Source organism: Mus caroli, unplaced genomic scaffold (assembly GCF_978045245.1).
Source record: "Mus caroli unplaced genomic scaffold, Mus_caroli_1 scaffold_12, whole genome shotgun sequence".
Classification (NCBI taxonomy): Eukaryota; Metazoa; Chordata; class Mammalia; order Rodentia; family Muridae; genus Mus; species Mus caroli.
The window spans coordinates 30,835,288-30,907,376 of record NW_028227267.1 but is presented as its reverse complement, the minus strand read 5'-3'; the positions used below and the strand labels follow the sequence as shown (position 1 = coordinate 30,907,376).

At 37.2% G+C, this 72,089-nt stretch overlaps 1 protein-coding gene across 1 annotated transcript; it reads left to right on the top strand.

Moving 5' to 3' along the window:
* The first annotated feature begins 16,436 nt into the window (after window positions 1-16,436).
* LOC110309695 (uncharacterized) lies at window positions 16,437-58,377 on the top strand. The gene is made up of 4 exons (XM_021182434.2): window positions 16,437-17,303; window positions 48,532-48,598; window positions 49,297-49,342; window positions 58,081-58,377. Exons 1-4 carry the CDS (start codon window positions 16,730-16,732, stop codon window positions 58,375-58,377), a joined length of 984 nt encoding a protein of 327 aa, XP_021038093.2. The 5' UTR covers window positions 16,437-16,729.
* Window positions 58,378-72,089: the final 13,712 nt, after the last annotated feature.

The window sequence follows — 72,089 nt, the reverse complement described above, 5'->3', positions numbered from 1 at the left end:
TTTGAGCCTACTCAAACTCTGCTTGGATGACCAAGAAGTAGAAACTAGATAGCCTAGAGACTTAAAGTAAAAACAAATAGTGCTGATCTTCAAAGAAAAAAAAAGTAATTTAAAAATTACTCTTAAAGATATTCTTCCATACTCATAAACCGGTGACCCTTTCACTCATTATCAGAGAAACTTCCTTGTGTTAGCAGATGTAAACAAATACAGAGATCTACAGAGAGACATCATGCAGAAAGAAACCTCAGAATACATTGCTGTAAATTGTGGGGGGAAATAAAGGCAGGGAGTCTACCTGCCAGAGCTCCGGTAGACTGCTGCAGGACCCCACGGAACTGCCCCAAACAGGCACTGGGCCTCACAGGCTGCACAACCGCACTTCAAGGGCTGGGGAAGGCACAGTCTCGGCTCCAACTCTGGCACCACAGACCCCTTGGTCCCACAGACCGCTGGGTGCGATAGGAGAGCCGGTTTGGGGGTCCCTGGGCTTCAGAGTGGCCCAGGATAACAGGTTCTAGCTCTCAAACATCCCAGACCGATGTATGTCATGGAAGAGCTGAGAACTGGCCCTTTCAAGGACTCTGGCTGGGGGCCAGCTGAAAGCCCCCCCCGGGGGGGGGGTAGTAAGCGGGGGCGGGGAGGAGAAGAGCTCTTACAGGTTACCGCAGTGACAAGAGAGTCTGGTTATCTTAGGCTGCTAGTTCAGCGGGTGGCTTGGTTTAGCTGGTGGCCACACAGGAAGGCTTCCCAGCAAGAGGTTAGACAAGGAGCTCATTAGAGCAAGACCTGCTCCATTGCTCTAACACAGCAGATTTTGATGAGCAGAGACAGGGATTTACTGTAGAAAGGCAGAGAGAGAGAGAGAGAGAGAGAGAGAGAGAGAGAGAGAGAGAGAGAGAGAGAGAGAGAGAGAGAGAGAGAGAGAGAGAGAGAAGAAGAAGAAGAAGAAGAAGAAGAAGAAGAAGAAGAAGAAGAAGAAGAAGAAGAAGAAGAAGAAGAAGAAGAGAGAAGAGAAGAGAAGAGAAGAGAAGAGAAGAGAAGAGAAGAGAAGAGAAGAGAAGAGAAGAGAAGAGAAGAGAAGAGAAGAGAAGAGAAGAGAAGAGAAGAGAAGAGAAGAGAAGAGAAGAGAAGAGAAGAGAAGAGAAGTAGAGGGCAGTCATGGCCGTGTGGAAAGAGGGGAGAAGGAAAGTGGAGAAGGAAAACAAGAAGTAAGAGACAAAGAGAGAGCAAGAGCTTAAGAGAGAGAGGAGGGGCCGAGCAGCCCCTTTTATAGTGGGCTGGGCTAACTTGCTGTTGCCAGGTAACTGTGGGGAGGAGCTTACCTGTCTAGCCAGAATACCAGGAGCTTTGGACACTGTCCACATGACTGATAGTCACAGGATTATGGAGTTGAGGAGTTGATATTGTGTCAGGCGCTAGTGTCTAGGAGCATAGCTTACGGTTTGGTCCTTGTAGATTTTTCTGCTGGGTCTCCCGAGTAAGCCTTGCTTGACCAGACCACAGACTGCCTTTCATGGCCCAACAGTAAATGGGATGCCTCTACCAAATCCCTCCTCTCAGAGCTCAGGAAATTCTATAAAAGCAGAAGAGGATAGGATGAAAGACCAGATGGCATAGAGAATGCCAGGAGAACAAGACCCTCTAAAGAAGGTGTGTAAATATATATATATATATATATATATATATATATAAGCTTTCAGTTTAGTATTTTTATGAGACGTCTGAATGTGTGAACAAGCCATTCTCTGATTCTCCTGTTTCATTTATTGCTCTTTTCCTTGTGTTTGTTTGTCTTGTCCAACTCCAATATGATAGTTTTTGTTTTATTTTATTATATTTTAGTTTTTTATCTCTTAGAAACCTATTCTTTCCTATGAGAGACCAACAGAGCATGGTTCATATGGCAGGAGAAGGTGGGTTAACAACTGGGAGGAGTAGAGGGAGAAGCGACTCTAATAAGGATATATTGTATAAAAAATGAAACCATTTTCAATAAGAAGGGAAAAGAAAAAAGAAAAACAAATGAGTATCTGCAAGAACAGTGAGGCTTGCAGACTTTAAATATATTTGGTCTCATCCTCCAATCAGCCCTACAGTAGGTTTGAAAACTATGAAGACTCTGACCATATTTTGAAAAAGCAGGAAGTTAGAGCATGAAAGACATTTCCAGCTGAATATTGAAGAAAGATCTTAGCATGCACACAAAACCTGCCAACCAAGGCAAAAGTCCACTGTTGTAGGATATAAGGATTTTTTTTTTAATATTTTGTTTTGTTCTGTTTGTTTCTTTGTGTCATGAACTGACCACTCAACTACCAAGGAGTGAGAGTGACTCCTACTGGGAACAGAAGTTACTTACAGGTTGAAGAAAATATTCTGAAGTCAAATACCTATGAGGGTTACCTAACTCTATCTTTAGTGCTGCCAAATTATGGCCGTTAAAATGGGAAAGCCAGTGACATGAATTCTCTTTCCACTGAGAAAAGAATATGAGGCAATGTTAACTAATTGAAGAGGCAAACATGAGCTCCAGGTGATAATGTGAATTTCTTTTAAGTGGTGAATTTGGAGGAATGTTAGCATTTCTCTCTTCTCTCTTCATTGACTAAATAGGGATAATTAATTTGACATCTGCTTCAAAATTATTGAATAAAAACAGACTGGAAATTAGCACCTGTAAAATTTGCCCTTTGTTTCCTCTGTAACTTGGCATCAGTTCAAGGAGCCATGATAGTACTCAATAGCATCTGCTACCCAAATGCTAGTAAAAATAAATACATTTTCAATCAAAGTGATCTTCTAAGGAAATACATTAACTTTCAGCTCATAATAAAGTTATTTGAATCATATAGATTACCTTGTATACCTAAGATACAAGATCTAATTGGTTCAAAAGTAAGAATTTAAACTGACACTTATGTTGAACCTATCTAAATTCTCTACCTATTTCCAGTGGTCTTTTTCTCAGCATTGACACCTTACAATCACTAATACAAAAGTGTCCTGGGTGCTTGAGTTATGGCTCATCATAGCCATCGTGTTAAATCTGTCAACACATAGAGGAGTCATTTGTACAGTGGTAAAATGTACAGATAATAGTGGTTGAAAACTCAACAAATCACAATAAGATACAAACATTACAAGATTCCTCAACTTGATTTTGATATAATAAATTTTGGTAAGGTAGTTCTTGGGAATAAAACTACCAGGCAGAAAAGGTGTGTCTCCACGTAAGACTTTCGAGCTACAGCTCAAGGGTTCAGCCTTACTCTTCCCTCTTCTGCTTCTTGAAGCCTAGGCACCTTCAAAATAATAGAACTTTAGAGCCAGTGTTTAAGTGGACTTAAATTCTTTCTCTTAGAAAATATACATGCGTGTTGAAAGATAGCAACATTAAGACCTTAGGGATTCATGGCTCTGCTAAATAATTCTAATTATTCTAAATAATTTTAGGATATATATACATATGTGTGTGTATGTATGTATATATAATTTTGATGTTAGTCTTGAAAGTTTTCTCTCATTAGTTAACCTTACTCTGTTTACAAGCAAATGGAAGGAATAGCCACCAAAGTCCTCCTAAGAAGTTGTTTCCTACTTTTAGGAAAAATGAGTATTTTAATGGAAGTCACTAGAAGAGGGTTTGTCACATATTATCCTGGAACTTCTTAGCCAGCTAGATTGGGGAAATGCAGAGAGTTTCATAGCTGTTGACCTCCTTGCAAAGGGTTATTTCTCTTGAACCCAGCACTGTTAATGCTCTGCTAGAAACCTCTCCTATCAGCTCCCCTCAAACTTCATAATGCAGGGGACGCGTTTCCCAGTCCCGTTCCTGTGAGGTTCATGTGCCTTTGTACTTCTTCGCCGTCATTGCTGCCCTTTGCTTTGCTTGGCCTGCTTGATTCCCCATGTCTCAACCATTATTTTTGCCCTGCTTACTCCTGTGAACCTCAGTATTCCAGTAATATTAAGATTGACAGCTTTATGATATGATGGCAAAACATACCATGAGTATTTTTATAAAAATGAATTGTGTCTCTGACTGCTAAATTTAATTTTAAAAGTGATGAAAGATAACCCCATAAAGTTCTTTGTTTCTTAATAGCTTCTTTATATAAGTTGCCACATAGGGAACCATACAACAAGCAAATAGCTATGGGCTAAGCAACAGTTGGACTGAATGAGAAGCTAGAGAAGTAATAGATTCAGGAGAGAGTTTTCTGAGGCTTAGAGGAGGCTATTAAGAATTCTAAAAAGTTAATATCTGAAGTGTCTAGCACTTAAAATCAAGAAGAAAAGAAAGAAAAACTAAATCCCTGGGTCAAAAAATTGACATGATGGAACACAGGGCCCCCCATGGAGGAGCTAGAGAAAGTACCCAAGGAGCTGAAGGGGTCTGCAACCCTATAGATGGAACAAAAATATGAACTAACCAGTACCCCAGAGCTCATGTCTCTAGCTGCATATGTAGCAGAAGATGGCTTAGTCAGCCATCATTGGGAAGAGAGGCCCCTTGGTCTTGCAAACTTTATATGCCTCAGTACAGGGGAAACACCAAGGCCAAGAAGTGGGAGTGGGTGGGTAGGTAGGGGAGTAAGGCAGGGTGTGGGTATAGGGAACTTTCAGGATAGCATTTGAAATGTAAATAAAGAAAATATCTAATAAAAAAAGAAAACTATTTTTTTTTATTTTGTGAGATATTTAGATTTGTCTTAGAAGAAGAAATACAACTAATGGCAAAAATTTAAATTATGTGATCCAATATCCTAATTTCAGTTTATCATTTATGTTTTTTAATTTATTGAACAAGCATTTTAATAGTAATAAAATTCATATAGTAAAAGTGATTTCAGCCATCATTTTCCACATCAAGCTTCCAAAAATAATCATCAACTTTTCACTGAAAGACAGAATAAGAATAGTTATACACTATTCACTTTTGAGAAATATTTTTCAAACTTATACCTTTAGTGAATAATTCTCAACATTTATTTTTAATAGAAAACTTCAGATTTATATTTATATTTACACAACTTAGAGGCTTGTCTTATTAAGAAGTGTATACAAGTGAAGAAATATACTAAGATCATCCATGTAAGAGATAACGACACACTTACAACTTCATTCTTCCTCCGATGGAGGTACTTCTAAGTAGCTCTTGCCATCACATCAATCTCAGTATGGAGGCTGTTTCTGCATTCAGGAAAGCTGCAATACCTTTTTTTATTCTAGTTTATATGTCTTGATTTTTTTTTTTTAATTTTGTGGGTGTGTGGTATTGTGAATATGTTTGGTATGTGTACTTCTCCATTTGAGTGTGTTTGTGCATGAGGATGCATGTGTACTTGTGTGAGTCTACATGTGGTAATTGTGTTTGGGTGCCTTTCCACAAACTGATCTTTACCTAACTTTTAAAAAATGGTCTTTCACTTATCTGAAACTCATGGATCTGAATAGGCTGATCAGTCAATTAGTTTTAGGAATACCTGACAGCCCCAGATTTGGGGCCATCCCCATGCTTGGGTGCTGGAAATCTAAACTCTTATCCTCATTTTTTTTAGAAGATATGACTCACTAAGTCATTTCTCCACCCTTGAAATCTAACTTTTATGTTTTGATATATTCTGCAAAACAACTACATAGAGTAGTTTTCAGTCCAGTTTGTGTAGAAAATTGTCAAAACAGTCACCTACAATAAACACTGTGTTTTTTCTTACTTGCCATTATTAGATTTTCTGATATTGAGAAAGGGAAGAAGCTGTGTAGGGAGCATATGTCTGTCATCCCAACACTGAGGCCAGCCTGTGCTCCATAACAACATACTACTTCAAAAAGAACAAAACAAAAAACAAAAAAAAAGTGAGAGGTGGTGTTATTAACCAAAGACTTTAACAGACCCAAGCAGATGTGACCTTGGACTAAAATGAAACTATAGAATGAAGTCTACTAGCCTTGGTAACAATTTGTGAAAAATCCTAAATCTAATTTCATGAGACTTCTTCCGACACCTTTTCTACAAGATAGTCAGTGTTTGCTGTACCCATCATAATTCTCAACATTCCAGAGACATAACTAAGAACCCACTTTGCAGTATAAGCAATAAAACCAGGCACCACCTTATGAAACTTCAGAGCACATTTTCAAGGCTGCTTGATTTTGGCATCTCCTGGATTCCATCCTGAACAAGCCTCCCATGAATATTAATTTCCTTTGTTCCTCACCTGGCTGATTTTATCTCAATCAACTTAAAGTTTCACTTCATTTAGAATTTTGACAATAAAAAAATTACAGTTTGGGACTTTTAAGTCTCTAAGATATTTAAACAAGTGGTGCTATGCAGCCATCAGACTGTGTATCCATGACATACATAAATGTTGGTAGTAAAAGGATGATACACACAGGAACATATATTAGAGACCCAAGTGATTCACATATATTAGATTGCCTTATAAATGGAAGATTGGGTCATTTTAATGACCATATTAATACATGCTAATAGCCTGTATTCGTCCAACTAAAGAAGCAAAAGTATTGTGATATTTAGCATACAAGAGACTCTAAAAATGCAGGTGCTTAACTTGGGCATCTCTAATCTTCCTGCGAGATCTGTTTTCCAGATTCTAATAAGAAACGCAACAAAAGAATGAGACATGGAGGGGGTGTAAAATGTTGGCAAATGTCTCTGAAGTACTAAACTACACAAAGTACTTAAAAGTACTTTAAGGAATGGTAATCTAGTTTATATTCAATTTATTTCATTTCCCTACAAAGCCCAAAGGAACATATTCCATTTGTTGCACAAAAGCCAATTACAGTAATGGGCTGTTCATAAGAGTTTCCAGATTTCCAAATTAGTTCTTACTATTTAATAGTACATTTTCAAATGGTTGTGAAGCTAATCATTTTTAATTCTTCAGTAACTATGTTTATAGGATTGGCATAGAAACTATGGCATTCTCTTAGTGTTCAGTGTAGACCAACATGAATGAACTCACAGAAAAGGAAAACAAAAAAGATCATAGAAATAGAAGCACAAAGACCTATTCATTGTAAGGAGGTTTCCTGTGGAGATATAAATCTTTCAAATGCTTTTAAAACACTCCCATTGGAAGAACAACTTTACTTCAACATGTCATTCATATCACCTACAAAATGTAACCTATTGAGATCTTGGGGTTTGGCCTTTCTTGTTTAATGATGCTTAGATGGAAGTGCAGGATATTAAGTGGGAAGTTGGTGGTAGAAAAGAATGACTAGATCCCAATGAGTCTGTTCCAGCTCTGGCTCTCCCAGCTCCCTGGAATCCACTACTTAGTAGTTCTACATACTTGGGAAAAAATGTTCCGTTTTTTTACTTCTATGTTCTTCTCTGTAAAACAGAATAATCTCACTTTTCTTATAATTTCCTACAGATGAAATTGTAGTATAGAATAGACAATATATGCTGGAAGAGTGTATCTCTTAGTGAATGTTCATTCTCATTCATCTATTTTCCCCCCATGTATTGGTCCCTAAAGCTCAGTATAAAGATGTTTATTTTTTCTTTCTAGCTCAATTATTTCCCATCTTGATGTTTGAGTTATATTCCCTATGTATACATCTTATCAGATATTTCTTTGGTCCTGAAGATTCCTTTAAATCTCCTAGTATTTCTAAGCAGGGCCACTCCATCAGGAGGTAGGGAGAGAATTACTGATTTTGCTCTTGTAAACAATTTCTAATGCTACCATCTAAATGTCAATACAAAATCATTTGTTGTGACAATCAGGAAAAATCAGTGAGTGTTTCTACACATTATAGTCACATCACTGGCTGCCATTTAAAGAACCTCCAAATTTAAAAAACCTTGAGAGAAGCCACCCCTTTCTATTTTGTATGTGATTTCATCTAATAGAGTGTACATGCTTATGAGTTAGCTTTTATGAAATAATTAAACCTGAGGTTTAATTGCAGTGTATCTACTTTATCATCTATTACAAGTTTTGGATCAGATGCCTGTTTATCTATGAATGTGTATGAATCATCAACATTAAAGACATTGTGATTTAATTAGCATTGAAAATATGAATAACAGCCCACAACACCCAGAGGCACCTCCACTCCCAGGCACTCTAACATGCACAGGAGCATGGGATCAGAGGTGAGGAGGACACAATATGTGTCCCAACACCAGAAGTAACTGGGACCAGCAGGACCCAGGTACACAGGAAGTCCACCAGACCAAGAGTATGGGTTCCTTCCAGGCTGTCTGGGATGGTGCCATGAGCAGACCTTGGGCATAAACTCTGCAATGAGCCCCACAACACCCAGAGGCAGCGCCACGCGCAGGCAGTCTAACACACCCAGGATCATAGGATCCCGGGATTCCAGGACCTTGGTCACACCAGGTCCCTGTCACACAGGATCTCAGGATCCCAGAGTTCCAGATTCCCAGGATCACAGAGACAGCTTGACTTGGAAGAGTTCTGACAAAACAAGGATCATAGGAAGGACAGGCTCCAGTCAGACATAGCCAGTGCAGGTAGCACTAGAGATAACCAGATGGCAGGAGGCAAGCATAAGAACATAAACAAAAGAAACTAAGGTTACTTGGCATCATCAGAACCCAATTCTCCCACCATAGTAAGTCCTGGATAACACAACACACTGGAAAAGCAAGATTCAGATCTAAAAATCACTTCTCATGATGAGTACTTCAAGAAGGCCACAAGTAACTCCCTTAAAGAAATACAGGGGAACATAGGTAAACAGAAGCCCTTAAAGAGGAAACACAAAAGTCCATTAAAGAATTATTGGAAAACACAATCAAAAAGGCAAAGGAAAGGAACAAAACCATCCAGAATCTAAAAATGGAACTAGATACAATAAAGAAATCACAAAGGGAGACAACCCTGGGGTTAGAAAACCTAGGAAAGTCCTTCCTGTCACCATCTTCAACAAATGGTGCTGTCTTACCTCAACTGGCGGTTAACATGTAAAATAATGTGAATTGATCCATTCTTATCTCCTTGTACAAAGCTCACATATAAGTGGATCAAAGAATTCCACATAAAATGTATCTCACACAGGAGGATTCGACCTCGAGGTGGATTCGACCACGAGGCTTGGAAGCTAGGGGTTTTTATAGAAAAGGGGCTGGGACTGGGGGAGGAATTGGCGCAGTTTCACATGATTGGTTCATTTAAACATCAGCAGCCTGTTTAACATTTAACTTAGGTCAAAAGGGCAGGAGATAGGGAGGCGCCTGGCTAGTCCGGCCCGTCATTCTCTTTATCTTTATGGCCATGGCAAAGCAGCCTCAGGAACGTCTTAACGACGGGCCTGCCCGGGCATGTTCTGGCCTGTTCTGCTATGTTCTCAGCCCCAGGTTTCAAAATTCACAAACAACTTTTTGGGCTATTTGACATAAATTACATGAATCACAGGCCTAAAGTCTTATTTTCTTTCAAGACATGGCTATTTACAGGTTCAGAATAGGACCATTTCATAAGATTTTATGAACAGTTATCTTTGTACATATAACAAAATAGTCATCTGACAGATAGTTAGCTTTAATTTTCAGTTGGCTACAATGAAGAATCACTTGAGAAGATACCATCAAGGAGTGATTGACTAGATGAGCTACATCTGTGGGGAACTAGTTTGGTTATGTTAATTGTCAAGGGAGACCCTGTCTCACTATAGTCAGCATTATTTAACAGAATATATGGTTTATGCTTATAGACAAGGACATAAACATTGGATAAGACATGTATACATTTATTCTCTCTTTGATCAACTCTGGCTATGGACAATCAATTCTAATTTCTTATATCCCTGCAATAATGCACTATAAACTGTACGTAGAATAAACACTATACCACTTAAAATTTATTTTGTTGTGGTACTTTTGGAAAAGAATAGAAAAGACACTTGGATTCATTGGGTATGATAACAGACACAAAACAGATATATTTCTAGTATACCTTAATTAACTCTCAAATGAGAAATGATATATAGAAAATGGAAGATTAAAAAAGAGAAGATGAACAGATTCATGCATACACAATATTCTAGTGAACCTAGAATTTTAGATCTTTGTTTCTAGTAAAATATTTGACCATCAATGTTGGTAATGTACTATATATGAGTGTATCTTGATTTAGAATTACATATTCTATGTGAACAATTATCATGTTTACTTTATCATGTTACATATTTTAAAGGTTTGCTTAAGACCATTTATGAAAATATTGTATGACATTTGAATGGATAAGATATATCCATTTTAAGAAATTTAATTTTTAAGCAATATTATTTCTTGACTTTTTTTCAAAATTGATCAAAAATGTGATTGGTTATTACTTAATGCATACACACACACACACACACACACACATATATATATATATATATATACATATATATATATATATATATATAAATAAATTGAGCCAATGTTAGGAACACATTTTTCTTGAAGTTAAAATGTGAGAACTACTGGGGGTTTTCTTTGGAGTTTTTAGAAGTATTATGATAAAAAAATTTAGAATTATTTAAATTCTCATTAATCATAAAAACTAGTTGATAAAATTTATGTTTATATTGCTCATTTAAACAACTTAAAATTTATTTTAAAATGTTTTGTTTCATTTACTGCCAAGATGTGTTACAATCACATACACTGTAGAAAATGGCATTACAATTCTCTATCATTGCCAATTTATAAGGCTAAAATTGAAAAAGAAATATCATCCTTCAGCTTGGAGAGTTAGAATTTGAAAACATGTGTTTAGCTTACCAAACTAGATTATATTTGTGCTCATAAGCACATAATTACTGTTTTAATTTTATTTACCTTTCTTTTGAAGCTTACAATCTTTTCTGAAACACTATCTAAATTTTCCAACTGCCTAAATCCACCATCTAATAAAAAGATTTCCTAAAATCCAACATAAATTGCATCAGTCAATGGGTGAACAAGATGACTCATTGTGTAAAAGTACTTGCTGTCAAGTCTGGGAACATGTGGTTGAGCTTTAGTATACACATGAGAGAACAAGAGTGTAGTGGGTTTGGTCTAATGCTGTTTGGATTATGCTAATTTGTGCCCCCAAAATTGTTTGCACGAGAATTCACACATCCACACATAAAACACTTGGTTCTGATTGATAAATACAGTTGCCTGAAACCAATGGCTGGTCAGGACAGACGGAGGTAGGACTTTCAGGATTACCAGGAAAGAGATGAGGGAGAAGGAAGAAGATCCACCATGCCAGAAGTGGAGAAGAGGAGACACCATGCCTGAGAAGGTGCAGTACAGAGAACAGCCGCCATGGGGGGAGAGCAGCCCCAAGAGTGATGCCAGACTGGATCCAAAGCAGCAAAGATGGAATACAGATTTCAGTAACAATTTGACAATATCAGAGGGAGCCGGATTAGCCACTGGGAGGTTATTAAGTGGCCTAGCCATTGAGCTGATTTAGGCATCACAAAATGTTATGGCTGCGTGTGCATGTCTTTCATTTGGGAACCTAGAACATTGGGGCCGGTAGCAAGAAACAGCACCGCCACTGGAATCTTCTTACTCATCCCAGGACATCTCTCTCTGCTTCTAAAATGGTAGATCCAGGCATCACTCGCCACAAATTACGACAGCATGTTCACTAGGGATCAGTTTGAGCTCTAAGTACTTTATTCCTTTTTCAGTTGCTCAAGATCTTCTGTTTGATCTCAGGACTGCCTTTATGTTCATGCATTCTGTTGCCTTAAGGTTTTGAAATGCTGTTATTTAAAAATCAAGACATCACCAGGATTTTGCATTTTTTTTCACATTGATATCATTATTCATATTTAGTTATGTCCTCAGAAGTACTATGCGTACATATAGCCATACACATTTATAGCCAAATTAAGGTTTCAAGACATAAGTCCAGTATGAAGGTATATAATAAAGAACTAAAAGTATGAAAGCTTAGAAAATAATATTAGTGTCAAGTAAAGTCACTATTAAGTAAAGTAATTACTACAACAAAAAAGAATTTAGTTGGATACTACTACAGAAGGGAACCAATTTCAAGTTGGCCCCTTACTTCCACATGTGTATCAGGTTATGCACATGCACACTCGTACCCCCCCACACACACATACACACACACAGTGTAACTTTAAAAATGCATCATTTATTGTTAATTGTTTCTAACTCCCCAGTTTGGTTTACTTTTATTTCACCAAATAAAAATTTTAAAGTATTAAAGTATAAGAAAAATTAATATGACACAATTATCAGATTATGATAAAATTAATTCAAAACACATGAATACATAAATATTTATAGTATTATTAAAATACTACTATTAGATTAAATTAAAATCAAAATATAATATATGTATATTTGTACATATATATAGTAATAGTAAGTCAAATTTTTATAAGTAGTAACATTAAAATTCAATATAGACTTCTTATTTGTAGCTCTTAAAGTAAAATATTGAGGAAGCATTTTTTAATTAAAATGCAATTTGTTCTTGTGGTATTGAATTTCCATGCAGAAAATCATTATAAATTCTAAACATAATCAAACAGCAGGAAACAGAAAGCACTGAAAAGTAAAGAGATTTATACAGAATCTAGCTGGGTGTCCACACTGAGTGGAGACAATTTTTACAAATTAATTCCATTGCCACAGCTTTTGAGTTGGACAACAGCATTTAACGTGGCATGGGTGTGGCCTTTTTGGAGTTGGTGTGTCACTGTGGGCATAGGCTTTAAGACCCTTGTCCTAGCTGCCTGGAAGCCAGTCTTCTCTTAGCGACCTTCGTATGAAGATGGTGAACTCTCAGATCCTCCTGCACCATGCCTGTTTGGATGCTGCCATGTATCCACCTTGATAATAATGGACTAAACCTCTGAACCTGTAAATCTACCCCAATTAAATGTTTTCCTTATAAGAGTTGCCTTGGTAATGGTGTCTTACAGTAGCAAAACCCTAGCTAACAACCTGTAATTCATTAATGTTTAACTATAAATATAATAAGACAGGATGTCTACTTACAAATATTACACAAAGTTAAACAAAATGATTGCTTAAAGGATAAGGATTGTCTATAAATCATGAAGTTCTAACTTCTCTTTCAAGAATGGGAAAAAAAAGCATGCAGTTTGTCCAATTAATAAATAACAAATGTATGAAATGACAGACCTATGTTAAAAGGATATGGATTAATCTTATATAATATTGTGATATATGTTTTATTAGACAAGAATATGCAAAAATAATTACAAACCATTAAGAAGTTTTTTAAAATATTGGCTTCTAAGTAGCATTTTGGTGTACAAGTAAATTCAGTACATAAAGCTAAATATACTTTTCTTCCATATCAATAATTCTCCTTAGTCTTTTTGAAAGTGCACAGTGTTTGAGGTGGTTATGGTTGGCACTCTGACAAATGGCCCATACTCATATGCAGCATTGAGCTGCAAAGTATCTGATTGTTCATTCACCACTCAGAAATCTCTCTGACAGAAAAAAGCAATTACAGAGGCCAGACAAGCTCAGGCATGACTTTAATAAGATGAGGGAAATGCCATGATTCACATCCAAGGTCCTTTTGCAGCTTGTCTCTTTCTCTAACAAGGTTCAGGGTGGGAACTACTTCTCTGGAATAACAGATGCATGCAGACCAAAGGCTGTTGTTCTTCTTTCCTGTGTACTTAGGGTAAGACTAACTACTATGGTGAAGATAAATTCACATAGGACAGTGGATTGCCACATAAATAATAACAAGGGGCCCTTTAATATATCTTTTCCGAAGGAAGAAACATCCTGCACATTGTTGACCATTTAAACAACACACAGCATCAATATCTATGTGGAAACATTGTTTCACTAAACATGTCTCCTGTACCTGAAGTTACTGAGGGTGAACACCACAGTGATTGTGCACTAACATATGGCATTTCTGAGTACATCGGAAATTGGACATCTGACCAACATGAAGAGTAGAGGAGCTGTCATTGAAAACCAAATTTTCAGGTGGATTAGGATAACAGGCTGGGAAAAGTCTAAGAATTGTTTTGATGGTTGCCATATTAATGCAGTAGAAAAACAATTTGTAAATGAAATTAGAATTCTGTGACTACAATTTTATATTCTACGAATCTCAATTTTCCTTATCTTTAGAATCAGTGAACTGACATTGCATTTGCACATTGATTGTGGAGGATTGTTACCTCAGAGGGTGACAATACAAAAATATATATTCCTGGACACTGTGGTAATGAGCCCAGGCCATTTGTCAGAGTTTCACTGTGAGGCCTATTGGCTGAGGAGCCACATCCTAAATATGTCAGATATTGAACAATGACCTTTCCAATGAGCAGAATCATTTTGAAAGATCACTTCCAACAATCAATGTTCACAGTGACTTTTAATGTGGAAAATAATGGAACTTAGACTGGTCTGAGGATAATGAGCCAGAATTATCCTTATTCTATGACACTTGAAGATTATCATAATAGTTTTAATGATACATATAATTGTAAGTGAATTTAAGGGCAATGGTGGACATAGTGACTAGTGATCTAGATTTTTTTAAAGCAAGTTCAGAACTCTCTTTCACATTTGTCTGTGTCTGTGCATCGGTGTACCTGTGTACTGTGTACCTGAGTGTATGTCTGTATATGAATCTATGTGTGTGCAAAAATAGATATGTAACAGAAAGGTAAACATAGAGGGAGATACACACAAAGATTCCTCCAAGAATTTATGGATGTTTTCAGTCTTATGGGTTTCCCATGTACACAGCACAAAACTTTGGGTAGCTCTAAGGTGGACCCCTTCAATGCCTTCCATGATCTCTAGGCCATTAATTATATAGTCGTTTCTAAATTCATAAATTCATAAAGTCGATAATCCTGTTCTGGACCTTAAAGGACTACTGTACTTTTACAGAGTATATTTGATCTTACTCTGGAAACAAAGAGAAGCTTTGCTGTCAGGGCATTAAGATGTAAAGCCAAGGAACTTTACACTTGTTTTCAACTTCACAGATAAACATTGTACCTCCATGAACATTGAGAGAAGTGGCAAAGTAGAAGTAAATTTTTATTGTGAAACTATCAGTTGGAGGATTTCCCTTCATGAGTTACCACCCTGAAATCGGGAACCAATCATATTCACAGAGATGCAGCATCAAAGAATTGCTCAATAGAAATGATTACAATCTTAAATAGAAATATTTATAACTATAATGAATTATAATTTACACAAGCAAAAACACAGAGCTGAGTTTTCAAAGTCTCATTTATTTAGGATTCTTAAATGCTTCAATCTCCCTTCTAGCTCATTGTCCAGAGGTAGAAGAGTGATGTGGATTTCTGTTTGTATTTCCTGCTCTTCCAAGAGGGTGCCCGTACTCAGATGAGGTCAAGTAAAATTTTAATTGGTCAGATAAGGCTAGATCCTGTGATTGGGCAGTGGAGGAAAAAGGCAAAGCTAAAAGTTTTAGAGAGATGGGAAAGAGAAAGAAGAGAAGCAGATGAGATGGAGGACAGAAGAAGATGGAGGAAGAAGATGAACCAGAACTATGTGGCCCCTACATGCCATAAGTAACTAGGGACTTCATTGAGCAGAAGAAAAAAAATATTTAGGTGACAAAATTACAAAGAAGATTGTCTGAGAATAAATAAAGATATACAGTCTCTCTATGACTGTATCAATTACACATTATCATGCCATTAAAATGTGTAGAGGATAGGAATGAATGACAACTGTATCATTAGAAGTGGAAGGGAAGAACTGGGGATTTAGTTGTCCATGGTATTCATGGGGGTTGGTTCCAGTGTCATACATGAGGCCAAAGCTTATAGACACAGATGCTAAATTATATAAATGGTATAGTATTTATTTACAAATTACCAACTAGTATCATATACATATATATAATATATATATACACACATATATATGTATATATACTATATATATGCATACATACATATAGTACTAAGTAAATATTGATTAACAGCTACTTTGCTGACTTTCTAAAGAGTGACAATGAGGGAAAAGTCTTTATGGTCAATATGGATAATTTTTTGATATTCTGGGTCATGGTTGGTTGACTGTATAGTTCTGAAAAGATAAATGTAGGAAGTGGAGACTGAAGACCAGATGGATTCTATTACATGCAAGGATCTACACATTATTCAAGGCAGTATGGTGTTATCTGAAGTTAGATTGGAACAAATTAAGTAAATAGCAGAAATATGGCATGCCTAAAAAAGCTTTAACTGCTCTAATTGATATGCTAAGAAGGACATAAAATTAGATGACAGAGGTTGCCTTAGTTCTCTTTCTCATCTTGTAAGACAATGGGTAAAAACACTGAGAAGCTTGACACAAAGAAACCTGCAGCCAAGAAGGTGGCAGTGCTGCTGCTGCTGCTGCTGCTGCTGCTGCTGCTGCTGTTGCCCCAGGCACTGGTGCAACCAAATAAAAATGTGATGCTAAGGTTAAAAAGCTCAGGAAGGGAAAACCCCATTACAGCTCAAACCATGTCCTATTTAGAGGAATTGGCAGATATTCCCAATCTCCTATGTATTCCAGAAAGGCCTTGTACAAAAGGAAGTATTCAGGTGCCAAGTCCAAAGTTGAAAGGAAGAAAAAGGAGAAGGCCCTTGGGGCTGTCACAAAAACTGCTGGAGGAGATAAGAACAGTGATACCCAGGTGGTAGAGCTTTAAAAAAAATGCCTACGGACAATGTGCCTCGGAAGTGGCTGAGCTATAGCAAAAAGCCCTTCTATCAGCATGTCAGCATCACTCCTGGGAATGTCCTGATCATCTTCACTGGGTGCCACAGGGGCCAGAGAGTGGTTTTCCTGATGCAGCTGGGCAGCGGGTTGGTGTTTGTGACTGAGCTTTTTGCCTTCATCCAAGTTTCTCTGCACAGAATACACCAGAAGTTTGTCATCTCCATCTCTATCAGCAAGGTTATATTCCCCAAACACCTGATCAAAACTTGCTTCAGGAAGGAGCTGCACAAGCCCAGACACCAGCAGGATGAGATCTTCAACATGGAGAATGGGAAATATGAGATCACAGAGCAGCACAAGGCTGATCAGAAAACTGTAGACTCACAGATTTTACCAAAGATCAAAGCTGTTCCTCAGCTCCAGGACTACCTGCAATCTCAGTTATCCCTGACAAATGGGATGTATCCTCACAAACTGGTGTTCCAAATTGCTAACAACCAAATTAAACATATTCATGTGCTGCAGACTGGCCTCAGTCAGCCCCTCAATCTGCAGGGTCCTGGTACAGGTGGGCAGGGAGTCAGCGAAAACAGATGTGAACACAAGGGAGTGTTGTATCTGAATGTAATGTCTCAAAGGGAGCATCAGACTTATATTACAGGAGACAAGGAAGTTAAGTGATATATTAAGGTCATCCAAGATGCATTGAAGTTATCTGATGCAAAATGACTTTTACAAAAATCAGAGGAATGCACACATAAAAGCTTATAGGAACCAACTGACATAAAAATCAATGTTAACAACTGGGATCAAAAGCAGCCCCACCTAAGGTCAGCTTAATCTTAGAAGCCAGTGGCAAGGGCTTCATGTTCCAATTCTAGTCTATTGTATAGTCCACCTTCCCCCTAGACCATCGTCAATTCTTGTGTATGGAAGTGACTCAGCTATCTATTGTTCTAAGTATTTACTCTGGTTCCTTCTTAGACCACAACCTTCCTTCTTCCTAGGTCATTGTAAATTCCTGTGTGTGGGAGTGACTCTGCTGTTGTTCTAAGTATACTATGTAGACTAGCCCTGAGATTACTAGCTCTATTCTAGTAGAATGTGATGGCTGATTTCTATCACTGTCTATCAATGCTGGAGGCACTTTCATCTGAATGAGTAACATTCTTACAGAGATCAAAGCCCAAGGTTGGCTCAACAATTTCCTAGGATATTGGAACACTGGTGAAGGCTAATATAACTTAGCTATATGTCAAAATCAATCCTTAGAGGCACTTATAATAAAACAATATTGAAGGAAAGCACACAGATTCATTCACCGACTAAAGCAAGGACTGATTTGGAGCATTCATTTTATAGGGTGCCATGGTTCCAAGGAGACTAAGTTTTCATGAACTTTTTGCCTTGGGACTTTGTCCAAGCTTTTAGGCCTGTCATGTGAGTCACTATTGGAGTGGATGTGGCATTAAAGTGTTTAAAGAATGGATGATAGAAAATATTCATTTAAAACTAGAAAAAAAGAAAAATATATAAGAGAATAAAATGCTTCAAATAGAAAAGTGTGAAGTAAAAGACCCACAATGTGAGGACTCCCCCATGTTCTGACTCAGGAGAGGTGACACCCCAAATCACTCATGAGAAACGGTCTTGCTGCAAACTGCAAGAGCACTCTTGGATCCACAGTCATACACCACTCAGGGGTAGAGGAGCATGGCGCCCCAAGTAGCTGGGTAAGGGGGTATTTAAAGGAAGAAGCCACAACTCAAGGAGGTGGGGAGGGCGTTGTTGGAAAATACCAGAAATACCAGTTAAGAGTCACAAGGAAGTGCAAAGTCACAAGAATCACAAGGAATACCTGATAATTGTGTGGGTTATTTTTCAAGACAGTTTCTAAGAGACCCTAACAATAGCTTATTTGCATAGTGGGTTCCAGCAATGGTCAGGGTGGTCAGGGTGACTTTCTTTGAATGAACACTCCTTGAACCCAGGAAGCAGGTGGGTGGAGGAATGTCGCTATCTGTTATATGATTAGCATACCTTGGAGCATTGAGTCACAGAGGTCACATTCTCAAGCCTGGGCCTAAAGGCCTAGAATTTTACTTTTACTGTTATACTTTTTCAGAAGTACCTGAACCATAAATCCATATATATATATATATATATATATATATATATATATATATATATGGACTGCCTTAAGTGTGATCTAAAAATACCTACTTAGAGAAAAAAGAGGAGTAAAAATAAAACATTTAATTTTTTCTAAAAGCATCTCATATAGTCTAAAAGTGTGGTGAAATAGGATATGACAGTCATGAAAAAAATAGCTATAATTGCCAAATTAAATTCATACAAAGGAAGCATTGGAAAAGACTTAGTAGTGAAAAATTTTTACTTTATTAAATGAGTAAAACAGTCCTGAACATATGCACATACAACAAGGAAACAAAATTACAACCAGCAAAATGATAGTGTTGAAAACAAGTAGACAAATACATTATTATAGAGGTTTCAATACTGGTATGTAGGTCCTGGATAGACAATGGAAGACAGAAAATCTTTAAGAATATAGGTGAATGGAACAGCATTATCAATCAACACTATGTAATTGACATTTATAGACTATCACATTCAACAGAAACAGAGTGTACATTCTTCTTCAACATTCTAGACCATAAAACACATATTAACTAACTGAAAAGATTATAAATCATACACATAGGCCCCCAGTCCACAGTGGCATTAAACTGGAGATCAATGATGGAAAGAGTTCTAAAACATAGCAAACTAGCAAAACTTAAAGGTCATTTTAATAAATCAGTGGGTAAAAGAAGAAATCTCAACTGAGATTTTAAAATATATTTATTAAGCAAAATAACAGGGTAACTTATGGGATATTTGGGTCACAGTCAAAACAGTAATTGGGGGTTATATAGTTCCAAACATATATGCTAGCAAAGAGGACACTAAAACCATCAACCTAAGCTTCCATTTTTGAAGCTATTGAAACGAAAACCAAATCTAACCCAACACAAAGACAGGGAGTAAATCATAAAAATAGAGCAGGAATCAATGAACAGAGAAATATATGAAAAGACTGGCCCATGGTATGGATCTACAACTGAGTCTCTTCTCAGCCTCACCACTAGAATACAGTGATCATAATCATTGGTACTAATTTGATTTTTGTTTAAAAACTGAAGACTCAATTCTTATATGTTCAGTAACATCTAATAGAAATCTTTGACAGATCCAAGTTACTGCACTCACTCAGGAGGAAACTAACTTCCTACATAGTCCTATAATTATGAAAGGAATCAATTTAGTCCATTTGTTCAGGTTTTTTTTTTCACCCCCTTTCAAATGTATACTCTTCTTTCTGTGTTCTCCTACTCTTCTGTCGTGTTTCTTCCGGGCAGTGAGGAGCAGCTTGCTGTCACACCCCTAAGAACTAGCAGCCCCAATAATGATATGTTTCTTTTTCCTTCTTTTGTCCATTAGGAGTTTTCTCCTCCTCCAAGTAATTTTAATTTTTATCAATTTAACTGATAATAGCTCAATTTCAATTGCACAAAAAGCAACCAAGCAAACATTATATCTTATAATTCTACCTCTCCATTTTATGTTACAAATGTCAACACTATTGCCTCTTAATATATTGAATGTCATCATTAATATAAGCAAGTTCATAGTTTTAAAAATGACTGTGTGTTTCACTTCCTGCATACAGTAACTACAATAGCAACATTTACTCTATTTTTCTGGTTTGCATTTGCAGCCAAAAATTGCATTTCCATATGAGGCTGTGTGACTGGGTTACACCGTTTCATTTCAAATTAGTGAGGACTCCCACTAACATGCCTTTTTAATGTAGGTGGTTGTAAATATTCATAAAGCTTTGGTTCATCTAGGAAAATCTTTCTCCTTGATTTCTGAACAGCAGCACTGTTATGTGCATCCTGAAGTAATGTTGAATGTCTTGCATGCCTGTCCACCTCTTTAGCATCTGCTGAGAAACTGCAGTTGTCCCTCAAATATTCTAATCTGGGTGGTGAATTATTGTATTTTACTGCCTTCAAGATTGTCTTTCTCTTTGGCATTAGATGATTTCATTATTGTCTCTTGGTGTAGGACTCCAATATTTAGCTATTTAGACTCCAATATTAGTCTAAAATTCAATTAGCTAAACAAAAATTTTAAAAGAAAGTATTACTAATCAGATCATCAGAGACTTTCACCATTTTTTTTCATTTAAATTTGGTAAGTCTTTGACCTTTATTTCTTCATATAGGCTTTGCTCATTCTCCTGTACTCTCGAGTCACATTTCTTTTCTTTTTTTTTTTTTTTTTTTTTTTTTTTTGATCCTTTCTGACTGTATTCCAGCACTGACTGAACCTAGTACTTTGGGCTTGTTAGGCAATTTCTCTGCCACTGAGATTCTTCCCTATTTCCCTGACTCTATCCTCATTGAGATTTGAAATTTGAAGTTCCTTTTAGGGTCTTTCCATTTTTTGCATTCTTTGTACTGGCATTGTTTCATGTTTGCTCCTTTGACCCATTGATTTTAAAGCATTTGTCTTCAAGTTTGAATCTTTCTAATGTGACCTTCACTTTATATTATTTTGCCTGGATTTTTCACTCTCTGATGATCCCACATGAATAATATGTTCTTTTAAAGTTTTTGTTTAGCTAATAAACTATTTTTGTGACAGGTATAAATATTCTAAACACATTTGTGGCACAGATTTTAACGAGGTCATTGGGCACTATTGATTGGCTTGCATTTACTTTTATTTTCTTGTTTTATTGTAAGTTCATTTAATTTTTTAATTCACCCATGTTTTCGGCTTTCTTTGTGTGGCATTTATTGTTATTATGATTATTATTGACATTGTTAGCTAGATTCATTATAGAAAGACAACCACCTCTCCCAGTTTTATATTTTTAGCTACATTTATATAAAAGAAGTGTTTCACAATCCATCCTAGTTATATAGAGTTTTAGAGTTCTCAAAAATTTTTTTTCAGGTTTAAGGCAGTGTTTTATTTCCATAATAACCGACTGTCAAAATATTTTTAATGTAAGGCTCAGGAGCAACTTCTCTGTGGATTTACCATCTTGTGGCATGTGCCCATTCCCTACATGTCCAACCTCCATTCTTTGTTCCTCAGGATCCAAACCAGGTAAAACATCAATCAGTCTATAGGTAGCTACTTAGGTAGTCAAAAGGCAAGCCAAAACACTAGGCACAAATACACTCCTTTATTCTCATCCCATGGGATATGCATTTCATGAAGAGCTTTCTCACTGTTGCTTTACATGCCAATATAACATATACGGCGTGACCAGCTTTGTAAAAATTTTCACTCTATCTTAAGAATCCATTCCTGGATTCACAATGGCACAGATACTTCGTCTTTTAATAGGTCACTGAAGTTCCTGCAGAGATATTATGATGTAGTAACATACACAGTTGTTGACCAAATTATTGGTTAGTATTAAAATAATTTACCTGCTATATAGCTAATTGGCCTAACTTCTTAAAATATTTTTTTTGAAAAAGTATACCAAACCCTTCTCTGCTCTCCCTAAAATTTGTGGCTTCTTTTTCATTAATAACAAGGCTATGGGTTCAGTCCACAATACTGAAACTAAAATCACAAAGGACTAAAACATTACTTTATCATTAATATATGCACATGTATTTATATATATATATATATAATATATATATAAATAAATATTTATATATATATAAAATGTGTGTGTGTATAGACTTAGTCAATATAATGTTACTTTTCAGAGCTAAGGTATTGGCACCAGATGACCAATTGGTGTATTTTTTCCTGAGTGAGACCATCTTTCTCCCTCCCAGGTCCCTCAACGGCCTGCAATTCTTTGGGTAGGTTTGAAGTCTCATGAAACAATTTTATTAACACTTAAAACCTCATGCAGACAAACTGTAAATATGAGCAATTTCCTCAGGGAAGGAGATGAAAAGGAGGAAGAGAGAAAGCTATGTCTCTATAAGTTAAGCATGGAAGTTTGGCCAATGCCTTAGGTCATGGTAAATGAAAAGAAGGAAGGACATCTATGCAACTTCAAGGATGTTTGACTTGAAATTATAATCTTAAAATTTAGAAAATGAGTATATCTTGTAGGTTCTATCTATCAGTTCTGAAATGGGAATTCTTGATCAAGTGAATTACTTCATTTGTGAGAATGGATAAATATTGACTTACATGTATGATTATTATAGATTCCTCTCCTCTCTGTGTGTTTGTGTATATATATATATATATATATATATATATATATGTGTGTGTGTGTGTGTGTGTGTGTGTGTGTGTGTGTGTGTGTGTGTGGTACAGTTGAGTATACCAATATGTACACATGCAGAAGCCAGAGGAGAACATGAAGAATATTGGGTGTCCTTATTTCCTTATTTATCACTTGACACCTTGTATCTTTGAAAATGGATTTTGGTGTTTTTAATTAATTAATTAACTAATTAATTAATTAATTAACATCCAAATTGATTGTCCCTTCTTCTTGGTGAACCATCATAGAGTTCCTCCCACATCCTCTGTCTCCCTTTGTCCTCAGAGAGGATGGAGACCAGCCTTGGGATTCCTCCCATCCTAGAAAATCAAGTCTCTGCAGGGTTGGGTGCATTCTCATCCACTGAGATAAGACATGCAGCCTTCTACTACATATGTGCTAGAGACCTTGGACCAACCCATGGATGCTCTTTGGTTGGTGAATCAGTCTCTAGGAGCTCCCAAGGGTCCAGGTTAGTTGACACTATTGGTCCTCCTGTGTGGTAGCCCTATCCTTCAGGGCTTTTAATCCTACCCCTAATTCTTCCATAGGAGTCCCTGGCCTCTGGCCAATGTTTGTCTGTTGGTCTCTACATCTCACTCAATAAGCTACTAAGTAGAGCCACTCAGGGGGCTGCTATTCTAGGCTCCTATCTGCAAGCACAACATAGCATCATTAATAGTATGAGGGACTGGTGCCTGCACATAGGATGGGCCTCAAACTGGGCAGGTCACTGGTTGGCCATTCCTTCAATCTATGCTCCATCTTTGTCCCTGCATTTCATTTCATTTAGACAGGACCCATTTTGTAGGAGAGTTGATGTCTTCATCCATCTACTGGGGGGTCTTCTCTGACTGCTGGAGGTGACCTATTAGGGTTCCTTATCCCCAATATTGAGAATTTCACCTAGAGTCACCTGCATTAATTTCTGGGAGCCTCCTTGATCCCTAATCTCTGGGATTTTCTAGAGAATCACTCCACGCCCACCCTTGGCAGCTGCATATATCCACTCAATCCCATGACCTTCTAGGACTTTCTCCTGTCTTTCTCCGTGCCTGATCCTGCACCCCTACTCCCCTAATCCTACCCTCTCCAGTCCAGGTCTCTCCCTCCCTCTGTCTCCCATGAATATTTTGTTCCCCCTTGTAAGTGGAATTGAAGCATCCTCAATGCTCATAATGCTCATGATACACCCTATCCTTCCTTATGTAGGGTGTATCATGGGTATTATGAACATTGTTTTTATTTTTATTTATTTTTATTTTTTTTATTATGTATTTTCCTCAATTACATTTCCAATGCTATCCCAAAAGTCCCCCATACCCCTCCACACACTTCCCTACCCACCCATTCCCATTCTTTTGGCCGTGGCATTCCCCTGTATTGGGGCATATAAAGTTTGCAAGTCCAATGGGCCTCTCTTTCCAGTGATGGCCGACTAGGCCATCTTTCGATACATATGCAGCTAGAAACAAGAGCTCCGGGGTACTGGTTAGTCCATCACCTTGTTCCAACTATAGGGTTGCAGATCCCTTTAGCTCCTTGGGTACTTTCTCTAGCTTCTCCATTGGGAACCCTGTGATCCATCCAATAGCTGACTGTGAACATCCACTTCTGTGTTTGTTTGGCCCCAGCAAAGTTTCACAAGAGACAGCTATATCTGGGTCCCTTCAGCAAATTCTTCCTAGTGTATGCAATGGTGTCAGCGTTTGGAAGCTGATTACGGGATGGATCCCTGGATATGGCAGTCTCTAGATGGTCCATCCTTTCATCACAGCTCCAAACTTTGTCTCTGTAACTCCATCCATGGGTGTTTTGTTCCCAATTCTAAGAAGGGGCACAGTGTCCACACTTTGGTCTTCATTCTTCTTGAGTTTCATGCGTCTAGCAAATTGTATCTTATATCTTGAGTATCCTAAGTTTTGGGCTAATATCCACTTATCAGTGAATACATATTGTGTGAGTTCCTTTGTGATTGTGTTACCTCACTCAAGATGATGCCCTCCAGGTCCATCCACTTGGCTAGGAATTTCATAAATTCATTCTTTTTAATAGCTGAGTAGTACTCCATTGTATAAATGTACCATATTTTCTGTATCCATTCCTCAGTTGAGGGGCATCTGGGTTCTTTCCAGCTTCTGGCTATTATAAATAAGGCTGCTATGAACATAGTGGAGCATGTGTCCTTCTTACCGGTTGGGACATTTTCTGGATATATGCCCAGGAGAGGTATTGGTGGATCCTCTGGTAGTACTATGTCCAATTTTCTAAGGAACCACCAGACTGATTTCCAGAGTGGTTGTACAAGCTTGCAATCCCACCAACAATGAAGGAGTGTTCCTCTTTCTCCACATCCTCGCCAGCATCTGCTGTCACCTGAATTTTTGATCTTAGCCATTCTGACTGGTGTGAGGTGGAATCTCAGGGTTGTTTTGATTTGCATTTCCCTGATGATTAAGGATGTTGAACATTTTTTCAGGTGCTTCTCTGCCATTCGGTATTCCTCAGGTGAGAATTCTTTGTTCAGTTCTGAGCCCCATTTTTTAATGGGGTTATTTGATTTTCTTGAGTCCACCTTCTTGAGTTCTTTATATATATTGGATATTAGTCCCCTATCTGATTTAGGATAGGTAAAGATCCTTTCCCAATCTGTTGGTGGTCTTTTTGTCTTATTGATGGTGTCTTTTGCCTTGCAGAAGCTTTGCAGTTTAATGAGGTCTCATTTTTCAATTCTCGATCTTACAGTACAAGCCATTGCTGTTCTATTTAGGAATCTTTTCCCTGTACCCATATCTTCAAGGCTTTTCCCCACTTTATCATTTATAAGTTTCAGTGTCTCTGGTTTTATGTGAAATTCCTTGATCCACTTAGATTTGACCTTAGTACAAGGAGATAGGAATAGATCAATTCACATTCTTCTACATGATAACAACCAGTTGTGCCAGTACCATTTGTTGAAAATGCTGTCTTTCTTCCACTGGATGGTTTTAGCTCCCTTGTCAAAGATCAAGTGACCATAGGTGTGTGGGTTCATTTCTGGGTCTTCAATTCTGTTCCATTGGTCTACTTGTCTGTTGGTATACCCGTACCATGCAGTTTTTATCACAATTGCTCTGTAGTACAGCTTTAGGTCAGGCATGGTGATTCCACCAGAGGTTCTTTTATCTTTGAGAAGAGTCTTTGCTACCCTAGGTTTTTTTGTTATTCCAGATGAATTTGCAGATTGCACTTTCTAATTTGTTGAAGAATTGAGTTGGAATTTTGATGGGGATTGCATTGAATCTGTAGATTGCTTTTGGCAAGATAGCCATTTTTACAATGTTGATCCTGCCAATCCATGAGCATTGGAGATCTTTCCATCTTCTGAGATCTTTTATAATTTCTTTCTTCAGAGACTTGAAGTTTTTATTATACAGATCTTTCACTTCCTTAGTTAGAGTCACGCCAAGATATATTATATTATTTGTGACTATTGAGAAGGGTGTTGTTTCCCTAATTTCTTTCTCAGTCTGTTTATTCTTTGTGTAGAGAAAGGCCATTGACTTGTTTGAGTTAATTTTATATCCAGGTACTTCACTGAAGCTGTTAATCATGTTTAGGAGTTCTCTGGTGGAATTTTTAGGGTCACTTTTATATACTATCATATCATCTGCAAAAAGTGATATTTTGACTTCATCTTTTCCAATTTGTATCCCTTTGATCTCCTTTTGTTGTCGAATTGCTCTGGCTAGGACTTCAAGTTCAATGTTGAATAGGTATGGAGAGAGTGGACAGCCTTGTCTAGTCCCTCATTTTAGTGGTATTGATTCCAGCTTCTCACCATTTACTTTGATGTTGGCTACTGGTTTGCTGTAGGTTGCTTTTATCATGTTTAGGTATGGGCCTTGAATTCCTGATCTTTCCAAGACTTTTATCATGAATGGGTGTTGGATCTTGTCAAATGCTTTATCCTAATCTCACGAGATGACCATGTGGTTTTTGTCTTTGAGTTTGTTTATATACTGGATTACATTGATGGATTTCCGTATATTGAACCATCCCTGCATCCCTGGGATGAAACCTACTTGGTCAGGATGGATGATTGTTTTGATGTGTTCTTGGATTTGGTTAGCAAGAAATTAATTGAGGATTTTTGCATCAATATTCATAAGGGATATTGGTCTGAAATTTTCTATCTTTGTTGGGTCTTTTTGTGGTTTAGGTATCAGAGTAATTGTGGCTTCATAGAATGAGTTGGGTAGAGTATCTTCTGTTTCTATTTTGTGGAATAGTTTGTGAAGAACTGGGATTAGATCTTCTTTGAAGGTCTGATAGAACTCTGCACTAAACCCATCTGGTCCTGGGCTTTTTTTGGTTGGGAAACTATTAATGACTGCTTCTATTTCTTTGGGGGATATAGGGCTGTTTAGATCATTAACCAGATCTTGATTCAACTTTGGTACCTGGTATCTGTCTAGAAACTTCTCCATTTCATCCAGGTTCTCCAGTTTTGTTGAGTATAGCCTTTTGTAGAAGGATCTGATGGTGTATTGGATTTCTTCAGGATCTGTTGTTTTGTCTCCTTTTTCATTTCTGATTTTGTTAATTAGAATGCTTTCCCTGTGCCCTCTAGTGAGTCTGGCTAAGGGTTTATCTATCTTGTTGATTTTCTCAAAGAACCAGCTCCTTGATTGGTTGATTCTTTGAATTCTTCTTCTTGTTTCCACTTGGTTGATTTTGCCCCTGAGTTTGATTATTTCTTGCCGTCTAATCCTCTTGGGTGAATTTGCTTCCTTTTGTTCTAGAGCTTTTAGGTGTGTTGTCAAGCTGCTAATGTGTGCTCTCTCTAGTTTCTTTTTGGAGGCACTCAGAGCTATGAGTGTTCCTCTTAGAAATGCTTTCATTGTGTCCCATAAGTTTGGGTATGTTGTGGCTTCATTTTCATTGAACTCTAAAAAGTTCTTAATTTCTTTCTTTATTCCTTCCTTGACCACGGTATCATTGAGAAGAGTGTTGTTCAGTTTCCACGTGAAGGTTGGCTTTCTATTATTTATTTTATTATTGAAGATCAGCCTTAGTCCATGGTGATCTGATAGGATGCATGGGACAATTTCAATATTTTTGTATCTTTTGAGGCATGTTTTGTGACCAATTATGTGGTCAATTTTGGAGAAGGTACCATGAGGTGCTGAAAAGAAGGTATATCCTTTTGTTTTAGGATAGAATGTTCTGTAGATATCTGCCAGATCCATTTGATTCATAACTTCTGTTAGTTTCACTGTGTCCCTGTTTAGTTTCTGTTTCCATGATCTGTCCATTGGTGAAAGTGGTGTGTTGAAGTCTCCCACTATTATTGTATGAGGTGCAATGTGTGCTTTGAGCTTTACTAAAGTTTCTTTAATGAATGTGGCTGCCTTTGTATTTGGAGCATAGATATTCAGGATTGATAGTTCCTCTTGGAGGATTTTACCTTTGATGACTATGAAGTGCCCCTCCCTGTCTTTTTTGATGACTTTGGGTTGGAAGTCAATCTTATCAGATATTAGAATGGCTACTCCAGCTTGTTTCTTCATACCATTTGCTTGGAAAATTGTTTTCCAGTCTTTCATTCTGAGGTAGTGTCTATCTTTTTCTCTGAGATGAGTTTCCTGTAAGCAGCAAAATGTTGGGTCTTGTTAGTGTAGCCAGTTTGTTAGTCTATGTCTTTTTATCAGGGAGTTGAGTCCATTGATATTAAGAGATATTAAGGAAAAGTAATTGTTGTTTCCTGTTATTTTTGTTGTTAAAGTTGGCATTCTGTTCTTGTGGCTGTCTTCTTTTAGGTTTGTTGAGGGATTACCTTTTTTTTTTTTTCTAGGGCGTGGTTCCCTTCCTTGTATTGTTTTTTTTCTGTTATTATCCTTGAAGGGCTGGATTCGTGGAAAGATAATGTGTGAATTTGGTTTTGTCGTGGAATACTTTGGTTTCTCCATCTATGTTAATTGAGAGTTTGGCTGGGTATAGTAGCCTGGGCTGGAATTTGTGTTCTTTTAGTTTCTGTATAACATCTGTCCAGGATCTTCTGGCTTTCATAGTCTCTGGTGAAAAATCTGGTGTAATTTTGATAGGCTTGCCTTTATATGTTACTTGGCCTTTTTCTCTTACTGCTTTTAGTATTCTGTCTTTATTTAGTGCATTTGTTGTTCTGATTATTATGTGTCGGGAGGTATTTCTTTTCTGGTCCAGTCTATTTGGAGTTCTGTAGGCTTCTTGTATGTTCATGGGCATCTCTTTCTTTAGATTTGGGAAGTTTTCTTCTATAAATTTGTTGAAGATATTTGCTGGTCCTTTGAGTTGAAAATCTTCATTCTCATCCACTCCTATTATCTGTAGGTTTGGTCTTCTCATTGTGTCCTGGATTTCCGGATGTTTTGAGTTAGGATCTTTTTGCATTTTCCATTTTCTTTGATTGTTGTGCTGATGTTCTCTATGGAATCTTCTGCACCTGAGATTCTCTCTTCCATCTCTTGTATTCTGTTGCTGATTCTTGCATCTATAGTTCCAGATTTCTTTCCTAGGGTTTCTATCTCCAGTGTTGCCTCATTTTGGGTTTTCTTTATTGTGTCTACTTCCCTTTTTAGGTCTAGTATGGTTTTGTTCTTTTCCATCACCTGTTTGGTTGTCTTTTCCTGTTTTTCTTTAAGGACGTCTACCTGTTTAGTTGTCTTTTCCTGTTTTTCTTTAAGGACTTCTACCTGTTTGATTGTGTTATCCTGTTTTTCTTTAAGGATTTGTAACTCTTTAGCAATGTTCTCTTGTAATTCTTTAAGTGAGTTATTAAAGTCCTTCTTGATGTCCTCTACCATCATCATGAGATATGCTTTTAAATCCAGGTCTAGCTTTTTGGGTGTGTTGGGGTGCCCTGGACTGGGCGAAGTGGGAGTGCTGGGTTCTGATGATGGTGAGTGGTCTTGGTTTCTGTTAGTAAGATTCTTACGTTTACCTTTTGCCATCTGGTAATCTCTGGAGTTAGTTGTTATAGTTGTCTCTGTTTAGAGATTGTTCTTCTGGTGATTCTGATTACCGTCTATCAGCAGACCTGGGAGACAGGCTCTCTCCTCTGAGTTTCAGTGGTTAGAGCACTCTCTGCTGGCAAGCTCTCCTCTTACAGGGAAGGTGCACAGATATCTGGTGTTTGGACCTCCTCCTGGCCGAAGAAGAAGCCCCAAAACAGGACCTTTCCCAGATGCTGTGTTGCTTTGGCAGGTCACAGAAGCTGTCAGCTTCTGTGGTGCACACTCTCACCTGTGCAGACTAAGTTCCTAAGTTCGGAGGAGTCCCGTAACCAAGATGGTGCTCCCTGCTCCTGAGGCAGAGGGCTCCCGTGCTGGGCGGACTCCTGTCCTCCCCGGCTGGGAGGGTGGCCGGATGTCTGTGGCCCGAAAAGGGTGCTGCCTCAGCGGCTCTGTGGCTCCCGCCTGTCCCAGGAGCTTTCTGCTTCTGTGGTGCACACTCTCACCTGTGCAGACTAAGTTCCTAAGTTCGGCGGAGTCCCGGAACCAAGATCGAACATTGTTTTTAAATATACACTTCTGAGTAAGTCTACACTGCAAGTCCTTTTGGGGTGGATTACCTCACTCAGTATGATATTTTGTTTTCTTTTTAAATTTTTCTTCTTTTTTTAAATTTTTTATTGTTTATTTTATTTATTTACATTTCAAATGTTATCCACCTTCCTAGTTTCCCCTCCAAAAACCCCCTATCCTTGCCCCTCCCCCCTGCTTCTATTAGCGTGCTCCCCAACATACCCACTCCTGCCTTACTGCCCTAGCATTCCCCTATGCTGGGGTCCCAAGCCTTCACTGGACCAAGAGCCCCTTCTCTCATTGATGCCAGATAAGGCAGTCTTCTGCTATATATGCAGTTGTAGCCATGGGCCCTCCTTGTGTATTCTTTGGTTGGTCCATAGGAGCTCTGGGGAGAGGGGTCTTGTTGATTAATATTACTGTTCTTCCTATGGGGTTGCAAAACCCTTCAGCTTCTTCAATTCTTCCCCTAACTCCTCTACTGTGGTTCCTGTGCACAGTCTGATGGTTGACTGCAAGCATCCGCATCTATATTGGTCAGGCTCTGGCAAAGCCTCTAAGGCAACATCCATATCAGACTACTGTCAGCAAGCATTTCTTGTCATCAGCAATATTTTATTTAATCTTTTTATTTACACTTCAGATTTTATGCCCCTCCACATCCCATATCTCCTTCCCCCACATCTCCACAAGGATGTTCCCACCCCACCTCACCCCCTACCCCACCAGATCTACCTACTCCCTGGAGTCTCCAGTCTCTTGAGGGTTAAGTGCATCTCTGACTGAATCCAGACCCAGAAGTCTATCCCAGCACATGTCTCTGGGGTATGGTGGAATATCTTTTGGGTATATGCCCATGAGAGATATAGCTAGGTCTTCAGGAGAACTATTTCCAATTTTCTAAGGAAGGGTAGATTAACTTCCAGATTGGTTTTACCAGTTTGCAATCCCACCAACAATGAAGGACTCTTCTGCTTTTACCACATGCTCACCAGCATGTGATGTCACTTGAGTTTTTGATTTTAGCCATACTGATCAGTTTAAGGTACAGTCTGAGGGTCATTTTGATTATGATTTCCCTGGTCACTAAGGTTGTTTAACATTTCTTTCAGTTTTTCTACTCCATTAGAGATTTCTTATTGAAAGTTTTCTCATTAATTCTGCACTTATTTTTTTTCTTCTGTACAAATGCACTCAAGGCTCTTTCCCACTTTTTCTTCTATTATATTCAGTTTATCTGGTTTTATGTTGTGGTCCTTGAACCATGTGGACTTGAGTTTCTGCAAAGTGATAAACATGGATCTATTTTCAATCTTCTACATGCAGACTGCCAGTTAGATCAGCACCATTTATTGAAATTTTGTTTCCTCTCTGTATGGTTTTGACTTGTTTGACAGAGATCAAATGTTAATAGGTGTGTGGGTGTGGCAGAATTTTTCCTCCAATTAATTTAAATTTTAAAACAACAAAAAGCTTGTGATTGGACAGGGAAAAGGGATTCAGGGCTAAAAGTTTCAGAGACAGAGACAGGAAGAGAGGAGAAGGGAGAACAGAATGAGAAAAGATGGATGCAGAAGAAGATGAACCTTATCAATGTGAATATATATAATCATAGGTAGATATAAATATCATAAAAGGATAGAATATTTGGGATACCTTGTCTAATCTAGGTTAGCAGCTTGAACCATCATCAATTGGTTCTAAAATTATTGTGTGGGTGTCTTGTGAATTGAGAATTTATTGATATATAAAACTGACATAATTATAAGCTTTAAGAGCTTTGATTTACGGGTTAAGGGGATTTGTGCAGCTAGCCACAGGGGATGAATGGCTGTGAATGTACAAGAGCTCTGAGTCAGTCTTAATGAGATGAGAACAGGCTGGTCATGCATGGATTGTTGTTGTTGTTGTTGTTCATTTCAAACATTACGTGTATTATGAGATACTTTCTTTTCTTCTCTTTTTTTCTTTTTTTTTAATTAGATATTTTCTTTATTTACATTTCAAATGTTATCCCCTTTCCTGGTTTCCCCTCTGAAAATCCCTATTTCTCCCCCTCCCCCTGCTCATCTACCCACCTACTCCTGCTTCCTTGCCCTGACTTTTCCCTACAGTGGGGCATAGAGCCTTCATAGGACCAAGGGCCTGTTCTCCCATTTATGGCTGTCAAGGCCATCCACTGCTACATATGCAGCTGGAGCCATGAGTCCTGCCATATGTACAATTTAGTTGGTGGTTTAGTCCCTGGGAGCTCTGAGAGTACTGATTAGTTCATAGTGTTGTTCCTTCTATGGGGCTGCAAACCCCTTCAGCTCCTTAAGTCATTTCTTTAGTTCCTCTATTGGGATTACTTTTTAAAATTATTAGTCTGAGAGTTAGAGTTTTATTTTCTAAGTGAAAGAAAGATGACACTGGGACAAATCATGTGGACTCAAGCCTGGGAACCTTGAAATAAAGAAAGAGGCCTCTGAGGTCCTCTGCTGTGTAAAGAAACATGATAGCTGTTCTGAGTTGGAGAACCAGAGAATAGAAGCTTCCTGCGTCTTGGGGGCAGATAATGATTTAACTGTGAATTTATAAAATTGGGATTATTTGCTTTTAGCATAGATTTTGTTCGAATTTTGTCCATGGTTTGGACCTAGGATAGGGAAATTAGTCATAGACTCCAAGTAGAGAGGGCAGTAGTAATTGTCTGCTATGAACAGGTATTAATTAATAGAAGTCTGTCGCTCCAGGTAGAGAGATCAACAGATACATGGTGTACTGGCTAGTATTGTGTCAACTTGACACAGCTGGAGTTATCACAGAGAAAGGAGCTTCAGTTGAGGAAATGCCTCCATGAGATCCAGCTGTAAGGCATTTTCTCAATTAGTGATCAATGGGGAAATGCCCCTTGTGGGTAGGACCATCTCTGGGCTGGTAGTTTTGGGTTCTATAAGAGAGCAGGCTGAGCAAGCCAAGGGAAGCAAGCCAGTAAAGAACATCCCTCCATGGCCTCTACATCAGCTCCTGCTTCCTGCCCTGCTTGAGTTCCAGTCCTGACTTCCTTGGTGATGAACAGCAGTATGGAAGTGTAAGCTGAATAAACCCTTTCCTCCCCAGCTTGCTTCTTGGCCATGATGTTTGTGGAGGAAAAGAAACTCTGACTAAGACACATGGTATGGCTGCTCTAGGCAGAGAGGTTGACAAGTAAAAACTACCTGCTTCCTATAGGCAAATATTAGTGAAAGTTTGAATTAATTTCTTTAAAGATGGTACAAATATATATTGCTCTAATAAGTCTTACAGGATACTCAAATTCTGTCTAACATGGGCTCCACAGGAATTTTGGGTTGATTATCCTGATATGACAGATTAGGAAAAATGTCATAGAATAAGTTTTCACAATAAACAAAAGTATTTTTAGAATAGTAGGGAAATTGTATGAAAACAATTGTTTTAGGGAAGCTTTGAAGTCCTGCAGGATAATTCATATTCTCTGAATGTGGGCTCCATGGGAATTTTGGGTTAATTTCCTGACATGGCAACACAGAAAAAGCCTAAGAATAGGTACATACAGTATTTTAGTTTACTTCATTCATTTTAATTTTCAAAATGGATGTGATTGTGTGTTTTGTGGCTATATCATTCCTCTGGGAGAGAAGTCAAAATAAAGGATTTTCTAGTTACTGTCTCAAGGATATGCTGACTTGGCAGAAAAGTTTTGTCTTTGCATTTTTAGAAAAGGGTGATTAATGTTTGTACACCTTCCAAAGTAATATGGATCAGATATGCCAAAGGATGACCCCCTGAAGAAGTAGATTCCAGAGAATCAAACAAAAAATTATCTTGAGGATACTAAAATTTTGTTTTGAGATTTATATATTATAAATATTATAGCCTTGGTGAGTCTCATTGTCAGACATGTTGAACTGGCCAGCTTTGAACTCCTGATCTGTTGGACTTTTAACCAGATCCAGTCAAGACACAGACATCAGAGACTAAAAAAATCATTGGTGTGGCCTTAAGTACAACCAACTTTCCCATTTTCCCTTCCCTTCCCCCTTTTCAAAGATATCTCAATGCCCATATTGAGCTTGAAGAAGTTATGAAGAGTCACTGTCCCAGTTCCCTGGGCTTTGTGGCTGGAGGTAGTTATTCGAAGGTTGCCTTTCTGGGGTATTTAGAAATGATCATAATTGGAACAGGGAGGAAATAGAATTGATTGTGTAGCCATATCTCAATTGTTAGAAATCTTTGCAATAGTTACTAAGTTAAAGTCATAGTTTCTTATTTTGGTACAGAATTTATTTTGATGCAAAATCAATGCTTTCATTGGTATAAATTTCTTCTATTGATACAAAAAATTTTTAAAGGACTAGGCTTAGACTGAGTCCTTTGATAACTGTTATTATAAACTTATCTGAGATGTTTAAGCCTGTGAGTTAAGGGTCAAATAGCAAATTCATGGCTCTGAGTTTAATTTAAGTAAGTTTTCAGATAATTTAATTAGAAATAGCTCAGAGTAGTTAATGGACAAGAGGACAAATTACTTTACATAGATAGTTGGTTTTCAAAAATGTCAGAAATCCACAGAACGACAAATTTAATCTTATTTATTCTTTTGGTGTTGAGACACATCTACTCCTAGCAGCTCTCCTTTTGTGGATTCAAAGATATTGAACATCTCTACCTCCAGGTGGGGTAGTACTTTGTGACTAGGTGGCCACTGGCCAGAAATTGCCTATCTCTCCTGGAGACCCATGCCATTCTTAAAAGAACACAAGTTATATGTTAGAACAGCTTAGTTCTGCTGAGACAGAATAAGCTAGTCCTTAATAATTCCTGTATATAAGATGTCTGTCAGATTATCCTGGGCCAGAAGGCTGAAGATCCATGCTGCAACTTCCTGACCTACTGGGACTGTATAGCTAACCAGCTGTCTCTACAAATTGTCTCAGTTCTGGAAGCTGTATTAGGCTTCCTGTATTTTCAGAAAATGTTGGTCATTCTTGGATTTCTGACGGGGTTGTGGCTGGTTGTTGATTTTGGAAAGACTACTTATAGTCTCATAGCCAATCCAGTCTATTTTGCACTGAGAAAAAATATTTTAGAAGACAGTTTTCAGAGAGTATACAAGTTAAACCAGGACATAACATATGGATTTATAAATCTTTTAAGTTAGGATAAATGACAGAGTGTTCTAATTAATTATCAAAGATGATGAATTGAATGTTAGGTGTATCTTACACTTTATAATTTAGAAAATAGTAATAGTTGTGCTCAATTTATATTTGAGAGAAAAGGGGTTTTTTTTTGTTTTGTTTTGTTTTGTTTTGTTTTGTTAATTTGAACAGAAAGGGTGAAAGTAGCAACTTTCCCCCAATTACTTTGAGTATTAATACAAGAAGCCTGTGATTAGACAGAGAAAATGGAGGCAGAGCTAAGAGTTTCAAAAACAGAGACAGGGACAGGAAGAGAGAAGGAGGAGGAGGAGAATAGATGGATAGAGAAGAGGATGAACCTCATCTACATGGCTTTATATAGCCACAGGTAGCTATGAATATCATAAAATGATAGCATAATTGGGATAACTTGTCTATTCTAGGTGGGCAGCTTATATCATCAATTGGCTCTAAACTTATGTGGGTGTCTTACCAATTGAGAATTTACTGATATATAAAACTGACTGATAATTATAATCTTTAAGAGATTTTTATTTACTGGATTAAGGGGATTTGTGACAGTTACCCACAGAGGTGAATGGCTGGGAAGGTACAGGAGCTCTGAGTTAGTCTCCATGAGATGAAAACAGGCTGGCCATGCTGCCAGTACCTGGCTGGCCAACTTGCCAGGGCCTGCTGGTGTAATATGGTTTGATTTTTTAAAAATAATTTCCCGCAACACATGGGTTAATTTCTAGGTCTTTGATTCTATTCCTTTGATCTACATATCTGTCTTTGAACCAATACCATGGGGTCATTATCACTCTTGCTCTTTCGGACAACTTGAAGTCATGGAAGGTGATTCCCAAAGAATTTCTTGATGAGAAGTGTTTTGACTCTCCTGTGATTGTTTGTTTGTTTGTTTGTATTTCACATAAAATTGAGAATTGCTTTTTGATGTCTGTGAAGAATTGTGCTTGAATTTAATGGAGTTTATATTGAATCTGTAGTTTGTTTTTGGTAAGATGGTGTTTTTTTCTATGTTAATCCTACCAATCCATGAGCATGGAAGTTCTTTCCATCACCTGTGGTCTTCTTTAATTTCTTTCTTTAGGGACTTGAAGTTTTTCTCACACAGATCTTTAACTTTCTCATTAGGAGTTATACCAAGATACACTACATGATTTGTGGCTATTGTAGATGTTGTTGCTGCCCTATCTTCTCTCTAGGTCTGTTTATCATTTATGTAAAGAAAAGGAACTGATTTGATTGAGTCAATTTTACAGCTAGCAACTTTGTTAAAATTGTCTTTCAGATGTAAGTGTTCTCTGGTGGAATTCTGGATGTCCCTTATGTATACTAGCATGTATTCTATATATAGTAATACTCTGATTTCTTCCTTTCCAATTTGTGTCTCCTGATGTCCTTTCGTTGTCTAATTGTACTAGCTAGAACTTCAAGTATTTTATTGAATATATAGTGAGAGAGAGGGCATCCTTGTCTTGTTCCTGATTTTAGTGGGATTGCTTCTAATTTCTTTCCACTTAATTTAATGGTGGCTGTTGGTTTGCTCTAGATTGCTTAATATGTTTAAGTATGAGGCAGGAATTCCTGATCTCTCTAAGAGTTTTAAAATGAAGGGGTGTTATATTTTGTCAAAGGCCTTATCAGCATCTACTGAGATGATCATGTGACTTTTTTCTTTGTGATTGTTTATATAGTAGATTATGTAGGTAGATATTTATATGTTGAACCATTTTTTTTCATTCCTGGGATAAAGGCTTCTTGATCAAGGTGAATGATAGGTTTGATGTGTTCTTAGGTTTGATTTGCAAAAATCTTATTGAGTACTTTTGCACCGATATTTATAAGGGAAATAGGTCTAAAGTTCTCTTTGTTTGTTGGGTCTTTGTGGGATTTTCATGTCAGTGTAACTGTGACTCCATAAAATGAATTAGTTATTGTTCTTTCTGTTTCTCCATTGTGGTATAGTTTGAGAAATGTTGATATTATCTCTTCTTTGAAGGTATCATAGAATTTTTCACTAAAATCATCTAGTCCTGAATTTGAGGTTTTGTCTTTTTTTGTTGTTGTTTTGTGGGGTGTGTGTGTGTGTGTGTGTGTATATGTGTGTGTGTCTGTGTCTGTGTTTGTTTAAGGGGATAGGAGGTTTATAATGACTGCTTCTATTTCCATAGGGGTTATGTGACTGTGTCAATAATTTATCTGATTTTGATTTAACTTTTGTACATGGTATTTGACTAGAAAATCAACCATTTTTTAGAGATAGTCCAGTTTTGTTGAGTATAGGCTTTTGTAGTAACATTTGAGGTTTGTTTTTTTTTTTTTTTTTTTTAATTTCCTCAGTTACTGTTATATCTCCCTTTTCCTTTTTGATTTTGTTAATTTGGATACTGACCCTGTGCCCTTTAGGTTAGTTGCCCTAAGGGTTTATCTATCTTGCTGATTTTTCTCAAAAGAAGCAGCTCTCAGTTTTATTGATTCTTTGTATTGTTGACTTTGTTTCTAATTGATTGATTTCAGGCCCTAATTTGTCTATTTCCTGCCATCTACTACTCTTTGATGTGTTTGCTGCTTTTTATTCTAGAGGTTTCAGATGTGCTTTGAAGTTTCTAGTATAGGATCTTTCCAACTTTTTTATGAAGGTACTTAGAGGTATTAAATTTCCTCTTAACACTGCTTTCTTTGTGTTCCTTTAATTTGGGTATACTTTGTCTTCATTGTCATTGAATTCTAGAAAAATTTTAATCTTTTTTTACCCAGTTATCATTGAGTACAGAGTTCTTCAGTTTCCATGAGTATATGGGCTTTCTGTTGTTTTTGATGTTCTAGAGGACAAGCCTTAGTCCATAGTGATCTAATAAAATGCATGGGATTATTTCAATCTTCTTATATCTATTGAAGCCCTTTTCTGTCTGATTATATGGTCAACTTTGGAGAAGGTTCCATGAGATGCTGAGAAGAAGGTATATTCTTTTGTTTAATGGTGAACTGTTCTATAGATATCTGTTAAATGCATTTGGCTCATAGCTTCTGTTAGTTTTATGTCTCTGTTTAATTTGTGTTTCCAAGATCTGCCCATTAATGAGAGTGAGATATTAATGTCTCCCACTATTACTGTGTGAGGTCAATGTGGTTTTTCAAGCTTTAGTAAAGTTTCTTTTATGCATTTGGGCACAGATGTTCAAAATTGAGATTTTTTTCCCTTGGTATATTATTCTTGTTATGTATATGAAGTGCCCTTCCCCATCTCTTTTGATAAGATTTGAAATTCAATTTTATTGGATATTAGAATGGCTACTCCAACTTGTTTTTTGAGACTATTCGCTTGGAATTTTTTTCATCCTTTTACTATAAGGCAATATCTGTCTTTGCCACTGAGGTATGATTCTTGTATGCAGCAAATGCTGGATCCTTTTAAGTATCCAGTCTGTTAGCCTGTGTCCATTTATTGGGGAATTGAGTCCATTGATGTTGAGAGATATTAAAGACCAATTAGTTTCTGTTATTTTTGATGTTGGAGATGGTATTATGTATGTGTGATTCTCTTCTTTTGAGTTTGTTGTGAGATGATTAATTTCTTGTGTTTTCTTAGGGTTTTTTTGTTTGTTTGTTTTGTTTTTTTGTTTTTATTCCCTCTTTGTGTTGGAGTTTTCCTTCTAGTATCTTCTACAGGGCTGAATTAATAGAAAGATATTGTATAAACTTGGTTTTGTCTTAAAATACCTTGGTTTCTCCATCTATGATTGTCCCCACCCACAGGTCCATTCCTGCCCTGTGGTCTGAGGAATGTTAATTAGCCTCTCCCTTCAGGAGGGGCAAGTGTTTCATAATCTTCCCAAAGTTCCCGAGCTGACCATTTCGATCTAAAACTTATGAGCCTGTGGTCAAACTGCAAACTGCATCCAATGGAACACTGGAAGTTTAACAATAATTTTTTTCAACTATAATTTTTAAGTTTTTCTTGTAACAGCAGAGTATAGCTGCAATTTTGGGGGAGCAAAACCCAATTTAAACAATGTAAATGGTTCATTCTGAAAGAAAATAAAACTTGAGACCTGTGATTCAAGTAATTTATGTCAAATAGCCCAAAGAATTGTTTGTGAGCTTTGAAACCTGGGGCTGAGAACATAGAAGAAAAGGCCAGGACATGCCCGGGCAGGCCTGTCATTAAGACATTCCTGAGGCTGCTTGGCCATAAAGATAAAGAGAATGACAAGTCCAGACTGGCCCAGCACCTCCCTATCTCCCGCCCTTCTGACCTAAGATAAATGTTATCTGCATGTACAGTCTGCTGCTGTTTAAATGGACCAATCATGTGAAATCGGGGCAATTCCTCCCTGCTGATGTTTAAATGAATCAATCATGTGAAACTGTGCCAATTCCTCCCCCAGCCCCAGACCCTTTTCTATAAAAACCCCTAGCTTCCAAGCCTCCTGGTTGAATCCACCGTCTCCTGCATGAGACACATTTCAACCCAGAGCTCCGCCATTAAACTACCTCGTGTTTTTACATCAAGACTGTCTGTTCATGATTCTTGGGTACACGCAGAATCGGGTGTTGAGTGGGGGTTTCCCCACTAGGTTCTTTCATTTTTCTTTGAAATGGACACCAAAGGCATCACTTTTACGTTACAGAGTTTTTAAGTGTCTCCCTACTTTTGAACTGCAGTTATTGAGCCCGGGTCATTATGAGACAGTGGCCCAGAACACACCAGAACTTTAGAAAGCAAAACTCAACATCTAAAATCCAGTCTCTCCAAAAATACCAAATGAATCACCTCCATGTTAAAAAGTTTGGCTGCCCATTCCTGCATACAAACACAAGATGCTGCAGCCCTAATACCTGAAAGAGACACTGCCTTAAATCCTATCTTTTATAAGTCTGGTTTCTAAGATAAGAATTACATAGAATGTTACCCAATTAACATGTATCTTTAGAGACCTGTTTCCCTGGGCTGACTCATGGTACATGTTTTACTTCTGAATTAGTACAACCTGGAGTTACCAGTTTTAAGCCAACTTTTGTTACTGATGTTACAAATTTTTAATCATACACGATGACTTATACTTTTAAAATGAGACAGAAAATAATGAGGTGATTGCATACATTTACCTATTTAAACCAGACAAAATTCTTAATTTTTCTAGCTGTAATTTCAAGAGAGGGACACCTTGTTACCTGCTGAACCCAATAATTACAGTCACAGAGATTATTCTAGGAGAAACAGCCATCAATTCCCTTACCATAGAACTTGAGAAGCCGCTGGCCCCTTTAAGAGCAGCTTTTACAGAGAACCACTTGCCTGGGCTTTTTTCCAACTGTGCTAGATTCCTAACTACAGGTGCAGGGCTCCAAAGGCCAATTGAGACAGTTGTTTTTTTGTTTTTTGTTTTCTTTTTCTCTTTCTCTTCCTCTTCCTCTTCCTCTTCCTCTTCCTCTTTCTCTTTTTGTTTCTCTTTCTCTTTTTCTTTTATTTTTGAAATGAGTTAAAAGTAAATCAAAACTGAATAACTGGCAGATAAAGTTTTAACTGTTTTTTTTTTTTCTTTAGTATGTGAAACACAGAACAACAAACAATCAAACCACAAAACCAAAACACGGATTTAACATAAAACAGTCAGTTTTGACAGACATGGACAGATTTGTGAGCCAAGGACAGACAATAGACAGAGAGGGAAGAGAATTAGATGTCCCAATGGAACCTAGATATCCTACCTAAGGGACCCAGAACCAAGCATTCATCCAGTAGGAGCTAGAGGGGTGGCAGAACATCTCCTGACTTCCTCCTGTCCCTAGGAGAGCTCTGAAACAGCTTACATTAATTTTCCTTCTCTTTCGCCAAAGCACCCCTAGATAGTCAGAGAGGACTGCTTTTTCAAAAAGCCATTCTCTCATGTCTGGGGTGTAAACTATCTCTAGACAGGGTCCAAAGATTAAAAGCACCTATGAGAGTTACCTTTGCTTCTCTAGATTTTTAGCATAGCACTAAACACATACAACAAACACATTTTACCATTACCTTGTCCTTCAACAAGGTTTATTCAACTCTCTGTAATAATCTTGGAAAGCGCTATACATGTGCTCTTATCTTTTAAGAGCAATGGTACCTTCAAGGGAATCCATGGGCAAATATCTTTAACAAAATCAAAACATGCAAGCAAATCATATATTTTAACCTTTATCCCTTGTGCCTTTAAAGTATTTTTTCAACCCTTCCACAAATAATTCATGGCTATTCAACATCTGTCCCAATGATCTCTTCAGACTTACCAGGATCCCTAGTTGAGGCAGCAGGTTCCCATGCAAGGCGTCTTCCATACAAAATTCATTGCCCAACCAAAAACACTGTGGTGGTCTTCAATGATCCCTTCGTACTCGAGCCTCACTTTTGGCGCCAGCTGCCCTGACCTGCAGGACTTATATAACAGGGTTCTCAAGGGAAGGAAACTGCAACCAGTGACAAATTTGGGATCAGGAGATGTGAAGGAAGGAGACAAGACAAAAAATTCTGTTCAGGTCTCATTTACTCTTGGGAAATGGAGGGCTTATGAAGCTGAAAACCACAAACTTTATTTACTCAGGTTCACAGGCCAAACCAGTGCTAGGTAACACATTAACATGAAAGAAATGTCCACATTGTAAAATGTCTGGAGAGCCCCCTATCATAAAGTGTCCTGAGTCAACAGAACCAAGATAGGAGAAACAAAGAGTGTTAGTTTATAGATGATGGACCAGTGACAGGATGGAGACTTGAGATGTTAGGGGCTTCTCAGCCCCAACTTATGGTGATTGAGAGTTTGGCTGGGTATAGTAGCCTGGCCTGGCATTTGTGTTCTCTTAGGGTCTGGATGGCATCTTTCCAGGATCTTCTTGCTTTTAAAGCATGTGTTGAGAAGTCTGATGTAATTCTGATAAGTCTTCCCTTATATGCTTCTTGCTTTTATCCCTTAAAGCTTTTTCTTTTCTTTCTTTCTTCTATGTATTTCATGTGTTGCTACTTATGTGATGAGAAGATGGTCTTTTCTGGTCCAATTTATTTATTGTTCTATAAGCTTCTTATACATTTATGGCCATCTCTTTCCTTAGGTTAGGTAAGTTTTCCTCTATGACTTTGTTGAAGATATTTTCTGGTTGTTTGAACTGGGAATCTTCACCCCTTCTATTACTATTATTTTAAGTTTTGGTCTTTTCATTGTGTCCTGGATTTTCTGGGTGATTTCAATTAGGAGCTTTTTACACTTTGTATTTTCTTTGATCATTGTGTCAATATCTTCTATGGTATCTTCTAAGCACGAGATTCTCTTTGCTCTCTCTTGTATTTTGATGTTTGCATTTGTAGCTCCTAATCTCTTTCACAGGGTATTCCATATTCACAGTTGCTTCCATTTGTGATTTCTTTATTGTTTCTCTTTCCATTTTTGGTCAAGGACCATTTTGTTCAATTCTTTCACCTGCTTGCTTGTGTTTTCCTGTATTTCTTTAAGAGATTCATTTGTTTGTACTTGTACCTATTTGTCTGCCTTTTCCTGTATTTCTTTAAGGGAGTTATTTATATCCTCCTTAACATCCTTTTTCTGTGTTTGCTAGGCCCCGGCATAGCCTCACAAGAGACAGCTATATCAGGGACCTTTCAGCAAAATCTTGCTAGTGTATGCAATGGTGTCAGCGTTTGGAGGCTGATTATGGGATGGATCCCCGAGTATAGCAGTCTCTAGATGGTCCATCCTTTTGTCTCAGTTCCAAACTTTGTCTCTGTAACTCCTTCCATGGAACAACAATATGAACTAACCAGTACCCCCCCCAACCCCGAGCTCGTGTCTCTAGCTGCATATGAATCAGAAGATGGCCTAGTCAGCCATCACTGGAAAGAGAGGCCCATTGGTTGTGCAGACTTTATATACCTCAGTACAGGGGAACGCCAGGGCCAAGAAGTGGGAGTGGGTGGGTAAGGGAGTGGGTGGGCGAGTATGTGGGGGACTTTTGGGATAGCATTGGAAATGTAAATGAAGAAAATACCTATAATAATAATAATAATAATAATAATAATAATAATAATAATAATATTTTTTTAAAAATCCTCTTTCATCTTACTAAGATGGAATTTAAATCAGAATCTTGCTTTACAGGTCTGTTAGGGTATGCAGAGCTTGTTGTAGTGAGATAACTGGGTTCTGATGGTACCAAATTACATTGACTTCTGTTGCTTATGTTCTTGTGCCAGCCCCTTACCTGGTTGTCTCTTGTTTTAGCTATCCTAAGTGTCTCTGACTGGAGCAGGCCTCCTTGGAGGCAGATTCTACTCTGTAACATGGGTTAGAACAGGCATCCTGGGAGTTGTCTCTGGTTGAGAGGATGGGACTCATATGCTTCTGATTGAAGCAGACCTCTAGTGTCCCTGGTTAGACCAGACTCCCTGCATTCCTGGATAGGCCATATTTCCTGAGAGTCAGAAAGATTTTGTGTTCCAGGTATAGAACCTGTTCCTATTGTAGATGGAGGTACAATCCAGAAGGACTATGGTGTTGGGATAGATCCCAATTCTGCTGTGCTCTGTGGGGGTCCCCACTGGTATGGCTATTGGGGTGGGAGTCCCACCTCTGGTCCTGGTTATGGCAGGAAAATACAAGCTGCATGGTATGGGAGGGGTCAGAAATATAAATCTTTTAATGATCATGGAGCTTCTAGTTTTTTGCCACCTGGTTGGATGGTTATTAAACCTCACATAGCTGACAGACTCTACCCAACACTGGATTGGTATGTGCTTGAATGACATCCAGTTTTCATATGAATACTGAAGTCCAATCTGAACTTGGCCTTTTATATGTGTTCAGAATGTGCTCTTATCCACTGAGCCACCTTCTCAGCCCTTGATTTTCTTTCTTTTAAAGATTTACTTAGCTGGGCGGTGGTGGCACATACCTTTAATTCCAGCACTTGGGAGGCAGAGGCAGGCAGATTTCTGAGTTCGAGGCCAGCCTGGTCTACAAAGTGAGTTCCATGACAGCCAGGGCTATAGAGAGCAACCCTGTCTTGAAAGAAAAAAAAAATTACTTGTTCTTACTTTTGTATGTAAGAATATTGCCTCATAAATCTACCCATACTGTGTGTATGTCTTTGCTCATAGGACTCAGAGGAGGAGGTTGTGTTCTCTGGAATTCGACCCACCATGTGGTTGCTAAGAATTGAACCCAGGTCCCTTACAAGTCCTCAAGACCTCTGAGCCATATTGCTAGACCCCACATTTTATAATGAAATGATTGCATGCATATGCTCCCAAGGACTCAATGATTACATGTTTTTTTAGAAATTATTCTTGGAACCTGAAAAACATGTGGAAAATATTGGGTTAAACTATGACTTTTGTGAGGTTTTTAAATAACACTTTTTGAATACAACAGATATACATGAAACAGAATAATGCATATTACTCACAGAGGAGCAACCTAATTAAAAGAGGCAGAGTAGTGAATGAAAACCCCCAAACTGATGCACTGTTATAAAATATGTTTTTTTAAAAAACAATATGTTCGGGCTGGCGAGATGGCTCAGTGATTAAGAGCGCCGACTGCTCTTCTGAAGGTCCAGAGTTCAAAATCCCAGCAACTACATGGTGGCTCACAACCATCCATAATGAAACCTGATGCCTGCTTCTGGAGTATCTGAGAACAGCTACAGTGTACTTACATATAATAAATAAATAAATAAATAAATAAATAAATAAATAAATAAATAAATCTTTAAAAAAAACCAATATGTTCTTTAGATTTTATGCAGAAAATAATAAAGGAACTATATTGAACTCTTTTTGCCTCTTTCATTTAAAAAATGAATTATTCAATCATATCTTGTAAGACCTGAATGAAAAACAAAATCAAGATTTTATAATATATAATGCCTCCACTTCTCTTAATGTGATAATTTAGTTTTATGTGAAGCTACCATTTCTACAGATCTAATTTTTATAATTCAGGTAAATTTCTATACTCTTAAAATATGTGTCAATAAGTGAGTGCTTTAATGAAACTTTATCACTCAGACCCACTACCTCATATTTGCAATAGAAAAGCACAGTGGATAAAAACCTCAACATCAAGTTCTGGAGTATGTTCAGTTGGCATTTTGACTATTCCCATGAGAATGAGAATTGTCTAACAAGGTTAGGGTTATGATGTGGTTGAGGAAAATAAGCAAATTTATATTCTTTCACTCCATTTGAACTAGCACATTTTAGATTGCTGAATTATTCTTGAGTGTTTACCCAAGATAAATGAAAGACACTATTTTCCTCAGATGCCAGAACATCTCTTTGTCCATATAACTTCAACATTCACATGATATCAAGATGCACAGCTCTCTTTGGCATCTAATTTTTTTTTTTTTTTGTAAAATAATTGAAAGTAACTGGAAGGAATCCCTTCTAATGATGCAGCTTCTCCAGGGTTGTTGTTGGAATCTGGGGCTTCATGTGCCCTAGTCCTTTTGTTCTGTGAACATTTTAGCTTCTAAAAGTTTAGAATTTATTTTAAAGTCTATGCCCATAGAATTAAAATAGAACACACTTGATTTACTTATCTTCTTTGGACAAGTATTTTGAAGTACAAAGTATAAGTATTTGATTGAATTTGATTTATCCAGAGAAATTTTATCTTTACACCAAGTGCACTATTTATTTTCTTTATATTCCCAGAGAACAAAAGCATCTTTACTCATAAAAAAAAAAGATAAAAGATGGAAATGCAATCGTTTGTAATTCCTACTACCCCTTTCTAGTTCACAAATAATTCTGCAAAATAATATGAAGTTATTCTTCTATTACTAGAAAATGAGAGACCTTGGATGATTATTAAATAGCACCCGTGTACACATCCCCAACAGAAAGTGGACCAACTGGTCAGCAGGTTCTATAGTGTTCTTCCTCCTATGATCAGAAGTGAAGATACCTATCAACAGAAAAGATGGTGGAAGAATCACTACAAGTTCTCTGCTGAGAGCCTCTCTGTACAAATCCATATGGAGTCTATGAAATCCAAATGACAAGTACACCATAAAAGTGGTAGATAGTGATGGCACTCTGAATGCTGTGAAATGCCCCTATTGTTAAATTAGGCAAAACTATATAAACAAAAGGAATCTTAGTAACATCAAATATAGCAACGACATTTTTCATTTATTTAATTATTCATTCATTTTTACATCCCAATAGCTGCCCCTGATGCCCACTCCCTGTCACAACCACTCTGGCCTCTTAACTTACTGCAGGTCTACATACATCCTCTCCCATTGAGGTCAAACAAGGCAGTCCAGTTAGGAGGACAAGGATCCACAGGCAGACAATGGAGTCAGGGACAGCTCCCACTCCAGTTATTGAGGATACACATGAAAATCAAATTATACATCTGCTACATTTGTACATATCAGGAAAGGAAGGTTTAGCCCACATATGTCTTTGGGTGCTGTTTAAGTCTCTGGGTGCCCCCAAGGTCCAAGGTTAGTTGACTCTGTTGATCTTGTGGAGTTCCTGAGGTAAAACCTCAGGTTTTACCCCATCCCCATGCTAACTTCTCCATAAGACTCCAGAGCTTCATCTGCTGTTTGGCTGTGGGTCTCTGAATCTATTTCAGTTAGCTGCTGGGTGAAGCCTTTTAGAGGACAGTAATGCTAGGCTACTTACTGTCTGCAAGAATAATAGAGTATTATTCACAATTTCAGAGATTGTTTCTTGCCTGTAGAATAAGTCTCAAGTTGGGGGCAATTATGGGTTGCTGATTACCTCAGTCTCTGCTTCATTTTGCTCCTGCACTTCTTGTAATCGGGACAAATTTGGGGTCAAAGATTTTGTAGTTGGTTTGGTGTTTTTAACTCTCCACTAGGAGTCCTACCTATTTACAAGAGATAGTCACTTCATGCTCCATACTCCACCCCACCCCCCAAACCCTGCTTGGAGTCTCAGCTAATGTCACCTTCATAGAGTCCCTGGAACTTTCCACATCCAAGTAGCAACCAAGGTTTTATATGTTGAAAATAGATTTAGAAATTTACAGAACTAAGAACAAAAGGGGGAGGAAAACTTTCCAAAGTTTGACAGACCACATATTATGAAAATAAAAATATCTACTAGGAAATGGGAAAGAGAGCTCGCCATCACCTAAATGAACTTTATAGGAAAAGGTAGTTTAATCATGACATAATTGAAAAATGTTTTAAATTATTGATAGTGACTAATTATAACAAATGCTATATCTTATATATAAAAGCCTTATCTGTTTACCAAATATTTGAGTGAATATTCATTATTGCACAGGGGATGCATCTAAAGTAGAATTGAAAATGAAAAGAAGCAAGAAGGTAATACTGACAGATAGCCACTAGAGAGCAATCAAAAAAGACCAAGAAGGGTGACACAAAATTAAAAAAATTTAAAGGATAAATAGAAACTTTGTCAAAAACAATAGCTTAGTAAGAATAGCATGACCCTCTTCTGACTGTTCCCAACTCCAATTACATACAATATTCTGCTATTATTCTTCTGGCCATGATGTTTACACAGGAAATTCTCATCAGCCCATATATTATGGGAATTGTTAGTTCCACCAATGAAACTTCTGGAGACCATTCACTCTGGTGTTTAGTTCCAGCTCAGGTCAAGATGTTGTTTCTTTTCTCAGGATGATCACCATCACATCTAGTTTTACAAGTGCATCCCTGTTAGGTTCCCTAGAAATGTGAAATAATCTTTTCTCTTATTCTTTCATGCCTCAGAAAATGTTACTTTGGTTTACAGAGGAAAACTCATTCAGCTACAAACTCTAAGAAGTCTTGAAGAATGGTGAGTGCAGAACTGGAAATGGTGGGCTTTGTCTAGGTATAAGATGAGTCAGTGGCTGCTGCTGCTGCTGCTAATGATGATGATGATAATCCCACAGAGACAGAGGTGCCTTTTCCCCTTCTTTTTAAAAAAGTATTTCCAATATAACAAGTTTTATCTCTCTTATAGCTATTACCATGTTACGACTCTATCATTTGTTCATATAATCCATGCTACATAAACTAATATTTCTTCATTAGCTCCATCACAACCTCAAAATCCATAAGCAGAGAAAACCAGTAGTGATTTTTGGCACCTCCACACCCAGTGTACGTACTTTGTGCTTTCAAAAAAATACCTTGTATTTTCTACACCAAAAACTTTAAATGTTATGGTAAACATGTTGAATATCCATTATTTTTGACAAAAAAATTAAAAATAGTGCATTGTAGCTTTTAAGTTCTTTGGTTTATGGAGACAAATAGAGAGTACTAACTGGAGAAATGATTAGCTACAGAAATTAGCTATAAAAAATCTTGCTTCTTTTCAAAGTAAAATCTCATTGTAAAAAATAAAACAAAGAAGACTTTGATCAAGAGTATTACAATCTTTGTGATCAGACAAGATAGAAATCGAAGGCTACTCTGGGTGAATACGAACCCATTTCCAACTGTGAATCATTCACTACAAAATCAACCCATCTTTTCATGACTTTTCAGGTTAGCTCAGCAGGTGAAAGGATTTGCTGCCAAGCAAGCCTGCATGGTACAATACGAAAATCAGTTCAAGCAAATTGTTCTGTGACTTCCATATGCATTCTGAAGTATACATGAAAGTGCACACACACACACACTATATAGATAAAACAAAAAAGAAAGTTATTGTAATTTATTGATTTTTAAATTTCAAAAACCCAGCATTTAACATAGCCTTCATCTCTTATCAATAGATCCTTATGAAGACTGACATTATAACTATCAATAGATTTTTAAATATGTGCTTGTCCCTTCATTCACATTGTTCAAATTTCCAATTGTCTTTCATTTGATTTATGTCCTACAGTAGAGTCCACAGCAATCTTCACATTATGAATAATACATTAATGAGAGATGAGCTCATGTTAACCAGAACCAGATAGAAGTCAAAACCATGCTTATGCCAGGTGCATGGCCTTGTGCAAATGACTCAACCCTTAAAAGATCCAGTTCCTCTGCTTGCAATGTGAGGAGAAATGTACTTAGTTTATCATACTTCTATGGAGATTTAATGAGATTAGTGAAGATCTAAATCACAATTCCAAAATGTAAAGGAATAGGCTAGGGTAGTTGTAGCATTCCCCTTGGATGTAATTTGAAAGCATTCAGCTAGAAGTCTTTGCTCAGGAATGCAGAACTGTGAGAAGCACTTTTTTTTTAAAAAGTGTGTTTCAATCAAGAACAAGAAATGCTTGAATTAGCTCAGTTACCTTCTTTTGATTGTATTTTCTACCATGGATTTTGCTATAATAAAATTGAGATATAATCATATTTCTATTGTATTAATGGCAAAATTCTTTATGGCATAGTGGGTTTTACCAAATCACAAAGTACCTCTATTTATCATCACAGCACCATGAGATTTATTTTCTTGCTTGGAGAAAAAAATTTGACACTATACACATTTTTGAGTGAAGAAAGTATTTAATTATAAGTGGAATTCAGGGGAAATACTTCATTCATTTTTATCCAATTAGTGTGAAGTAGAAAAAAATGGAAGGCCTAAGATTTGAGGAGTCCAACATATACCAAATTGGATTATAACCTGAGTCCTCAAAGAAAAATCTATTTACTTAATCACACCAAAACCTTTTTGAACTTCATCCTCACAAATCGCTTTTATACTATCACCTCACTTATTTCCCTTAAAAAGCAAATCAAAGCATATAAACACATGCAACCTACTTATATGCATAAAGTACAACTTTAAATGGATCTATGGTCAAAATATTAAAATACATGTATACTTCTAAGTCTTCGGAAAGAAAACTCAAAAGGTAAATTTTATAACTATTAAATAGAATGAGTATTCCTTGGGTCACAATGTCATAACATATAAAAGAACAATTCTGCTAAACTAAATATCATCAAAATTAAACTGTTTTGTCCTCAAATTTTGCCTTGCAAAAAAAAAAAATGTTCTTTAATGCTAAGTTGCTGAGGTTATTCTGATGTCTCATATATACTTCTGAACAAATGCTGCTTCCAAAAATCAGTATTTACCAAGAGTTAATGATTATTTGGTCTGTAAAAGGCTTGCTATGAGCACACACAAATTTACACACACAAGATAATGAGTGTGTAGTGGTATGACGACAACTTACTTGAGTTAGTTTCTTTTATTGCCATGTGGATTGCAAAGATTAAACTCTGATTATCAGGCATGGAAGAAAAAAATCATTACCTACAGGGCCCTCTTCTCAGCATAGTTAATTTTATTTGTCTGAAAAATTAAGAAAATCAAAACTACCAATTATCAATTCAGTGTTTTGGATACTTTGTGGACGCATTATCACAATTGCCACTAATATTTTTGATCTTTAGTATAATCAAAGTATGCATAAAGATTATGTAAATTATAATGAATTCCACGGTCTCTTATTCATTAAGAACTATAGTGTTTAAAATTAACCGTATTGTCCCTGTTACTATCTACATGAAAATAAAAGACACTGTTGTATGGTTATTCTGAATTTAAGGGAAAAGGGAAAATCGTATGACTCCAGAAGCAAAGAAAATTTACTCACAAGGAGCAGGTTCTAATGTTTAAGGAGCTGCTGAGACCTACAACCTAGGAGAGTCAAAGGTCGTTACTCAAGCAGTAAAGGAGTGCCTAGAGAGGAATGTCTCCAATTCTAAATGAGGAAACATCAAAAATTATATGTGGAATTTAAAGATACATTTTCTAGGAGTCATCACTCCCACTGGAATGGAATATTCAGTTATGAACATGTCTTTGGTCCATCAATACTCCTGTAAGTAAGCCCTTGAATGCTTCTGTAAGTAACACCACTAAGCTCATTGGTTTGTGTAGCTTGATTTGGATGAAATAATTTCTTTGCTTTGTTTATTCCCTCTATGTGGTGAAAAGACACTTGTTCACACCTCTCTAAGAAAAGTCATGTAATAGATGCAAAGAAACAATCATTTATAATCGATCCTAAGTGGGGATAGACAAGAGTGGGTCATCTATAGCGTAGGGTGGACTATTATTTATTATGTAATGAAAGCTAACTTCAAATTTCTGGTAATCCCTCAGCTATAGCCTCCCCAGTGTTTGGATGATAAACATAGTAATGGGTATTAGTCCATATTTTTATGGTGACATAAATCACTATTTTTCTATTAAAATATGTAGTCCATTGGAACTATATTTGATGTAATTAGTATATATTATAATTGAATATTCAGAAAAGTAATGTAAAGGTCATGGTTATTCTATTCAGCTCTTGTCAGTGTAGGGAAGTAGTTCACCTTTCACAAAACATGGTGTATATTTCACATAGGGTCTTCATGAAGTTCTGATGAATTTTGTTTCTCTCACCAGCAGTAAAATCATAATGGTGTGGGAAAACTGAGCTGAAGAACAGCTCTCAACAGCAGATTTACATATAGTTAACAGTAGATTAATTCAGCCTTTGCTAGTAGCATAGTGTGGGTGTCATTACACTATTTTTATGCCTCATACAGATGGCTTTAAATCAACAATTTGATTTAAAATATGAGCTTCATATTTATGTTTGACTGGCAGGTTGTCATTTGTTCTTAATACTATTCTCATATTCTGTTTTATTAAAAAATGTCAACTCATAGCATATACAGATGAATGCAATCTATCTCAATCTTTCATTAAAATATTCACCAAGAATTACAAAGCTAAATATAGCAGCAACTTAGAAAGAAACAAGTCAAGGACTGCAAAGACTCACTCAAAGGAAAGAAAAAAAAAAAGCCCACAACAAAACAATGTTGGCTACAATGTCACTTAAAAACTTTTATATAAATGTAATACACTATATTTTAAGGACCATCTGTCTATCAGTCATTGTAACAGGAGGTAAACTGGACGTAAGATCACGCCTGGATGGCAAAGAGATGGGACTGTCCCTCATAAAATACTTCTGCTTTCAGATTCTTTTTACAATGGGACAAACTTGTGTTATAAATACCAAATATGAGACAAAGGAGCGGTGTGATTTCCAAGGAAGAATATACAGGATATCCCACTATATCATCAGTGGTATATGCATATGAGGTCTTTACCTTTGCAGACTCACAGAGATGACCTCTCAAATATATTCAAAATCATCGGCTCTCTGAAGAAAATTTGGAACTAAGGCTACTATAAAAATAAGTTTTTTGTATTATTGAAGAACTCTCTTACACAGACACAATGTAATCTTTAAAATAAGGGGGATAAAAGGTAGAACCTGTATGTTGATATTGGCTAACAATAATCAGGGAAGTGGCACTTCTAAGAAGACACAAATATTCTTTCCCTGCTTCCTTCTGCCCAAAAGAACTGCACATAGAAAGTATGAAAGATGAGAGAAGAGTGGACTGGTTAGAGATCTTTAACTCAAAGAATAACATGGTAATGAATCCTGAAAAGTCTCTTTTAAAAAGTATGTATCAGATTTAGCACTAAAGATGTGAACTAATGTTATATACCAAAAAGGGACAAGCCTAAAAAGAAGGAAATGAATAAAACAAGAAACAAACAAACGGAAAGCTGTGGACAATCTTTCTCTACTTTCCACGTTCAACATAACATGACAGAAAATGTACAGGTAATGACCTCTGTACTCAGTCAAGCCCTAGAGAAAACTAATCCCCAAACCTGTATGTGCCACCAAATCTTAAGGAATCACCCAGATCTACTCCAACCCTTCTGTAAACTAATGACGCATCACTCCCCCTTCTCACATACTAGAGTGGCCAAAAAGAATGTGAGGAGAGAGTATTTTCATTAGTAATGAGTTACCAAACTATACTCCAATCCTGTACACTTGCAGTATCCTAAGGTAGTCTAATGGTATCTGGGAAGGCAATGGAGAGCCAGTACATTCACCGTTGCCTAGCTTTGAAACCAAGCTCCTTGCTATACTATCTTCGCACTCTATTTTAAAAGAAGCTAAGACAGGAACAAAAAGAACAGTAGCCAGCAATGCATCAATGGAGGTCTACTGGAGATCTGATACTGGCTCAAATCTAGAATCAATAAACCACTTTAATTTAAATAGAAGAAAAATAGGGAGCCTGTACATGCTTCTCAATCTGCCTGTAACAAAAAGGGGTTCTTTCATTTTCAGTGGATTGGTGTCATAGTCAACTAAAAACAAGATTTGAATAAAACCCATAGTCTCATTATACCCAATATTTTCAAGTTTAAATTTCAAAATTCATTCATACTAGTAACCAGTCATTTCTCAAACTGAATAAATAACATCATTACTTCTAACATCAACATAAAAGAGATGCTATAGTTATTTGGTGTTTTACATCAACCATTGTAAAAATAAAGTTTCTAAGAGCAGTCATGAATGCTTATTTATAAAAATAAAAATTGAAAATAGAAGCAAATAGCAAAAGCTATTCAAAAAAAGCAAATGCAAATTTTAGAATTTAGAGCAGAAGGAATGTGAAAACTCAATTCACAGCTGAAGTTTGGAGATTCCATCTTCCCTTTCTTGTCAAACATTAGAAACAGGCAGGGGGTCAATGAGAACATAGAAAAACTCAACCACCCAATAGACCTTAGGGTCCAACTATTATTAGAGTCACTATCATTCCACCAAAAAATAGCAGCCTATTTTACCATAGAACAAAATTCATACCCTAAAATAAGCCTCAAATCAAATTTTTAAAAATTTGTTTCAGTGGCAACAAACAAAACCAACAACAATAGGCTATGAGAGCCCACCAGCATTTGGAGAATAATATAATTCTTCAGTTATCCACAAAATAAAGAGACAATATGAAGAATAAAATAAATGTACATCAACTAAATGAAAATACAAAATACCACAAAGTATCTACAATTTGTAAAGTACTATTTAAAATGCGATCATATTTAATATGATTAATAAATTACTCACATTAAGTGAGTTTAGTAGAAATGAGTGAAAGGCTCCTCAATATTCTGACCTCTTATCTCAAGAAACTAGAATACAAAATATGGCCAAATCTTAGACAAGTGTAAAGACTAGAATTTCAACCATTAATATCAAAGTGAAAATAAACATAGAAAATCAATTTTAGAGGACCTTTCTTTAAATACAATAAAGTGGATAAAGTTCTTTCATGACAAAGAAACAATGAAAGGATGAGCCTTTAGTATCTGCCATTAAACAGAAGACTATACAAACATTAAAATTATAATTGAAGTAATATTAGAACTCACTGCATATAAACTTGACACCTGCACTGAAATGGACCAAATAACAACAATACACACACACATACACACAGACACACACAAACACAGACACACACAAACACATACACATAGACAAACAAAAACACAAAGACACACACACACATGACTACATATATATAATCTTAACCCACATGCATAATAATTCTGCCTTTCCATCCATCATATTCTCCTGTTGTCCAGTTCCATGCACTATTTCTAAGCTTTATATATATAAGTTCCCACATTGCTTCTCCCATGCTCTTCTAGCTGATAAACTCAATTTCACAACCATGAGTTCTAGTAATTAGTCCTGCAACAGAGACAGAGACAGAGACAGAGACAGAGACAGAGACTTATCCAGGGCTATGTACATAATTATTATAGTCTAGTAACTACCATAAAACCAATTGCTAATTTGTTAATTACCCCAAAAGAATGTACATTTCCAAATAACCTCATCAACTACAAAGTTATTTTTAAAAAATACACATTGTCTAAACATTTTACTGAAATGACAGAAAATTTGCAGTCAGAGATTTTAAAAAAGGTACATGAAAGTATTCTTTATTCTGTGTATGTCATGTATGTATGTCTTTATGTGAGTTTCTGTCTGTCTATCTAATGTGGGTCTCTCCATGGGAATGTCTCATTGTCCTTGTATTTCTGTTTCCCTAATAGATAGCTTTGCTCTGTATCCATTCAATAGCACAAAAAGGATCACATATGGAAGAAATGGAGGATAATTCACAGAAACCTTCAACTGTTTTACAAAAAAAGAAAAAAATATATGTCCCAGATGGGAACTAATCCAAATAACAAACAATAATACAAGCATCATTATTTATCAAATAGTATCAAAATATTGTGTACAACATTTGTGGAACATATTCATTTTTTAATGATTGTTTACACCCTCTATTTTTTTCTATTTTAGGCAAATGATTGTTAGAAAACAAATGCATTACTCTGGTTAAGGGCATGGAAGAGTATATAATGTAAGATTACATCTATGCATTAGCTTAGTTGTAAAACCAAATTATTTGAGAAATATGAGACAATTGGTTGTTATACCATTAACAGCAGATTAAACAAAACGTGTAAGTCTATAGTAGAAAAACAGCCTTATGTCTTTGTTTGTTTGTTTGTTTTTGTTTTTTTGTTTGTTTGTTTTGTTTTGTTTTTTTGTTTTTTGTTTTTTTTTTGAGACAGGGTTTCTCTGTGTAGCCCTGGCTGTCCTGGAACTCACTCTGTAGACCAGGCTGGCCTTGAACTCAGAAATCTGCCTACCTCTGCCTCCCAAATGCTGGGATTAAAGTCGTGTGCCAACACTGCCCAGCTAACAGTCTTAAGTCTTAAGTGACCTCAAGATACCATTCAAGCAGTGAGATCTAGCAAAATTTCCAGTCATTTAGAATATCAGAATTGTTTTTACCATAATATATTGTCATACCTCATGAATAAGAAATAGAAGTCCTGGATGAAATACTAGCATACAGAATTCAACAACATATACATATGTATTACATTGCATATGTTATATATTTAAGTGTATGATTAGGTGGACTTCAGTCTGTGACTGCAAAGTCTGTTCAATATTTGAAAATCAGTCAGTATAAGTCACCTGATTAATAAATCAAATTATAAAAATCCAATACTGAATGATTATTTGAAATAACTCACAAAGTTCATAATTAGCAAAGACTGTTCAGAAAACATAATATAAAGAAAAGTCTTGAATTTGATTTACACAATTAGTTTTCAAAAAAAAGCTTTTTGAATCAAAATGTTAGATGATAAAGTACATACATGATTTCCACTTCTGTTGCTTTTCTACAAGATAGTGAAAGTGATTCAGATAATACTGAAAGCACGATAAGCAATAAAAACAGACAAATCATAAAAGAAAAATAAAAGCATTACTATTTGCAAACATGAAAATACAAGTTCTCTGTTTCACCAGACACAATCCCTAAGTATCCTAACTGGCACTGCAAGAGAACAGCAGCAGCAGCTGTTGATCTTATACTTGACGACATCTTCCATGAATTCCACAATCTCCTCCTAATCTCACTCCCCTCCAGTTTTGTTGTTTGTTTGTTTGAATCCCAGACCCCAACTCCAGAAGGCAACCTCTGCTAATCCAAGTTTTATTCCTCCCAGGGCAACAAACAGGCTGAAGAATGACCCACAACCTTCTTAACTGCTCCTGAGATCTAGTATACACACACACACACACACACACACACACACACACACACATCTTATTCTCAGCTCTTGAACAGGAAAACTGTTCTGGTCTTCCTTTTTTGTAATAAGTGTAAGACCCCATTTATTACAAATCAAAAGGACCTTCTCCCTCAACTTTCCTTCCCCAAACTAAATCCAGTATTGAAAGAAAGATGAAATTTCAAGACCTGTAAGTCATATAAATTACTCAGAAATTGCTGATTGTTTGTGAGCATAGAGGCTGCCTGGGGCTGAGAACAAAGAAAAACAAGCCCGGGCATGCCCTGTAGTTAAAGCATTCTTGGGAACAGCTTGACCATAAGGATAAAGATGAATGTAAAGACATAACAGAGCTATCTGAACTGAGTCAACAACTCACAGAACCCTGACACCCTGACCTGCACGTATTTTTTGCTGACATGTAATCTTTCTGCTTATGTTTGAATAAGCCAATAGTGTGTCACTATGCTGAATTCCCCACTGCTAAGCCCTTTACCCCCCAAAATCCCCTAGCTTTCGAGCCTTGGGGTCAAATCCACTGTCTCCTGTATGAGATATGTTTCGACCTGGAGCTCTGCCATTAAACTGCCTCATGTGTTTGCAGCAAGAAGAATTCTCATGTTTCTTTGGGTGATCTCTCTCTCCTGAGACTAGAGCGGGGGTCCCCGAAAGGGGGGTCTTACATCTTGGGGGCTCGTCTGGGATTTGGGGGCACCCAGAAACCCAAGAATACCCCTTGGAGGTACGTTGTGTGAGTCTTGTATGTTTTCTGTTGTCTAAGTGTCTAAGTGTGGTGCCACTGAATTTGTGTCTTGGTTTTTCAGATTGTGGGTTTGAGTCCTACCTTGTGTCTTGGTTTCTCAGTTCTGGGATTGTGGGTTCAAGTCCCGCCTGGGTTTCCAGTTCTGGTATTCTGTATTCTGGCAGCTACCACTGTGGATCGTGAGGACCTAGTGGTTGCGGGAGGAAGACATCCTAAGGCCCCGCAGGCTGCGACCCTGGAAGATGTTCCAAGGGTGACCCGGGAGAAAGTACCCAGAGTGAGGAACAATCAAAAAGGTCTGACTGTCATCTGGCAGAGTGAAGAAAATAAGGTACTTTTTCTGCCAGAAAGGGAGTGAAGGAGTGTGCTTAGATATACTGGTGTCTTTTTTCTCTGTTGCTGTCTTCTTTCTTTTTGTGTTTTTCATCATGGGACAGACTTTGTCAACTTTGTCTCCGATGTGGACTTGGGCTGATGTTAGGACAGAATTTGTCAGTGATGGTTAAGAAAAACAACTCAGCGCTGCTTTCCCATGGATGGGCCTGCTCCCCCACGTGCCCCTTGCCACTCAGACCTGGTAGTGCTGATGGAACTCCAGGATGCAGCCACAGGGTCAGACTGGGGACTTCTGGCTTAGGTAGCAGTGCAGCTCGGGCTCGGTGTGGAACAAGCACACAGGCCTTCCGGTCGCCTACTGTTCACTTCTGGGTTCTGCGGGCACTGGCAGCAGAGGCTGGCTGTGCCCCGCGAGAGAGTGGCATCCAATGTTTGGCAAGATGCTGAAGTCACAGCCTAAAAAAGATGGCAAGTGCAGGCACCAGCCAAGTGCAGGGCCCCCATGCCAGCCCCTCCTGGCTCCCTAGAGCGGCCGTGATGCCTGCCGCAGCTGGGGAGGGGCCGACTAGAATGGCTGCCTCCGCTGCATTTCCCCCCTTCCCCGAGTGTCTGTCCCCCTTCCCTGGGGGCCCGCTAGTTCCTCCCACACCCAGGAGCCCAAGCCATGAGCCACCCCTGATCCCAAGCTCTGCTTCCACGAAACAGACAGACAAGAAGAAGAGGAGGACATTGTAAGAGTGGGTTACATTCAATTGAGTTGTTGGCCAAAGGGGATCATGTGTGAAACAGGAAATTACCCAGAATGTTGCTAAGACAAAGGGTTGCTCTCTGGAAATTAACAGTGGGGACTTGTTGCTGAGACAATACCCGCACAAATTATTGAACATGGAGAAGTTGTTCTGGGGCCTACATGAAGCCCCCCCCCCCTACATTCTAGCCTCTTTGGTATAGGAAGGCATTCTGCAGAGTATGAAAAGAAAAACATATCAACTCAGCCACAAAACCACTGACCTACAACTATTGGAATGTAGAGAACCATGATATTGCCCTGGCCTGGATGCCTTGAGAGGCTTGTAGCACTGATTTTTCAAGTTAAAGTCCAGGGCTACTGGGGCACAAAGAGCCTCCAAGTTTCTTAGAGACTGATACACTCTCTCAGACAGTGAAGCAATGAAGCTGCTGTTTATCTGTACTGGCACTTAAGAGTCAAAGAAGTTTTGAAAGCTTGATAAAACAATTGGTCTTAGACAGTAGTCCTGTGTACCCTGTATAGTTTGCAAATATCGTTTTATCCTGGAAACTTCAACTGTGTTGATCTTGGCAATCACCATTGTACTCTGTTTCTGATAAAGGTACAAAAAGTCTGAGTGCTTTCCATAAAATTGTCATATTCTCAGTCTTGCTCAGGCTCCAACAATTGGCCTGGTTGAATTCATTCTTACCATATCAAGTAGCATTGGCCCTTACCTGGAAGTAGCCAACCAATGTTTGATTTGAATTAATGCCCACTCTATTGGATGGACCCCTCACATGTCAATGCCTGGGTAGCCATGAACCAGAGACTAGATAGACCAGAGATGTAGGGTAAAACCAAACCCTATTGGTCTAAAAAATCAACAAAATGACTCATAATGCTATTCTACTATATTCAGATTAGAGTCTTATCCAGTCATTATCAGAGAGTCTTCCTTCCACACAGACAGAAACACATGTAGAGACCCACAGCCAGATATTATGAGGAATGAGAGAGAGTGTGTGTCTAAATTGGAGGTCTCCATGAAGTCCTTCCACTCAGGTCTTAAAGATGTCTGTAGAAAAAGTGTAAGAGCCGTAGAGGATAGAGGATACCAAAAGAACACACCCCTCTGAATCAACTAAGCAAGGTGCATATGTGCTCACAGAGATTGAAGCAGAAAACATGGGGCCTGCAGGAGTCTATGTCTGCTGTATAAATAATTTAGCTATTAACTTAATATTTTATAAGATTTTGGACTGTGAGAATAAGTGGGTCTCTGACTCTTTGTCTGCTCTTGGGACATTTTTTCTCTTGTTGAGTTACCATGTCCAACTTTCATGTGATATTTTTGCTTCCTATCATTGTATTTTGTTTTTGTCATGTTTGGTTGTTAAAATAAACAAATAAACAAACACACACAAAATTCCCACATGATTGCCATATTAGTTACTTATTAGTTGTTTTGATAAATTACCACAATTAAAAAACAATTCATGTAATCAATAACTTATTTTGACTTAATGGTTCAAGAGGTTTAAGAGTCCTGTGATGGTTTGTATATCCTTGGACCAGGGAGTGGCACCATCTGAAGGTGTGGCCTTATTGGAATAGGTGTGACCTGGTTGGAATGGGTGTGTCACTGTGGGTGTGGGTATAAGATCCTCACCCTAGGGAAGTCAGTCTTCCACTAGCAATCTTTGGATGAGACATAGAACTCTCAGCTCCTCCTGCACCATGTCTGCCTGGATACTGCCATGCTCCCACCTTAATAATAATGGACTGAACCTCTGAACCTGTAAACCAGCCCCAATTAAATGTTTTTTATAAGACTTTCCTTGGTCATGGTGTCTGTTCACAGCAGTAAAACCCTAACTAACACAAGTCCATTATGGCAAGGAAGCATGGCAGCATATACATAAGTCACACTCACATCCTTAACCACAAACATGAATCAGAGAAGCAGCAAAGTAGAACTAAGGCAAGTCTATACATGTTCAGTGCTTCCTTTCCTACTCAGAAATGTGCTTCCTTCAGCAAGGTTTCACCTCCTAAACCTCCACAAACAGTACCATCAGCTAGGGAACAAATGTTCAAAATGTTGAGCTTGTGGGGGACTGTTTCTTAAACAAAATACCATGATTGTTCATCAAGAAAATTTCAAAAACTAACCAAAACTCTTTCAGAATTAACCATTATATTTAATCAATGTAATGATTAAATAAAATATAATCATATAAAATCACAGGATATAATGTAATCATATAAAAATCACAGACAGATAGACACATAACTCCTCCAAAAAAGAAATGGGAATAAACCTACTAAAGTATGTATGTATGTATTTCAGTACTAACCTATAAGACATTGATTTCGTAAGTCAATCAATCTCCATGATGTGTTTCTAAAACTGGGAGTCTCTGCTTAGTACAGGTCTCAATTTTCTCAAAATTAATATCTTTTAGACAGAATTTCTCAAAATCTTTCCACAATATGTCCAGATTTTGTATAATATATAATGTATATATATTGTGTATACAGTAATGTGTATACAGTAAAATATACACATCTATGAAGATATATATATATATATATATATATATATATATATATGACATAATTTAATAGACAGGTTCTAGGGGATGAAGTGTGGGGTGGGGCTGATGCTAAGGTTCTCTTCCCCAATTGGTCCTTGATCTAAGGGGCCAATTGTTGGGTAGAATAGTCAGGACTTCTGGGTCCTAGAAGACTAGCTAGGAGACACAGGGAAAAGAGAGGAGTTTTTTCAAAATGCTTTGAAGGGAGAAATGCCAACCAGTCATGTGAGAGTCTCAGGTGGTGTAACCATAGACTGCTTCTCCAAGTGGAATGTTGGAGTGTTGAGTTTGGAATAAAGGTGGCTGAGCAACTGAAGTTGAAGGCAGATTTAAGGTGCTGAGCTGTGAGTACAGGGGACAGCACTCTAACAGTGGTAGATTGCAGGGGCCCAGCAGTTGATACAAGAAGGCAGGTTAAAATTGAGCAAAATCTTTCTGTGTGTGTGTGTGTGTGTGTGTGTGTATGTGTGTATGTGTGTATGTATCTGTGTCTGTATGTGTCTGTGTCTGTTTTTCATCAGGGGAACCAATATTCTCTGGACAGGGTCTAGTAGCACAGCCCAATCCTGGACCTTAATTTGGGGTAAGAAAAGAAACATGGAAATGGAACAACAGGCTTATAACTAGAACTACAAATAAATTTCAAAATAAAGAATGAATTTGTACTATCCAAAATATACAATATGGCTAACACAATCAGGTATCCTTGTATTGGCTAATGGTTAAATACACACACCAAAGGAAAAGAATAGAGAACACAGAAATAAACTCATACAAATTCACATATCGATAGGCCTTTTTGTTGTTGTTTTATTTTGACATAGATGAAAAAAAGTGAATCTGTAAAGAAAAAATGTTTCAATTAATACTGCTTTGTTAATACAATATTCACAAGTCTCTTAAGAGATCTTATGTAATCTTTAAAATTTACGTGAAACTATATTACCTGCTACAATGTTAAACATAAAAACATTCATTATTTAGAAAAACAGAGGACAAAATCTTCAGCATCTAGGACTAAGCAAAATTTTTCTATAGCTATGTCATAAAAATTGTGAAAAGAAAAATTTGGTACATTGTGTCTTGTGAAAATGACATTTTTGATGATTGAAACTCTTTTAAAAAAAGAAAGTACTTACATATGGGATAAACAAGAAACTCTTCTGCTGAGAATACATTGAGAACTGAAAATAGCATAGTAAAGAAAAAATAAAATTAAAAAATGAACAAAACCCACTAATAAACACTGTACCAAGTACACAGAAGGGGCAAATAAGCCTAGAACAATATCACCGTCCTTAGCCATTTTTACTTAAAAATACAGAATATATCCTCACACGCTCATCATGACAATGATGTTAACACCAATGTTAACACCAGATGCTGGTGATAATCCTGAAAGAAACCGATATACTGAAGATCAAAATATGAATAAACAGTCGTGGAAAACGTTTTGGCATTTCTGACAGTTTCACATGGATATATTGTGTTTTTATCATGTTCAAGACATTTTATCCTCCCTATCTGGCTTCAACACGTATTCACATGTGTACACGCACATATCCACAAGCACAGGCATCATGATATTGACGATCTCTAAATCTGAACACAAAAATAAATAAGTACCCTCTTGTATAATAAATTAGAAAATAGTTATGATGGCTATTCTTGAGTACAACGTGACTATACTGAAAGAAGCTCAAAGATCTGCAAAGGACATCTCTAATTCTGTTTGTGAGGGCATTCATAGAGAAGATTGACATGTAGAACAATTACTAAGGATGAAGATCTGGTTTGGGTGTGGGTTGCACCATGTAGTTGGTTTTTAGTTTGGTGTGTGTGTGCACATGCGTGCATGTGTACATGGGTGTGTTTAAAATAACAATTCAAGGAAAAGAGGTCATGAACTTGAAAAGAGAGTGGGAAATTTGAAAGTATAAGGGAGCATGGAAGAGATTCAAGAGAGAAAAGGAAATGGGAAATGGTATTATTGTATTATATCAAACATAAATTTATGATTTAAAAGAGTGGGTTTAGCATTGAATGTTATATCCAAGCTATGATTTGTGAATGCCTTAGGACATGGATGTGTCTTACTCATTATCATGTCCCCAATCACAGTCTAATGTATGGTGCATGACAAATGTTTCTTTAAATTCTGTTGCTGATTTCACTGGAAGCAAAATCAGTACATATATAGTGGCAGTACAAACATTTCAGTGAGTCAAGACATAAACAGTAAGTGAGAATGTATACAGTTCTTTGGTAAAAGCTTCATTCCAAAAGCACAAAAGAAGAGACAATAGTTCAGGACAGGTAAGATAGCTCAGTTAGTTAAGAGTTTCTGGGCAATTATGAGAACATGAGTTCTAGGCAAGCTTCTGCAGAAAATACCAGACATCACAGTACCCCCTTGTAATCCCACTGTTGTGGGGAGAAACTGAGGATGGCTTCTGGGCTTGCTGACTAGCCAGTCTAGCCTAGTTGGAGAGTCTAGAGTACCAATGAGAGATACTACCTCAAAATCAATGTGCATGATTTCTAAGGCACTGCACCTATGATTTTCCTGTGGTTACACAAATGCACACACACACACACACACACACACACACAGTCAAAGGTCCAATTTATATCCTGTTTGTTTCGAGGTTTTTAAGATAGAAGATATTTACCTTGACATCAGTTAAATGAAACAACAGAGACTGAAGAAAGAGGGAAGGCCAAGAGAAAGGATAAGAAACAGATTTGCAAACACCAAAATAAAAAAACCTTGAAGGCAGTAAGATGGATGCAGATATTTATAGGGGGACTAAAGACATGTTGGTCTGGTGTTCTCTATTTTCTTTTAAGAAATAGGTGAATTGTGCTCTTCTGAAAGAATATGAAAATACATCCCAAGTATGAAGAGGTGGAAACATGCCTATCCTTAATTATACATCCCATCATGTATTCATGTATCAAACTATGATAGTATCACATAAAATGTGGCAGGTTTTATTCTTTAATTAAAAGTATTACTCTGAAGTAGATGGAAAGTAAACATATAAATGGATGATGTTTATGTACCATTCCTCTTGGACATTGGTTAATTGATTAGTGGGCAAAGCCTTTATTTGAGGGATGTTCTTACTCTCTTCTATGGGGTTTTCTGCAAGTATAAATGTTGTACCTCTCTTCAGAGCCAGGCCTTCAGCTAATGCTAACAGAAGGTCTGGATGGGCTGCATTTAAATGCCTCAACTTCTTGCAAAAATCACATTTAATCAGAACAGTGTATTTTTTTAACTTATAAACATTTTGAGACATATTCAACTATTCTCATGTTTTTCAAGGACAAAATAAATGGACAAGGCAAGGGATGAATTTGCTCAGTTACCTTTGTTCATGAACTCTATTCAACACAGAATATCTTATGAGATGAGTCATTGGAAATTGTGACCTATTTTTAGACAGACGCTTTTTTAAATTTCATACACTGTAGTAGAAGAATATTTTAAGCCCTAATTGAACTAAGCCATCTCATTACCTGGCTGCACTGACCAATGAATGTTGCCATGACAACGAAGCAATCAAGTCAGCAGGTCCTACTGTGAGAATTTTCTATTCCAGACACTTTATCAAGTTCTATCTTGCTCATCCCAAACACTTAGTAATCAGCCATGGAATAAAGAAAACGATTTAGTGACACAGAAAACAGGCTCCACGAGGGGAAAAGAGGGGATGACAGTATTGAGAAAAATAATCTCACACCAAAGTATGTTGACATATAATTACTAAGAAAAGCATTTTTAATGTGATAACACATTAGAATTTTCAACAATAAAACTGACCATTAAATTCATATATTAATTTTATTATGTTAAAACCTAATATGTTTTTAAATAGAAACTAGAGCTCAGTCAAACATGTGGCAAGCAGCCCTGTACAATTGATCTCCATAAAAATTACAGCTTGTTCAAATGAAAGGTTTTGTGCCCAAATATAACTTAGAGATTAAAGGAGACTGTGTGCTGACAGAAAACATGCTGAAAAATAAAATCCAAGACCAAGATTTCAAGGTTGTTCTAATTCATATCTCAAAATGCAAATGAAATACTAGGGAGGAATGCTAAGAAAATAAAATATCTTTATTTTCTGTTCTTCTGTGTCTTTGTTACAAATGCTGTTTTCTTGGCTAATGTGAAATATAGATTTTTTTTTGTTCAAATCCTAAGGAATTGTAAAATTGTAATTAAGAATACAGAAAAAAAGGAAAGCCCCAAACATTACAAAACAGAGGACTTATAGGCCCCTATCCCTACAATCTTTTCTCCTCAAACTGAAAGAAAATTGTATATGACAAAATGTATATGACAGGACCTGGGAAAGAGAAGAAAGTTCTTCATAAAAACAGAAATCAGTTAACTAAGCTAACACATATCTTATAATATTCTCATTAAAATTTACAGGAAGACACATTAAAACTTAATACAAAAATAAAAGACCACGCTATAGATTGGAATGTCAGATTAGTTCACAGAATCTAGAGTTAATTTATTCCACCTAAATTTCTGTTCAAACTCAGGACCTCAGTTACTTTAGGGGAATATTCTACCACAGAGCTACATCCTTAGTCTTTGTATTTTCAACCAGTCTTCTATGTGACTCTGGTTGGTCTTAAAACCTGCAGGGGCTGGGATTCCATGAGGTACCATGCCTATCTGCTAACAGGACTTTATATATGTTACAAAGAGAGGTGGTTTGTGTTTTATTTCATAAGTATATACCTAGCTTCTAGGTAGCTTTTAATACTTATTAGTTATTCAATAAATGGATTTGTCACTGTTACCTGAAAACATATTTGGAAAAAAGATAAAATGCTCCTTTTTATGATAGCATGTCTTCCCATTTAGAACACAATGTCATAGACAGCTTCCCAGTGGCTAGAAAAAAAACAGCTCCTCATTTTAGTGGTACCTCTAATTAGAAGTCAGAACAAGAATAGTCCCATTTATGCCTTTTTAACAGTTCTCTTACAAGCCAGCAAGATGCCATAGAGCAGAAAGACTAACATGTCTTACCACCTACCAGTCACAAGGAGTGGACAAGATAAAATCTAAGAAGATCCATGTTTACTTACTTCACTTTTTATATTCTAAATAATTATTCTAGTTTAGATGTTACTTGACCCACAGGGGGAAAAAAACCTTTCCAGAAAATAAACTGGAAAGAAGCCAATTTACTACATTTCTATAGGATATGAAATAAACTATTCTCAATTTTCCTTCTTGCCTTCACTCTATCAAGCACCAAAAGTTCCATGTTGCTTATGAACTTTGTCCTTTCCGCTGAACTCAGCCATTTATTAGGCTAAATAGGTTTTACAAAAACATCTCGCAGCAAACAAAAATTTAAATATTTCTAGAATCAGTTTTATGAGACATAAAATTCAGAACTAAATGCTCTTTCAGACTCATGCTGCCTTAGTTGATCTTGCTGATTTGGGAAAGCAGACTCCCATCTGACTTCAGGATTTACAGTAACAACTTTGTGGTAAGAGCCCACAAATAATTAATTGACTTCTTGAAAATGTGTCTTATGCACAATTAAGTGTGCCAATTTTATACTGTAAGGCTGACTTACAGTTATACAAGATAATACATTTATACGTTTGAATCGAAGAAGAGATTCTTAAGAGAAAGCCTATTGCATTAGAAAAATAGAAACATAAAAGTAAAGAAAAATTAAAATTACTTTTATTAAAATTAAAAAAGAAGTCCTGACATGATGTTGAGACAAGGAACCTTAAAGATGCTGCCTGAGTTCATTTTCTGTGCCCTCTACTGCTGAGCATGTGGCCTTCTCTTAAGATTAGTTTGTTTGAAACAGTGAGACTCCCTTGTAGAAACCAACATTTTCATTTTCAAATGGTTATCAGTTAGAAATAAGTTCTGGAATAGGGATGCAAGCATGTGTCTGCTTCTCCTTTCAGCTTTACAGGTCATTGATGCAGATCCCCACAGTCCCTGTGCACATTGTATCAGTCTTTATGCATCCATATGTGCATCAATCCTGTTGATATAGGAGGCCTTCCTTCCTTGGGTCCTCCTTTCCCTCTGGCTCTGATATTCTTTCCACCCTCGTGAGGGAGACACTCAGTTAGGGTTGACTGCTTCAAGGTCTGGATTCTTAAATGTGTCTCTTTATCTATATCTGTCTCTTGTGCCTTCTTTTGGGCTCTTTTCTGTTTGCTGATATTATCTTATTTAAATGTATTAGTTTTCTGTTTTGTCTTATTTGATTTTATTAACATCCATTAGAAGGCTTTTTTTTTAATTTATTTTCAAATGAGAAATAGAAAGAGTTGGCTCCTGATGCAAGGGGATCTGGGAAGGAACTACAAGGAGTAGAGGAAGGAGAAAGCTAAGTCAGGATATATTATATCAACATAAAAATTTGTTTTCAAAAAAAAGAAAAAAAAAGAAAGAAAGGAAGGAAGAAAGAAAGAAGAAAGAAAAACTATGAAAGAGAGAGAAAGAAAGAGAGAGAGAGAAAGAAAAGAGAAAGATAGAAAAAGAGACGAAGGAAGGAAGATAAAAAGAACATACATGATAGATAGATAGATAGATAGATAGATAGATAGATAGATAGATAGATAGAGCTGCGTTTTTTACTTATAGAGGGAAAAAAACTTTAAATCTCAAATTTGCTATCTTGCGGCACACACTTTCCCCCCATTCTTTGCATTAGCAAAGTTTCCAGTATACTAGAGAGCTGTATTTTGCCAGGCACAGTTTTTTTTTTTTTCCAAAGCTGTCTCTCTGAAGATTTGCCTCCACTAAAAGAGATTCAGTTGGTATCATAAAATGCTGTCCATGTAGTTTTGAGCTTCCTTGACTTCCTTGAGACATGAGCTCACATTAGAAAAGTGTCTTTCCAGATTCTAAGGCATGTGATTTCTTTTTTAGGATCCCTGTGGGGTTTGAACCATATGACCCAGCCTGGCAACTGAAGTTTCCATTAGCAATACATCACAAGTTTCCTTGAAACACTATAGCATCTGGCTGCTGGAGCATTTGCCTACCTTAGTAAGAAAAATGTCCATAGATGTATTAGCTCACACTGATATCCTTTGCCAGTGATCCCTCCTCTCTGAGACCAGGAGGCAAGTCATGAGAGACTTTCCATAGTAGACTTCCTACATTAGCTATAGGGGACTGTGACCTTGGGACTGCTGTAACTAGCTGAACTTGGTGTGGTCTGAGCATCTTGGCATTTTCAACAATTGGTACAATGAGTGAAAACTGATTTTTTCCTAAAGCATGTTTTATTAACCAGATATATATATATAAAATGAGCCATGAGGTCACATGAATGGTCATTAGGATAAAATACAATTTTAATAAAATTTTCATTTTATAGATGGAAAAATCAAGCCTTCTTCACTGATTCATAACTAGCACACAACAGGATGAACAGTTTCCATAGGTTTTCCATATTTAAGGTCACATCATCCTCTCTGACTGGGAGTTCCAACTCCAATTCCCAGAAAGAAGAGGACTACAGGAGGAAGTATTTGTTGAAAAGGTGAGTAGGAGTCATAGTCAGAAAAGACATACCTTCTTCTCTTGCCTACACCAGTGGGTAACCAGGCTGGCAAAGGGATACATTACCTTTTATTACTGTAACAAAGATCATGCCCTTAAGAAGAAAAATGGTTCAGCGCCAGCACTGGATCTCCTAGGGTGCAGTCAGTGGACACCCCCACGGTTCCCAGAGGACTCTCCACGAGATCTTAGGATCACTGGTGAGTGGAACACAACACCAGTTCCAATCCAATCGCACAGGACCTGAGACAACAGTAGGGAAGCAGAAAACCGGCCTGACTGGGGCACAAGTCCCTTCTGGTCTGCACCAGCACCAGGTAACCTTGGGCACAGAATCGGTGGACACCCTCACAGTCCCGAAAGGACTCTCCACATGAGTTTAGGATCACTGGTGAGTGTAACACAACATCAGTTCCAATCCAATTGTGACGGGCCTACGACAGCAAGAAAAAGGACACCAGAGCCCTGGTTTACCTTGGTTTCAAACAGACCAGACAGCTCCAAGGTTCTCAAAGGAGACACCACTTATAGGCACTATAACACACGCACAATCTTAGGACAACAGGGTCTCAGGATAACAGGAGCTGGGTCACACCAGTATTTCAGGGTCTCAAAGGAGCTTGACTGCCAAGAACTCTGACACACCCATAATCTCAGGTTCACAGGATCCCACAATCAAAGAATCACAGAGAAACCTGGACTCTGAGATGTCCTGAATTAACTGGGATTATAGGAAGGACAGGTTCCAATCAGATATATAGAGGGCAGCTAGCACTTGAGATAATCAGATGGCAGGAGGCAAGTATAAGAACTGAAGCAACATAAACCAAGTTTATATGGCATCATCAGAACCAAACTCTCCCACCATAGCAAGGCTTGGATACACAATCACACCAGAAAAGCAAGACATGGATCTAAAGTCACTTCCCATGATGATGATGGAGAAATTTAAGAAGGTAATACAGGAAATCACAGGTAATTAGCCAGAAGCCTTTAAAGAGGAAACACAAAAATCCCTTAGAGAGTTACAGGAAAACACTACCAAACAGGTGATGGAATTGAACAAAACCATCCAGGATCTAAAAATGAAAGTAGAAACAATAAAGAAAACCCAAAGGGACACAACTCAGGAGATTGAAACCCTAGGAAAGAAAACAGGAAAAATAGATGCAAACATCAGCAACAAAATACAGGAGATGGAAGAGAGAATCTCAGGTGCAGAAGATTCTCATAGGGAACATGGACACATCAATGAAAGAAAGTGCAAAGTGCAAAAAGATACTAACACAAAACATCCAGGAAATCCAGAACACAATGAGGAGACCAAACAAACAGATGATAAGAGTAGATGAAAATGAATTTTAAACTTAAAGGGCCAGTAAATATCTTCAACAAAATTATAGAAGAAACCTTCCCATACATAAAGAAAAAGATGCCCATGAACATACAAGAAGCATAAGAGCTCCAAATAGACTGGACCAGAAAAGAAATTCCTCCTGACAAATAATAATCAGAACAACAAATGCACTAAATAAAGACAGAATATTAAAAGCAGTAAGGGAAAAATATCAAGTAACATATAAAGGCAGGCCTATTAGAATTACTCCAGACTTTTCACCAGAGACTATGAAAGCCAGAAGATCCTGGACAGATGTTATACAGACCCTAAGAGAATACAAATGCCGGCCCAGGCTACTATATAAAGCAATCTTCTCAATTACCATAGATGGAGAAATCAAAGTATTCCATGACAAAACCAAATTCACACAATATCTTTCCATGAATCCAGCTCTTAAAAGGATAATAACAGGAAAACACAAAACAAGAATGGAAACTATGCCCTAGAAAAAGCAAAAAAGTAATACTTCAACAAACCTAAAAGAAGACAGCCACAAAAACAGAATCCCAACTCTAAGAACAAAAATAACAGGAAGCAACAATTACTTTTCCTTAATATTTCTGGACTCAATTCCTCAATTTAAAAGAAACAAACAAACAAACAAACAAACAAAAATAACCATAGACTAACAGACTGGCTACACAAACAGGACCCAACATTTTGCTACTTACAGTAAACCCATCTCAGGGAAAAAGACAGACACTATCTCAGAATGAAAGGCTGGAAAACAATTCTCCAAGCAAATGGTCTGAAGAAACAAGCTGGAGTAGCCATTCTAATATCGAATAAAATCGATTTCCAACACAACGTTATCAAAAAAGACAAGGAGGAGCACTTCATACTCATCAAAGGTAAAAATCTTCCTAGGTGAACTCTCAATTCTTAATCTCTATGCTCCAAATGCAAGGGCAGCCACACTAATTAAAGAAATTAGTAAAGCTCAAAGCACACATTGCAATAATAATGGTGGGAGACTTCAACACCCAACTCGCATCAATGGACAGATCCTGGAAACAGAAACTAAACAGAGACACAGTGAAACTAACTAAGAAGTTATGAAACAAATGGACTTAACAGATATCTACAGAACATTTTATCCTAAAACAAAAGGAAATACCTTCTTCTAAGCACCTCATGGTACCTTCTCCAAAATTGACGATAAAATTGGTAACAAAACAGGCCTCAACAGATATAAAAATATTGAAATTGTCCTATGCATCCTATCAGATCACCATGGACTAAGGCTAATCTTCAATAACAGTATAACTAATAGCAATAACAGCATAAATAATAGAAAGACAACATTCATGTGGCAACTGAACAACACTCTCCTCAGTGATACCTTGGTCAAGTAAGAAATAAAGAAATTAAAGACTTTTTAGAGTTTAACAAAAATGAAGCTACAACATACCCAAACTTA

Excerpts from the sequence above, each read along its gene's own strand:
- LOC110309695 (XM_021182434.2), top strand. The coding sequence starts at position 16,730 with ATGCCTACGGACAATGTGCCTCGGAAGTGGCTGAGCTATAGCAAAAAG. Across the intron at positions 17,304-48,531 it reads TCTGCAGGGTCCTGGTACAG|AAAATGTTACTTTGGTTTAC; the intron begins GTGGGCAGGGAG and ends TTCATGCCTCAG. Across the intron at positions 48,599-49,296 it reads CTAAGAAGTCTTGAAGAATG|GTTAGCTCAGCAGGTGAAAG; the intron begins GTGAGTGCAGAA and ends ATGACTTTTCAG.